The sequence below is a fragment of the Vigna unguiculata genome, chromosome 5 (genome assembly GCF_037176805.1).
Source record: "Vigna unguiculata cultivar grain cowpea cultivar isolate G323 ecotype 2 chromosome 5, ASM3717680v1, whole genome shotgun sequence".
NCBI classification, from domain to species: domain Eukaryota; kingdom Viridiplantae; phylum Streptophyta; class Magnoliopsida; order Fabales; family Fabaceae; genus Vigna; species Vigna unguiculata.
Window position 1 is genome coordinate 47890912 of NC_140796.1, and position 72089 is coordinate 47963000.

Sequence of the window (72089 nt, forward strand, 5' to 3'; positions counted from 1 at the left end):
CTTCTACATCAATGTACTAACTTTTTTATGTATTTGATATGAAAGAAAAAAAAAATTATTTTTTTACATTAAATTTTTGATAATATATATATTTTTTTAAATTATTTGATATCTTATTTTAAAAAAAATGAGATGTATATCAAAATTTCATATTTATCAAACATCAATAGCAAAAGTACTTACTTTAAAATTAAATATGAATACAGTCAACTTTTCAACAACCAGTTATTTTTCCTAGACCAATTTATTAATAATGTTTTCACAAATTAAAAATAATTTATATGTAAAATTAAAAATAAATGTTTATAATTTATTTGGACGATAAGAGAATTAAAATAAATTCACGCGAAGTTAAAATAATTACATGGGAAACATTTAACAAATTAAGTTATATATGATCTAATTTATTTCATAGTTGTATGAAATAACTGGTAAAAACATACTGTAAGAGGAATTAAAATTTATTGCATCTGTACACTGTCTTTAACTCAGAAATTGACCAGTCTAAAAAACGAGACCACATAAACAAGAAAGGAAGAAGCAATGGCAAGTGTTCTTCACATGTACTCCATAACTCTCACCTTCATTCAATGGCCGCTAAATTCGTAACTATTAAACTGTATCTAAATACCACCTTAACCATTCTCAGAAATCAACTCTCCTCGACCAACTACCACAGATACAACAACACTATGTTCACACAACATTAATATACGCTAAAAAAAAAAAAAAACTGAAAATCTGTGTTCAATTCTCATAATACTTGAAATTTCATCAGATCAATGATAATCACACTGCAAAATGGAGTTAATATACTCGGATAGAAAAACGGGTACAGATATGGATACAAAGATATGGTTAGATTGAATAAATATAGGATACAGAACACAACGTGTATATACATATTAAGTTTGAAATTGTTAACTAACACATTATTAACTAACACAAAAATAAATCTAATCTATTTATCTAATATTCAATATGTAAAAAATAATGATAATATAAAATTTGTTCCTTATTTTAATCATAAAAATTATGTTAAAAATAAAAAAATATTTTTGAAATTGGACATAATATATCTTAAGAGTAATCGTACGAAATGTAGGTAGATGTCCGATACTAATCTAACACTAAATACACCATTTATGAAAAGTGTCAGGCGATCATAGTTTCCAAGATGGAAAAGATATAAATCATTGCATATGTTCCCAGTGTCGTTTTGCCCAAGGAACAAACAATTAACTCACCGTCATTTTACTCACCAAACTCAGTACAACCTGTGACTATAAAACGCAGCCATAGCTTTCAACTTCAACACAATCTCAATTGAAATCTCATCACACAATGGCTTCCAAAGTTTCCTCTCTCTTTGCGTTTGTTCTCATCACCACCATCCTTCTTGCCACTACATGGCAAGCAGTTGCAAGACGCCACACTAAACTAAAGTACTCATACAAAGGGGACAAGAAACAACCTCAGTTTTTCTTCCCTTCTGATGGTTATAGTCCTGGCTTTGGGAGATTAGGGTTTCCTCCTTTCTTTGGGTTTACACCTCAAAATCCAAACATCGGTGGTGGTGGTGGTGAAGTAGAGCCAGCACCAGTTTCAGGTGGTGGATATGTTCCAGGTGGAGATGACACCTTTGTCCCAAACCCAGGTTTTGAGGTTCCAAACCCTAGAAATGGTGGTGGAGTTCCAGTTCCAGTTCCAGTGAATCCATGAGTGAGCTAGCTACCATGCTCTATGCATGATGGCACTAGTTAGGTGTAGTTTCCATGCATGTTATATTATGGTTTTGCAAAATTGAAGTACTAGCTAGTGTACTGTTTTTTGTGTTGGTGAATAAGTTTTGTGTCTAGCTACTATGTGTGATATGCAGAGTCTTTCTGCTACATCAAATGAATTAATCATATGAGTAATGCTGGTTGAATTGTTAGTCATAACTCGTTTATTTCAATTATCATAGATAGATAGATAAATAGATATATAGAATCACAATTATGAGAGGAAGGAAAAAGGGTAAAATAGTAAGATTGTTAGAGTGAATAAATCAAAGAATAAGAGAAAGAAAGCTTATAAGTAAGTTTCTTTAGATTTAAAGAAAAAAAAAATAGAAAGTGAATAGTGAAAAGTAACAAATTTGTATTAGATATAATTGATGTATAAAAATAATTAAAATTATCTTAAATATATTTGAGTTGTTAGATTTATTTGATGTTTCGTACGTATCTTAGGATTGTATTTGAGTTGTTTATATTGTTTGATACATTTTTTATTTAATGTTAAGTCAAATACTATTATGAAACGCGTTTGAAATGTTAAATAAATTTAATAAAATTTGATTAAAAAGACTAAATCTACGTATTTCAAAAGATGAAAGACTAAATTGGTCCAAAATTTCGAAATGAACTAATTCCAAAATTCACTGAAAATTAAAAGAACAAAAACATATTTAACCCTATTTTAACATTATCTAACATATTATTTACCTATGATTAGATACTAATTTACGAAGACGGATATATAAAATCTTAAAAAGCATAAAAGAAAAAAAAATATTTAGATAGAAAAGTGTAATTTTGAGGAATTTAAATACATTAAACTTAAATAATTTTATTTTTAAATATTTGGTTTATATAGAATATTTGAATTATTACAATATAAGAACACTAAATACAAAAATGATTTTTTTCAAATTCACTAATGAAAAACAATCACTGTATTGATAAATAATAAATGTTAACTGAAAAATGATATTTGTCTGCATTTATAGATAGAAATTTTAACATTGTAGATTAAAGAAAGTAGTTTATATCAACGGCAACTGTACATTGTGGATTAAAGAAAATAATTTATATCAACGACGACTCTGATTCAATAAAAATCCTAGCATCGTTTGAAAAAGTATTCCCAATTTTAATAAAATATCATCATTAACATTGAGTGTTTGATATTGACGAAAAAACAAATTATTTCAGAAAAATATTTCATCCAAAGTCGAGGCTACTGTGACTTCAATGAATTTACCTACCTTCTTTTCATGGAATTAAAACATGATAATAACATGGAAAATATTCTTCTCTTATGGATTTTTTATGCTTGGAAGTAATTTTTATTCCTATAACAAATGTGGAAAAATACATGATCTCATTCACAGAAATATGTTAAACATAGTTCAAAAATATACTAAATTAAGATATTACTGTTACTCAGTCAATGCAAGAATAAGGTCATAAACAGCATAATTATTATGGATTCATGTGAGATGAACATGAGACAAATTGAGTTGCATTTAGAAGAAGAAAAAAACAGTAACACCTTAAAATCACCAGTTAAAAAAATCCTGATAATAATTCTGAGTTCCCTTCACAGTGTTTTTATTAGTTATACTAACTACACAAATTCCACGATATCATAATGTTTAATTAAAGACCAAAACTAGTTATTCTTTTTACAGGGATAAAAATCATACAATCTGCTCTTCTCAAAAATACTTTTCCCAGTTTTCTTTGCATATACCTAAACTACTTTTACCCATTTTCTAATCTTAGTTGTCATCATCTCAACATCAATATCTCCTTCAATACAAAGTATGCTGTATCGCATAATTTCTTGTATCATCACAAATTCATCTTAGCTTGTACATTTTATTTTGCCAGTTTCAACTTTTTCTCTTTTCCTTTTAAAGTCCAACATTCATTACATCAAAAAAGAATACAATAAAACTTCTCTTTGAACATGGTAGATACTTCACAAATTACACATACTCTCCATTGTTTTATATCCTATGTGTCACATTTTCATTAACTTCATCTCATTTAAATGTATTCCTAGCTAATCCCAAACCTCAAACAAAGAAATGAATTGTGTTAAGCTTTGCACAGCCAAGATAAAACTCTTCCATATACCTAACATCAATCTTTCTAACCACCTATATCATGTTAAATTCTTCCTAATGTTTGATCTCCCAATTCAGCAAATGAAACTCAGACCAAAGAAAAATCCTCGTCTGTTAAACGCTTGAAAATGGCAAGATTCCTCATTTTTCTCACCAGCAAAAATATGTTTTTAAAATATTTCGATTTATAATCGACATAACAAAGGATAAAAATGCCTCACATAAATGCAAAGTTGGTGTGTCATCAATTTGCAAGCGACCACCCCAAATCACTGATGAGTGTGTCGCATGCAAAATAGAAGTTTGGGGTCTTCACTCTGCTGCTCTACCCCATCCAACTCCACCAACCACAAACAGAAAGTAGATAATAAAAACACATAGTCACGTATTCTATATCCCCAGGTCCCCCTCTGAGAAAAGGTAATAAATAGTTGGTAAAGAAAAGGGAAATTACTCTGCCATCACTATCAGCTTTTAATCTCTGCAATGTACTTTGATATTCATCTTAGTGTTGTCATCCTTCTTACCAAAGTCAAGGAAAAAGGAAGTGAAAGTGGAAATCATACGTGAAAAGATAAATGTAATAAACAAGAAACAAATGACAGACAATAGCTAGGGAAAATGAACAATGTAAAATTTTGAGAGCAAAACTGGAGAAACATGTAAAATTCAAGTATTACAACATAGGATCTGAGAAAAAAAATTGTACTTGCTAGTTGACCCTGCCTTCAAGCTTGTACCTAGGTTTGTAATGGAATCATAACTATGTCACGCGAATATCCTGCCAAAAGAAGTGCAGGTGAAGATAGAGTGCAGTAGTAAAAGAGTGAGAAGTGTTAAATATGACATAGAGGAGAAATTAATACAAGTCGTCATTTATGTTCAAGATAACGCCATAAGGAATGACTCATGAAAACTCTTTCAGACTAAAGTCTAAAAAGTTATCAACATTCCTATTCTCTTTATTTTTATATATTTCTATCATATCATATCATATCAGTTATCGTAATTATTCTTTTTATCTCTATCACTTCTGATAAACTTGGAAGCTCAACAAATCATTTTTACAACACGAGTTTGTGTTGGAAGTACAAGTATGTTTATGCATACCTACATACAAACTCTTACACCAAAATTGAGTAAGAATGTTAGAAAAAATAACGAATTACATTCAAATCCCTTTTTTTTTTCTTAAGACTGAATTTGTAACACAAGAATCCCAGTTGGAAAATCAGTGTAAATGGTAAAATATCGTATGCAATCACAAGAAACTAAGAGAATGTCACTATAATTAGCTTTAAAAGAAATCGGCAAGAAAACTAAAATTATATATAGAAAGAAAACTTTAAGAGAAAATTTATGACTTTGCCCAAAATTCTCGCCTTTTACTTTTGATATCTAATAATAGGCAATAGTTTCATCTTTCCAAACAAAACAAGGACATTCAATACATGTACTTCTAAAACACTCTTCTCTGTCTCTTTAATACTTGTTTAAAAAAAAAAAAAAGATAATTGGGTTGAAGAAGCATCTCATCAGCAAAGAGCGCATGGAAATAAAAATCAAATCTTTATGAGCATGATTGGAGAATAAACGAAGTGGGTGTGCATGAAAAGGTACGTACCTAGCTCGGAACGCACGGTGGATTGGGAATCAAATCAAATGCCGAGAATCTTGAAAAAGATGAAGCAGAGGAATCCAAGGAAGATCAAAATGAAAAGGTAATCAACAAAGATGAAGAATCTGGTTGAGCCGTGATTCCTCTTGGTCCTTGATTTGGCCACGGACTCGTTCAGTTCTTCGATCTTGGCCATTGCAGAACAGAGTATGGTGAATTCCGATTCTCACCTATGCGAGTCGCGGCTACTGCTGAAGGACCCAAAAGCTACGCCTAAGGGTGCCACCAATAATCCAAAATTACCCAACACGCCTCAATTGTCCTTTGTTTTCGGTTTCATTCTCTTTATGTTTTTGTCTGGATTATGAATAAAATTGAGATTGAGAAAATGGAAAGAAAAAGCAAAAAAAAGAAACACACACAATAAATAAAATGAAAATGATATATTTTTTATTTAAAAGATAAATAAAAAACAATTTTGTTCAAACTTACAAATCCTATATTTTTTCACATATTTTAGGATATTCTTGTAATAATATATACTAATTTTACCTTAAGAAGTAATTAATACTATGCTAACCGGTGTGAACAATAAAAGATATATACACAATATATTAAAGTTGCTTAGGTTATAATAAATATGTTTTACTTATTTTCATTTAGTTTTCTCATTTTAGTGTTAATATTATTTTTTAAAATTAAATTTTAATTTTCGTCAATCTTATTCAATTTTATCTTTCTTTTACTAATTTTTTTAAATAATTAATATTAATGAACATTAACTTCGTGTCATTTTATGAATGTTTTATTTTATTTTTTATTTTATTTATTTATTTTTGGAATAAATATGCATGTCAACTCAGAAACATATCACATCTCATAGTTAATATTTTATATTTAATTAGTCTCATTTTTGTTATTTTTGTTCAATTTAGTCTTAATTTTGTTTAATATTAAACAATTTTGTCCCTCTCAAAATTTATATCAAATTTAATTTTTATATAAAATTTATAAGGATATTTTTATTAAATATTTTTGTTTAAAATCACAACTAGTTTAAAATTAAAACATAAATTGTAAGGATGACAATTAACACCATAGATATAAAATTATAAAATTTTAAAATTAGTCATTATCCTTAATACTTTATATTTTGGTTCTCATTTTAAATTAATTGTAATCCTAAACCAAACTATTTAATAAAAATGTGAATTTTAATAAAAATGTGAATTTTAATAAAAATGTCATTATAACATTTATATAAAAATAAATTGTGTCTCAATTTGAAGAGGGACAAAATTGTTCCGTTTAAAAATAAATTGGACTAAATTGAACATGAACAAAAATAACGAATATAGAACCAATTTAAATATAAAACATTGACTCTGACACGGGAGACGTTGCTAGATTGACAGGTGAACTTGTTTTTAAAATAAAAATTAAAAAATTAGAAAGAAACCATGAAGTGGCATGTAGATGTCATTATTCATTACTGTTAATTATTTAAATGGTATTAACAAAAAAATAACAAAATTGAACAAAATTGACGAAAATTGACGTCTGAATAAAAAAAATAACATTAAAAATAAAATGACAAAACTAAACAAAAATAAAAATAAAATTAGTATTTTAACCCCTTGTTTAATTCTAAAATTTTGAAGAGCCAAATTTACAAATAAAATTTGGCTAAGTGCTAACTTTTAAAAGGAATGATCTAGATATGTACCGAATTCAATTAAAATATTTAATATGTAATAATTTCACATGATGTGACATTATTTTTTTAATTGGAAATCGATGTACCACATAATTTCTTCTAACTACTAGTCATGTCAAAACAACATTATCGAACGAACCAAGAAGTTTCTTATGCAGATAGCATTCTTCATGCATACTGGTATCCTCACCGTCCTGAAGTCCTATTGTAACCTCCTCCCCTATACCGAAAACATCAACTTTGTGAAATGTTATGTCGAGGTCATCAATGGCGAGGCCTATAACGAAGTCACCGTTCAGTATAGAGTCATTGTCGCCATGAAACCACGTGGTGCAAAGACTCTAACAGTCGTCGTGGCGCTCATCACCTAAGCAGAGTGAGCGTAATGATATTTCGTCTGTGACCACAACACAAACTTCTAAAATTAATCGTGATCTCTTTTCCATCGAGAAAGCAGTGTTTCCGAGCTCGAGAAGTGAATTTACGTCATCCTCGAACACATGATCATATGACCTTCTCATACTCTGATTCACCAATAACGAAGAGACTCTTTGATCTTATCGTTTGGTGAAATTATTACACGTAACATGATTTAATTATTACACACAACAAAGCCTCTTATATTAAAAGATACAAAGTAACATTTTATAAAGATTAAAATTATATATATATATATATATATTAAAGTATAAATAAATAAAATGAGTTCAATCTTTTTTTTTATCTATTTAGAAAAAATTATTTGTATTTTCATTTTCTTAGGAAGTAGAAGTAGTATTTAGTTAGCTAAAACAAGTTACATCATCTTATAATATACTCACAATAATTTTTTATTTATATTTATGTCGAAAGACGCAATCATTATTAAGGGGAGACAGATGAACTACTTGTGAAACAGAAATTCTATATTAATATCTGTACGATAAATATGATTGTCACACTTATATTTCATGCTACTAGTAAAGAACACTTTTCTAATCTAAATCCTCCATTAGTCTTCTTTTAAATGATAAATATAGAATGCATTTAATAATCCCAAGATATTATATCCATTTTTTCTTATAAAATACAGGAGCAAATGAAATTCCAAAGAATTATGGATGTATGACACACTTTAAGAATTATTCCAACACAATACATGAGACGAATTTGTTTTATACAGAATTATGGATGTATGATACACTTCAAGGAAAGGAACATAGCTTGTGTTCTGAATGCATTATTATATATACAATCATCTATGCAATTATACTGATAACTGCAACCTAAAAAACTCTGATCATAGCTAGAAGCAAGCACCAGGAGCTGTGTAAGTGTATATCCTGTATGAGCAGCAGATCACAACCTCAGGTCCCTAAGGTCGCTCAATTGGACCTTCAACTGATACAATCTTTGAATATTTTGAAGTTCATTTTGTAATTGCCATGAAACCTAAATAGTCTCTTCCCCCACTTTTCAATTCATTTACTCCTGGTGGTACACAACAAAAAATACCAATAGAAACAGAGAAAAATGTTATTAGCTTAATATGTGAAGTAAAACATTGATGAATGATCTTTTTATTAGAACATTAGACTAAGACAAGGTATACAGTATATGGTTTGTTTTCTTATATCAATTTGAAAGAACGATTTACCATATCTTGCTCAGCAAAATAGAATCATACGCATGTAAAAATATGTCCCAGGGTCACGAGCCTTAACCCTGAAACAGACTGGTGAAAGAACACAGTCTTCTTACCTTAGAATTTTGGTTTGAAGTGGATGATGTTGCTTCTGATGCTGAGTCAGATATTCGGGCTTCTGATTTCTCATTTGAATAGCTATAAACAAAACAAGATTGTGTATGGATGAGAATCCTGTTGGCAATGTAATGACTTTATGTAACATGTTTTTAATGCCATTTCGCAGCGTGCATCCATGTATAAGATGTCACTATCAACCTTCGATGCTTAAATGAGAAAGTCACATGGTATGTGATACTCAAGCATTCAAAAGGACACTAAAATGCTGGTGATGACAAAAGTAGTCATGCGTTATAATTCAATACGATATGACAAAAAATCTTAGAAAACCTACGTTGAAAGGATTGTGACCCAGACGAGCTCTACACAGTCCACCCAAAGAAGCCTTTGTTCCACAGGAATCAGACCATAAGTAATCAGATGCGCAAAAGGCCAAAGTTTCCACCCTGCCTGGAAAGCATATTAGAGATGTTAGCTGTCCAAAGAGGAGAATTTTTTCTAATTAAAGAATCACACAGGGGTAAGAATACACATTTCATTCATTATACTCATATATTATTAACTAGGGGGTTTAGGACTGAGCAAATTTCACAGCCTTTTTATTCAGCACCAGTTTCAACATAGCTACAGTACTACTAAGCTCATGAAGAGCAGGTACGAGGCACAAGCAAAACACAATGCTGTGACACTTGAAACAATATGGCATAAGGCAGATTTCAGGATAAGCTACCTCGAACAGTTCAAATAATTCATAGTTTAAAAGCAAGGTACAAAGATACACAAGCTTTTAATGAGAACGGATGGAACCAAAATACCTGAAAATTTGAATTCTAGGTTCACTCAAATTGTTACTACTACCTACTATATGCCCAACACTAGCAGTTTAATGCTCTACCAACTTCAGCCTAAGAGTATGACATAGTCCAAGTAATAAGCTCAGTTTTGAGCTTGACAACATCTCCACAACTTCACAATGAGGCAGGTAATTACATTGAAAATTAAAATCTGAAAACGGCATAAAGAAACAAACCAAACAGCTACTCACAGTAAGCAGGGGGAAAAATGTTGACTTCAGTTCACCATATATGTTACTCAAAGATTCAAACCGCAATAAGCCCAAAACCACAAAGTAGATGCTGTTCCAAACTGCAGACCACACAGTTTGGTCGAAAGCAACTTTAGCAGGGACAACCCACCATTCTTGGAAAGGAAAAAGAGCCTGTGAAATCATGCAAGCAATGTCAGTCATTCATAGAATATCACCGAATAGTTCCAATTCAGGAAGTCCAAATAATCACCTCACAAAGTTGATAGTAATAATGAGAAAGAGATCCATGGAGAGTAAACCCAACAAGACCTGATCTGAATAACCGTGCCCGATCAAACTCAAAAAGAGGCTTTCCTTCATAGCACTGTATATTTTGGTTAGAAATAGCTGAAGCGTCAGAAATTGTATGCTCAAAATTAGCATTTCACATTTTGCCAGTCAAAAACAAACCTGAGCAATCCAGTCTCCAATTGAGTAGACAATCCCACTAATTGCCATTTTAGCTAAAACCGGATTTGCTTTCAGAGCTTGCTCATAGGCAATCCAATTGTGCTCAGGTATATACCTTAGAATCTCATAAAGGGTCCAACCCTGAATAATAAAACACAATTTAGATGTTAACTTCTTCTGTGTCACACAGAAAATACACTTCAGTTCTCTTTCCTAATCACTCTAGTACTAAACATGTTCCTCTTGTCTCTTTACCAAAGATCCTACATTGACTATAAATATAGGCAATACAGCTAAAACAATATAAATATAAATTAGTAGGAGGAAACCCTAATCTCCTGGACAAGCTTTTGGAGTTGAATTAGGCTCTACAACAAATTCTAATATAGTACTAAAGTTTATCGTAATGGTTGTTTGTTGATACTTGTTAAGCCTATCAGGCTACATGTTACTAGACATTTTTCAGAGCAGTGGAAGATGTCCAACAAAACAAACTTCAGATGCGAAATGTCCGGCCCTCATCATATTATTGGAATTGGGTTAAACCCAATTTTACATTCTATGAACTATTAATATTATTGATCAACTTGAGTAACCAACAAGAACACGACTGTATAACTTGGAACAATGTTTCAGCTACACAGATTCATTGCCATGTTATTGAATCAATAGGACAGGATCATCTTTCAGGTCAATGGGTATGTGAAAAACAACAATTGGGTAACAATAATGATAATAACAATAAAAAGTAAGCAAATTTAATATTGAAACTGACATGCCAGTAGTCATGGTCAATGGTGAGCAACTTGGTGACAGCAAAAGTGCCAACCCCCAAAACGATGAAGGCATTAACGGTACTACTGCTTGTGAGGCGAGGATCAATCTCTGCCTCTGTTATGGATTCAGAAGGTTGAATACCCTCAACTTCATGGGAACGGGCTCCTCTGTCTTCAGACACCGGAACTATTTCACGGTCCTCAGCTACAGAGGTGATGATACGACTTCGTTTTGGGGTTCGGGAAGAGAGGGGAACGAAATGGGGTTTCGACAAGGTTGGTGTGAGTATGGGAAAGACGGTGCAAAGAGAAGTAACAGTAGCCATGGAAATGGGTCCGAGGATTGTGTTTGTGTCGTGTGAATATGTTAAGTGTTTGGGGCATCACCTCTTTTCTGCTACAACAACCCACCATGTGAACGCAAGTATTCATCTCTCGAATGTGCCAACTTAACTCTTTCTTGTTGATAGGTTGAAAATATACTCTTAAATTAAATAATTAAGAAATATTTAGTACAATTTTTAATATTACAAAATTTTAATTATATGATAATTTATTATTGAATTACTTTAAAAAAATTATGAATTAAAAAGTTGTTACAAATCATTAGGGTGTTCAAAAATAATGCTGTGGCATGTCATAACTTTTTTAATAGATAAAATTTTAATATAGTTAGTTGAAGAAATTTATCAATTTCATAAACCAACTGAATAGTTCATATAAATTGATATAGAATGTGTTAATCATAGAAGTTCAAACAAAATTAGAAAAAATTAAAATTTTTATATTAAAATTATCTTTTTTATTAGATAAAAAAATAAATATGTGAACAATTGTTGACTAAAGAGATTATTCACCTTAAAATAATTAAGTTGATATTTTTTTAATAGGATAAATGTTACACGGTTTAAACATGAGGTTTTTTATTTAAAGAAAAGTAAAATTGCATTTAAAACGTGATTTTTCATTAGAATGGATGTTTATTTAAATTGGACTGTTACTAATTTGAGTGGAGAATAAAAATATAAAGTGATTATTGTCATTGAATATCACAAGGGTTTGAAGACCAAACATGGCCTCAAAACAAATAATGCATAAAAATCAAAAGAAAACTAACATGATAGAAAGAAAAGAAAAAGTGAACACCTGGAGCATTCGTAGTATCTTGGTGTTGCTCTTCACCTCCTTAGGATCTAAAATATTTATAAACTCATGCAACTTCAAAAGTTTTCTTTTCCATATTTCTTAGATAAAGGACATAGAAAAGACATGCTAAAAAGTTATATTCCACTTTAAATCAAATAATTTAAAAAAGTGCACAGTAAACTAAATAGTAAATGTGAAGACTTTCTAATAACAAAGAGGTTGTGTAAATTAAAAAGTTTTCCGAGCCACCCAGAATCAATTTTGATACATATGAGATCATCATAATCATATCGATAAATTATTTTGTTGTTTTTTAAAATTAATTTGAAGATGATAGATTTAAATTGAGAGAAAAATCATTAATTCTAACTTTTCCATCAACAAAAATCGATTTGAGGAGTTTTGTTTTCTCTAATTTATTTTTTATCCCTCATTATTGATTGTGTAGATATTCTTCGAGATGAGATTTTCTTTGTTGCATCTGCCTTTGCTTTGAGATTTGTATTCCAATTGTAATTCTTTTTTTCTCGCACTTCTTTTCTTGATTTTGGTTTATTTAAACTTTATTAATTTAATTTGTTAAAGGTTCAAGCTAAAATTGATATTTATCATTATAAATAATATATAAATATAATTTAAAAATATATATATATAAATAAATATAAAAAATAAAAAAAATTAGAAAATTTTGGAGGAGTCATGATTCTCCCCTCATCACTATGTTTCGTCCTTCTGTGGAGAGATGCATTATATGTATATTACATATTTATATGAAATCAATCTTGTATGTTTCTATTTTTTTGATTTAGTAGTCACTTAAAAAAATATTTCTTGCAATAATTTTGGAACTGGAAGTGGTAATATCTTTATTAAAATTATATACAAGAATGTCCATTTTAATAATTATACACACAAAATCAATTTTAAAATTTTTCAAACAATATTAAATATGAAAATCACGTTCATATTTTAGGTTATCCAAACAAAGAAATCACGTTCATATTTTAGGTTATCCAAACAAAGAAATCACGTTCATATTTTGTGTCATCCAAACAAAAATTATGTCACTTCTAAATCATTTTCATTTAAAATCAATTTTACAAATTTATACCAATTAAAATCAATTCGGCCGACACATATCAAACACTCACAATAAATATAGTTACGTAGATTAAGTTTAATGTAAAATTGTTTAATTATATTAAAAATTTAATTTATGTTAGAAATTTAATCATAGGGTAATTTTATTTTTTTTAAGAACATGAGAGTTTGAATTTCAATATTTATAATTTTTCGATATTATTTAAATTGAATTCTTTGTATTAGTTGAAAATTTTGAATATATTGGAGTATGAAGTGTCTTATCCTTAAAATATCGTATCGTTAATATTTTTAAAAGTTCAGATTTTAAGTATTATGTTTTTTTAAATAAAACTAATAGGTACTAATAATAATTACCAATTGTGCAAAAACTCTTACATTGTTTGTCACTTAATTATATTTGGTACATAATTATTGCAAATATTTCTGAGTAATTTTTTGCCTTTATTTTAATTTTAAGTGAATGAAAAACTCAAACCCCACAATCTCTGAAGAAATCTACATAGAATTCTCATCTACCCCAAATACAGAATCAAATGTGTTGTCATGAATAATCTGTTTTACCTGTTGTGCAAACATCCTTACAACATTCGCCACTTAAATGCATTGTCTTTGATATATAGGTATTGCAAATATTTTCTGAGTCTTTTTGCCTTTTATTTCAGTTTGAAGTGTATGAAAAACTCAAACACCATAGCCTCCGAAGAATTCCACATAGAGTTCTCACCCATTCCAATTACATAATCAAATGTGCTACTATGAATAATATGTTTTACTTACTTGCAAAAACTGTTACAACGTTTGTCACTTAAATACATTATGTTTGGTACATAGTTATTACAAATATAATTTCATGCATGATATCATACCACTGAAATGTAGTGTCTAAAATAAAATTTGAACAATATCAATAATTAAAGGTCAATCAACATTTGTCCATAAAGTTTGTAAATATTTTTTCATCCAAAACCCACTAAAAATGTTAATAAGTGAATGTTCCATAACAAGCTCATAAATGCTACAAATAATATCTCAATCCCATTATATATTCATCAACACGAACCATACCACAACAACCAATTCGAAATAAAAAACAGGGAATTCCAATTAACCCTAAACACAAAAGCAAAAAAAAAAAAATCAATCCAAAACAAAAATGGAAATGATGAAATTTTACTTGCAAATTTAAAACTATCCACCCCTAAAAGAAAGAAATCCACTCAATAAAGTAAAGTTCACCATCCTCCATGACTGCATCATCCACAAAATCACCCAATAAACCTTAACTCAGAAGGACGACCAAAGGGAACAATGAAAATTGAGAACTTTGTCACTTTCGTGCAAGAAAATGAAAAGAGAAGGAAAAGATAAAATATGCATATTCTGATTTGTGAACTGAAAGCTTTCAGATGATAGCCAAATGAAATAATGAGAAGAAAATGAATGTTGCACAACTTTTCATCTGCAAAATGAGATAAAAACAACGTTTAGATTTCACACAAATATGATACAAATGATTTTTGAAAAAGAAAAACAAAAGCCATATAAGAATTTGTCAAAATTTGTTAAAATAAACTTTGCAACAAATCATTTTCCATAATATATATATATATATATATATGAATTTGGTGTACACATGTCTATTCCTAAATTTATCTTTTAATAAATAACCGTTTATTTTAAATTAAAACAATTATTTTATCATTTTTATTTTTTAAATAATTGTTCATTTTTTTAGTATTTTTTTAATTAATCACTTTTAACAAAGATAAATATCTATAATAAAAAAAAATATTTGTAATAAAAATTTATAATAAACTTTTTAAAATTATTTATAGTTATTTTAAAATTAAAAAAAAAAGTAAACACACAACATATGCATGTGTAGCACACCTGTTTCTGAAGGGCTTCATTTTTCTGTTATTTTTTAATTTTACTTTTTAAATATTTTATTAAATTAAATAATTATTTTATTAATTTTATTATTTAAGTGATAATTTCTTTAAATTTTAATTATTTTTTAATATGACTTTTTTAAAAATATAATATTTTTAATTACAAAACTATTTATAAAATTAATAAACTATTTTGAATAAATTTATAAAAATTACTAGTATCTAAATTCATGATTATAATAATAATAATAATAGTTATAATAATTTTATTAACTTTTATTATCATAAAAAATTGAAAACGCTGTGGTGTATTTTCAGTTGCCTTAATAATATAAATATGTATAAATCTATACATTTGAAATTATCTTAGATGTATTTTCCTATACGTTTTTCTTTACTGATATAAATTATTTTATTAATTTTTTAAAATTATTATATTTTAATAATTATACATTAAAATAAGTTTAAACTTTAATTAGTTCTAGATATATGTACATGTCTGACTGTAGGTTTGCTTTAAATTTGAACCGAGAGGTGAAAATAGTACTTCGGATGTTGTGGATAGTAAACAAATTTAAAATTTTGCCTTCGGATTTGCTTGTTCAATAGTAGCTGGTTCTTTTATTAGATTTTAAGAAAATAAATGTGAGATTAGAAAATAGTCTTTTTAATTTATTTTAAATAGCTTTTTTTTTCATCCTTTCTTTTTCCACCTTCTCCCTCCACCTTCTCTTTCTTTTTAGAATTTAATCCATAATAGTTACGGGACATAGTAGAACTTAAGTATTAATGATTTTCTTGGGTAAGGCCTCATAATATTTTATTAGTTGATTTTAAAATAAATAAAAAAATAGTTTATAAATATGAGTTAGTTGTTATTCTTTTGAATTTTCAGTTTTTTAAAAATTTTATTTCTACTCTTTCTTTATAACGTTTGATAAAATTTGAACCGTAGAATTTTTTAAATCCCACATTTGGTTTTTATTTTTTTTATTTTTGTCAATTTAGTTATAATATTATTATTTTTTCAATTAAATATTAATTTTTGTTAATTTTATTCAATTTGAATATTTTTTGTTAAATTTGTTTAAATAATCAACGTACAGTTACCAAGTGTCACTTTGTGGTATTTTTTTATTTCTTTTATATTTTTGAAAAAAATTGTACACATATCAACTCAACAACATGTATTAGAGTTTGTGTTCTATATTTAATTTGGTCTATTTATTCAATACCTTTGTTGAATTTAGTATCATTTTTTAAATGGAACAATTTTGTCTCTTCTGAACTTGAGACCAAACTTAATTTTTATATAAATATTATAATGATATTTTTATTAAAATTCAAACTTTTACTAATACTTTTGATTTAGAGTTATAATTAGTGTAAAATTTTATATTAATGTTATTAGTTCTCATTTTTAACATTTTTGTTATATTTTTAAATTAATTGTAACCTTAAATCAAAATATTTAATAAAAATATTATAATATTTATATAAAAATTAAATTTTATCTGAAGTTAAAGAAAGATAAAGTTGTTAAGTTTTAATAATAATTGGAACTAAACAGAACCAAAATAACGAATATATGATCAAATTGTATAAAACATTAATTTTGACAAATGACATGCAACAGAATTGACAAGTGAACTTTTTTTCAGAAAAAAAATTACTAAATGACATTTGATTGTCTTTGTTCACTATTAATCATTTAAACAAAATTGACAAAAAATATAATATAATTAAAAAATAAGAAATAAATTAACAAAATTAAATGAAAATTGAAATGGAATGTATAATTTAATCCTTAAAAAATAAAAGATCATAAGGAGGTAGTTTAAATCTACTCACGCTCTGGCATAAATGTAATATAAAATAATTTAAATATCCTTGTTATATAAAGCTAAATTATTTTATTTTTTAATTGTAATATGTACCTTAAAATAATTGGTTTTAATATGTATTTCTTTCTACTGTTTTAGTCAATCAAGATGATTGATATCTTATTCGTATATCGTTTAATAAAAAAAATTATCGACGTAAATATTTTTCAAAAACAATTTATTTGGTAAAACATGTTAAAAAATTAAAGTTTGTATAATGGACAGATATTTTTATTGATGTATTAAAAGATCACATCTTTCAATAAAACGAGTATAAAGTTTCTGTGAAATATGATGAAAGTTTTATAATAAACATGATTTTAATATCGGACATTTTTTATGTAATTTTTATTTTTTTATAAGAAATAATTAATTGTTATTATACAGTGAGTGTGAACATGAGTATATATACTCATTACTTGATTGATATGAGTAAAAATGAAACAAAAATATTATATTTATGAAATATAATATGAATATTAGTATGAAAATTAATATTTTCTAAAGATGAATATGAATATTCCAACTCCCTATCGGTTCTCCCTTTTTCTCCTCATACAGTATTTTCTTTTTCTGCAGTGAACCTATTTATAGAAAAGTAATACTGTCAACAGTATTAGAGGAACAGACTTTTTACTGTTCATTTTTTAGAACTCATTATTTGGGAAGAACATGTGAAAAGGTGTAATTGGTGGGAATTTAATTTTTGACCAGCTGGATTCTAATCGATTTTTTTTTTTTTAATTTCTTTTCTTCATTGATTCTTGGAGAATATTAAAAAATCTTACTGAAATTTGGTCCAAATTTTGATTAATTTTTCCATGTTTAACGAAATTCTTCATAATCGTAAATTCAACTCTGTAAAAATCGAATTTCGAATGAAATTTTAGTCTTAAATTTCCATAGCTAAAAATTTGGCTCCAAAAATTTAATTCTTAATATAAATAATGAGATTATTTGAGTGATCATTGTCTGCTGGATTGCATTTTTGTATTTTTTTTTTAAGAAAAATATATATTGAAAAAAATGTAGAGATTGTCTGTGTTATGTTTCCAAAATATATACATTGATTTTGGTGATTTAAAACATTTTCTAAAAACTTTTTTAATATATCAAAAAACAAAACAGTATATTTTAAAAATACAGTAAAAAACAAAGAAAAAAAATCAAACTCGAAAATTTGTCACACATATCAAACTAGAGAGTGAGAGAAAGAGATAAAAGGAGGGTAAGCGCTACAAATTTGTAGAAGGATCGAACTAACAGGTGAAACAGGTCAAGTGTTGTAAGACCTACTTTATTTTTGTCCTAATGCTTAAGGGTCTGTCCTAATTTATTAGGCTTAAGACTGATTCATAGGATGCTCAAAACTCCTAAACCAGCCATAATCCTCTCACTTTGCCCACTTTCAGAAACTGTTTCCATTCTTGCTCTCCTTGCTGCTACAGAGAGCTCGGTTAGGGTTTGAGTGAGCTCCCATATTTCGCCTCAGTTGAACAATTCCCTCCAAGTAAGTTGAGCTCTTTTGTGTTCCTTTCTATTTTCAAGTTTTGGTTCTACGCTAGTCTCTATCATAGCCTCATCTTCATTCGTCCTTATACTGTTTTTCAGCTTTGATAGTTGCTCCTGCTTTAGGTGTTAGTTTGCTAAGGATCTTATTCTCTTAATTTAGCATTTTTCAGGTAAGGAAAGTTAGGGTTTGCTTGTTTCTTTTGATTTTCTGCTTGCTTTGGTTCGGTTTCATGATTGTATGGCTTGGTTGCGGTTATAATTGATTGGGAATCTGTTAAAGCATTGTTTGGTTTCAAATGCCTAGTTGTTGCACGCGTGAACAATGGAGGAACCTAGTGTTTTCACCTAGGCGAGCGAGTCTTGCCCAAGCAAGAGTACCAAAAGTGCTCCCTAAGACTTGCACGAGCTGTCGCTCAGGCGACGAGCTCCATTTTTGAGCGAGAGTCCATCTTGCTTAGGCGAGGATGTCTCACCTAAGCGAGAAAACGTGAAAGTGCCATTGTTCCACTATTCAAGTCTGAGTGAGAGAACCCTCTCGCCTGAGCGAGGTCTTCTAGCCTGAGCGAGAACTGGGCAGGGACGTGCTCAGGGCTATTTTCTCCTCTGTCTTTGGTTGATGATCACGTGTATGATTGAATTACTCTGTTAAAGCATGAATTGGGTAAATATGCATGTATTAAATGTTTTATGGGTTGGAATTAATGAGTTCAGTATGATTTTGCTTATAGAACATGATTGGATGGTTGGTTGAATCTTGGCATGAGATTTGGTATGCATGATAATTCTATGTTTGGTTGGTGAGACATGACTATGGTATAGATTAGGACGTAATTTCATGAATCTCTTGGTGAGCTATCATGGTGGTGCCTCATGTAAAGGACGTAATTCCATGAATCTCTTGGTGAGATCTCATGGTGGTGCCTCACCTAAAGGACGTAATTCCACGAATCTCTTGGTGAGATCGTAATAGACGTAATTCCACGAATCTCTTTGTAAGGTTTCATGGTGGTGCCTCAACATATATAAGTAAGGATTCAAATAAGGATCGCATCCTGAAGCTCTAAAGAGTCAGTTAGTCTCACGTAGAGCGTACTGACTCAAGTGGTGAGAGTAGCAGGAGACCCTAGTCTTTGGCAGGATAATGACCTTAGACGTTTGAAGACTAACCTTGTGCGTGGTAGGGTGAAACTCATTGACAATAGCTTTGCAGAGCAGTAGAGGCCACCACAAGTGCAAACATCCAGTGAATCTGAATGATTATATGTATCAGGATAATTGAGTCTGAGAGTCTTGCATTGTCTGCTATCACATGTTTGGATTACTGATATGTATTCTTGACTTTAAATTGCATGCTTTGTTGCATGATAGATTTTTTTTACTCTGACTTACCCTTTCTGTTTGCTCGTGTGTTTTGTGTGTGGTTTTCTCCTTTTGTAATGATCATCAATTTATTGATGTGAGCAGATGTGGAAACCCTAGTGGTCACCAGGGTGATGGAAATTCTACAATATATACATGCTTGGGTTGAATCTCTTTCCTTCAAGTAACCTTTGTAGGCACTGTGGCCTATTCGATATCTTGCTCTAGAGGAGCACACTTTTGATCAATTGTCAAACTATTACTTTCTGTTTTGTTATTGGCATCGCGATGTGCCTTAATCTTCTTATTTCTAGTACATTCGGGATAACTGTAATAGTTTATACATGTATACATCTTGGTACTGTTCTTTTATATTATATTGTGTGATGTTTCATTTATAAATTTATTTTCTATTAAATGAGACGTTAGAAGTGTCGTACAAAAAACCTCCTTTAAATTTTACCTTGAAAAAAGTTATTTGACATTATTTTACAATTTATATAAAAGTAAAATAATCATAAAATTATAAACTTTTTTATATTTTTTGAGAAAAAAAAAGTGAAAATAACAAATAATAATATCAAATGATATAAAAAAAAAAATCTGAGTATTAAAATATCATTCTCTTTTCAACTTTTATCAAATATTTATTTTTTCTAAATAAGCCATACCTATAGACATAATTTATTGTGCATCCTGGTCCACCACTTACACCAATATAGACGGTCTTATCAATTTGTGGTGTTTATAATTCAGAACAAAATCCAAAGACATTATTATGATGCTATAATTTTCCATTTCCTAATTATTCCGACCTAACTTTGAATATCGGGTTGTTCCAAATAAATACTTTCTTCAGTGGTGACTCACCAAAGTCAAATATCACTGTTGTGATTAAGATATTGCATGCATTGCCAATAATTAGAGCATTTACATGTGCATTGAATATAAGGTGCGTTTGGTTATCAATTTTTAAACGCAAAAGTAAGTATTAATTATTTTTTATTCAAAGCGAATTTTTTATTTTTTAATTGGTTTGGAAAATCAAACATGTATGTTAAAAAAATAATTCTAATTAATTTTACATCATTTTAAAGCAGAACCAAACATACGTTTAGATATGATAAATAAATTATTTTGAAAATATTTTTTCAAATATTTTTGTTTTCACAAAAATTTTTTGGTATTGATCGAGTACATGAATGGTTCATATCCGAATTTTTTAATTAATTATAAAATATTATGTATATTAAAATTATTAAAATATTCATAATATATTAAATTATCTTTTATATATATATATATATCATACTTTTTATTTTTTTATTTATAGTTATTTTAATCGTTTAAATTGTTATAAAATTCACTTCAATCTTTAAGTTGTTTTTTCTCTTATTATATAATTTGTATAATTATGTTTAAATATGTATATCAATTAAATATTTTTTATATTTAACATTTGAACATTTCAACTCTTTTTAATATTTTTATTTATTATGTATTTTTTATATGAGAATATTTAACTCTCAATTTAACTGTTCAATAGCATAAACACATTTCATTTACTAGGTAATATAAAAAATGTATCTTCTTTATTCTCTTATTTTTGTTTCATTTGAAAAATTCTTTCGTTAAAACAATTTTTTGTACCTCTTAACAGTTTGACTAGGTTAATATATAAAAAAAAATTCTTTGATCTTATGATATTTTTCATCTTATCATATCCTATATGCATTTGTTTTTTTTTTGTGCGGTTTAATTCAATGATCTACCAAATTGTTTCAAAGAATTTGATAATATTTTTTAATATATTTATTTGTTGTTTATTTTTATCACATAAAATATTGTTTTGATATTTTTATTTATATATTTTTTAATTTATAACTCATTATCATAAGTATAATTTCATCGCTATAATTATATAAATAAAATTTATTTATTATAATATAATAATTTAAGTCATAAATCATTTTTATCACCATGTAAAATATATTGAAGTACAAAATATAAAATATCTTTGTAAAATTTTAATTATTATTAATTTAATTTTTGTTCTTTGTGTAATTTTGATCAAATGATATATTATAATTTTTATTACAGTATAAAAAAGAAATTTCATTAGAATTTTAAAAATCATTTTAAGAGATATTTACAATATTTTTTAATTTAAATATTATATTTCTTTTATATTTAAAAAAAATATTTTTAAATTTTATCAATTATGTTTGATTAATATTTACAAAATTTAATAAATATTTTCACTATCAATAATATTTATTTATATTTTAATTTAAAATATATACAATTATAATTTTTTAATTATTTAATATTAGAAAAATAAGAATTCTCTCATTTTAATATTAAATATTTTTAATATTAAATACTTAATAATATTATGTTCGTAATTTTTTATTATTTATAAAAATAAATTAATTGATATTAATAAAAAATACAAATATAAATATATTTTCATTATCTTGATGAGATGAAAATGACAAAACAAATTTAATATTTATTGAATTTTAGTATAGAAATTAAGATTTTTCTTTATCTAAGAATAGATACGAAATAACGAAATCCATTCTATCACTCCGTGTTGAGAATAACGTCCGTGGTGAGATTAACCAAAATATTAAAGAGTTAAAATCATGTTTTATAGATAAATTATTTTTTAATGTTTAATTTTGAAAAAATAAGTGATTGGCAGTGTCTTCAGACATTAATGACAGCAGATGGGTTGTAGCAGGAAGTTGTTCACGTGAACAAAAAAAGAAGATGGTAAGAACAAAGATACAAAATGAGACAAAATAAAACAGCATTCAAACTCTTCGACAGAACCAGAATCTACTTTCGCAGCAAAAACTACAGTGTCTTATTAGTGCAATGTATTAATCATTAAAAGTTAGAGCAAACATGGTATGTTTCATGTGTTTTTTTCCAAAGGATTAGTCAAACGAACTAGGATTATTAGGTACCAAAAGAGTTATTATTTGTTATCGGGTCCAAACAGAAGTCCTTCTTTTAGGACTAAAATAAAAGTCTCCAAAACTTTTTTTTCATTAAATTAAATCTGAAAATAAAATTTAATTGAATTATTATGAGTGTTGAAAATTGTAATATGTTTTAACATAAATAGTTCTCTAATAATTAAAAAGTTTGTATTTTTTATTTATTTTAGGTCTCTTAAATTTTGAACTGATCTTAGTTGTTATTGTTTCATGTAAAAAAATTATGCTATTACTTATCAAATATTTATAAAAAGGTGTTTGTTAAGTTTTTTATAAGAAACCACATTACATGTCTCTATTTATTAGTCACAATCACTGTACAATCGCTATGTTAACACTAATTTAATATAAAAAATTACATTAAATCATTTAAAAAAAATAGAGATTAAATTGAAAATAAGAGAATTAAAAATAATATATGTAATAAACATATTAATACCAATATACTAACTGAAAACAATAAATAGAGAAAATTTCTTAAAAGTGTAAGTAAATTTCCACCCTGTTATCAAGTGTTTAAGATTTTGCACCATCTTTGCTTTAAACATTATTAATCAATCGTACTTTTAACCCGTTTGGATAAAGAATCAATCTTTTATGTACTGATGGTTCTGTATACGAAAAGATAATATTTAGGATCATGTGAAAAATATCAAAATGAAGGTATAATTAATAAAAAAGTTAAATATGTTTCTACTTTTAAACTTTAATCCGAATTTGAAATTTATTTTTTTCCAAAATTTAAATAAGTTTTAAATTCGAAAATAAATATAACCTTTTTAATATAATTAAATTAATTTCTTTATGTTTTTACTTTAATTTCAATTAATATATTTAACACGTTAAAATAATTTAGCGTAATTTATTTTTAAAATTTAAAAATTAAAATATATTAAAATTTATACATAAATAAATTTTACTTTTGTATCAAAATTCAAATATTAAAAATATATTTAATCTTGTAACTAAATTCTCATGTAAAAAGATATTTTTAACATGAAAAAACAAGTTTCGTACTGTAGCGCAGAGGATGTGAAAGGTTAATAAGGGTGAGAAAGAAAGTAACTCAAGTAAGCGCTCCAGCCAGCTGGGAACAGAGCGTACGATCGTTTCTAGTAGATCCCAAAAACCCTACAAGAGGAAATTACAATTTTAAGAAAGAATTTTTTACATTTTTATATTTATAAATTTATAAATATGTTTTAAATTAATTAAAATTATAATTACAACATTTTTTTCTTAAAAAATAAATAGTTTAATTATGATAAAATATAGATAATTATATCTTTCACATTTTTTAAATTTATTGATTAATTATACGAAATATTTTTAGTTTAATAAACTAATTAATAACTTAAGTTATGAGTCTCGATTGAGTTTATGAACTAATTTTATTTCATAATCTAATATTTTTTAAATACAATAGTAGAAAAAAGAGTTATGTAATAAAGAAGGAACAAAAATAAATGATCAGGCTCAATTAGAGTATTTGGATGTAAATTAAATTTTACAAATATAAAATTTTTGAATGTATTTTTAATAATTTTTTAAATATTTTTATTTACTATAATATGTTATAGGACCATAGTTTTGTACAAATATACCCTCGCCGTAGTTTGCTTTTTGTTCATCTATGGTGGAGAGGGAAGATGTGATGATTTTTGCTTTTGTTTATTTGCATTGATTTAACGGACTTTCATGTCATTTCAAATGATGTAAAGGTTTTGTTGTTTTTGATGAGATTGACATAAGTGGCATGAAGGTGTGTTTGTTATTTGAAAGATTTGGGAGAGACTGTGAAGATGAATTTGTGTGGATCTGAGTAAATGAATTTGTGTGTTTTTTTAGTAGATTTAGAGGTTAAAGTGAGTGAATTTGGAGATAAATTTTATCAAAGTTAATGAGAGATTTGATTGGACCGATAGATAAAATAAATTGTAAAAATAGATAAAATTATAAAGTTACCAAAATATCATTGATGGAGAAAGAGAATGATTTTGTAATTTGATGTTATAAAAATAATTACAAATAATTAATACGAATTAAAAAAATATATTAAAATTATATGAAATTTTAAAGAAAAAAATTTAATTTTTTATGAATGTAAAAAGAAGTATACAATTAAATTTAAAAAAAAATGTATACAAAAATAAGTTAAAAAATAATAATAAAAACACACACATGACACTGGTTACATAACCGGTGTCACTCTCCCTTTTTCACAGGTACCGATTACGTAACCGGTGACACACACACAATGCACCACATCATTAGTTATGTAACCGATGTGCATCCCCTTCAATCAGCCACCCTCCACCACCATGTTCCTCCGTCACATCTACGAGCTTCCTCTCCCACCACACCCCAACTCGTCTACCATCTTCCTCCCCCACCACCCACCACATCCCATGTGTTTGCACTTACAAGCCCACACTACACACCAACATCGGTACATTCAATTCACACACACACACACACCTCACTTCTGTTTTTGTTGTTAGTGAGCTAACATCACCACTCACCTTCGAACAAATTACACACCACAGTGGGAATGTCCAACTCTAAAGCATCCACGAACATTCACAATCGCACACTCGCACATCAACCCATTTTGAATGGCAGGGCAAAGTTCAAACTAATGAACACAAACAAATTCAAATGGACGAGAATTTTGTTAGCAGGAATCTCTTCAGGTTCAGGAATCTAGCAAGTTGGCAGCGAAAGGAAGCGTGGCAGCATGAAGCAGAAAGGAACCTGAGAAGGGAGCACCTTCACGTGTTTAAAATAAGAGCAATCTCGTAATGTTATACAAAATATACTGAAATCACCTCAGTTTTGGGTCGATGGAATAAATCCTCCATCTCGCAAATTCACACTCATAATTCGATCCATATCGCCTGAAAAGAAAACACGCAAAGAACCAAATCGATCCTCACAAATACACTTAAACAGTGAAATCACATGAAAAGAGTACCGAGAAAAAAAATATTATTGTGAAAAAAAATATTATTGTGGTAAGACTAAAGTAATAAATAAGGTTATTAATAATAAGTAAAATAATTTATTTTTCTATTTACTTCAACTCACCAACTTTTCTAAGAGAAATAGTTTTAAAATATCATCTTACAACTAAGTCTACATAATAACTTTCTTGGAATTATTCAAAAATAACGTGCTGAAATAAAATTAAATGTAAATTTTTAAAAAATAAATAATGACTTTTGTTATCATATAATAATAATAATAATAATAATAATAATAATAATAATAATAGTATATGATTGTTATCAAGTAGTTGTCCGTACGATTCACCACACAAATATTGAACTGATATCTGGTATCTGGTGAAGACACTGTACGTAGGTCTCATTTTTGAACGGTGGCTCACAATAAATTTTGGAAGGAAAGTTATTGGCTGTCATGAGTGACGCAGCTTGGTCCCCATACCAAAAATGATAATACAAACCCCATTTTCTTGTGGTCTCTAACTCATCGTACCATTCTTCTGCAACGTTAGGTTTGTTGAACCCTTTCAATGCAAACCAGGATATTGCCATCATTCATAACAAAAAAAAAAAAAAAGTATATTTCATTTTTCAATGGTGGGCTCATACCTTAGTTTGGCATTTTTTTGTGTGGAAACATATACCCACCAACACTGGATTTATTCATTTTTATATCAAAACTTGTCACTGCCCCTTTTTGACACCCTTCTTCAATGGAACCTGCAGTTCTCAGTTGCAATGCCAACTGCATTATTACTGACTTCGATGATATCATTACCTGGTTTCAACACGTTTCCCAGAACGCCGCTTCTGTTCAGACTCAGACACTGTGCAGGATTCTTAAGCAGAACTGTGGGGTTGAATATCTCAAGAAATGGTTGGGGAGCTACAGTATCTCAGACATGGATGCTTCTCAGTTGGAATCTCTTTTCACTTCTCTTGTTCCCCTTGCAACGCATGCAGATTTCGAGCCATTTATCCAAAAAATTGCAAATGGAGACACTGCTCCTTTACTCACACAACAACCTATAACCACTCTCTCTTTAAGGTACGTACCGTTGTCTTTCTCTATTTATACATGTCAATGTGAGTGTTTCTTAGATTTCTTTCATATTTTTCCTCCTTTCCCTTTTCGGTGATAAAGGCCGTACTATTAGTTTTCTGTTCTTTCCTTCCTCTTTCGGCTGATGATGATGAGATGAATGGGTGAGTGAGTGAGTGAGTCAGGATACAGAATGATTAATTCTGGCCATGTATGCTTCTCTGTATAGTAATTCATCTATATCTATGTAATAAAGACAAGGTCTAGGTGCAATTAATTAATACTCTCCAAGTAGTAATAAAGTAATTAATGGTCATTGGTCATGCATATTTATCATGAAATATTAAGATTATTGTATTTCTTTGCTGTCTTTTTATGTCAGATCTTCTTCAGCTGTGTGATAATTTTTTTTTTCCTCTTCAAAATATAATCTTACAAGGTAGAGGTTGTGCAGTTCTGGAACAACAGAGGGGAGGCAGAAGTTCGTACCCTTTACCCGCCATAGTGCTCAAACCACCCTTCAAACTTTCACTCTATCAGCAGCCTTTAGATCAAGGTGTGCTTCTCATTTCTTCACGATGACCTAGCTAGTAGCTCTGAGATACATAGTTAATCCTTTCCAAGTTCTTATGCCTTTTGTTTTTGTTTTTGTTTTCATCGCTGTTTATAGGGTTTATCCCACAAGGGAAGGTGGCAGGATTCTTGAATTCATATACAGCAGCAACCAGTTCAAAACAAAAGGAGGTTTAATGGTTGGAACAGCCACAACACATTATTATGCAAGCGAGGAATTCAAAACCAAACAAGAGAAAACAAAGGCATTCATTTGCAGTCCCTACGAAGTTATATCAGGAGGGGACTACAAACAATCCACGTACTGTCACCTCCTTCTTGGCCTCTTCCTCTGTGATCACGTAGAGTTTATTTCCTCGGCTTTTGTCTATGGCATAGTGCAAGCTTTTTGCACCTTCGAAGAGGTTTGGAAAGACCTTTGCAATGACATTAGAGATGGGACTTTGAGTTCAAGAATCAAGATACCCAAAATGAGAGATGCTGTTTTGGGAATCATCTCTTCAAACCCCTCTTTGGCCTCAAAACTAGAAGCCTCTTGCTTGGAGCTAGAAGCGGTGGATTGGTTTGGTTTGGTTCCCAAACTTTGGCCGAACGCCAAGTACGTTTGTTCCATAATGACAGGTTCTATGCAACATTACTTGAAAAAGCTTAGGCATTATGCAAATGGGGTGCCACTAGTAAGTGGTGACTATGGTTCAACCGAGAGCTGGATAGGGATTAACGTGGATCCGAGTTTGCCTCCAGAGAAAGTAACCTTTGCTGTGGTACCCACGTTCTCTTACTTTGAGTTCATACCAATTTATAGACACAAACACAAACAAGATTCCAGCTTTGTAGCCGATCATGATTTCGTGGAAGACGAACCAATCCCTCTTTCCCAGGTTAAAGTTGGCCAAGAGTACGAAATAGTGCTTACAACTTTTACTGGTAATTATTCATTCATTCTATTCTACAAATAAAGCACTGAATAGGCTAGATATAAATCATTGATTCTAAGCATAGCTTTTCTATAGAGCTTAATGAATTAAACTTAGAAAAAAATGAACAAAACACATTAAAATGAGATAAACAAATGTAATAAAAGGTTGTAATTCTCTATCCTTAAAGCCATTGCACAGGAACTTGTTCTAGATTCGGTTAGGTATGGTTGATTAGAACCTCTGTCCTTGACATAAAATAATGGCTAGTGTGGAGCATTAGTTCCTAATAGGTTTACCTAAAGGTGTCAATTATGATCATCAATTGCACAAACAATGATATGTACCCAAAATCTGGTTGAACCCAATCTTATGTCTATATGTTAGATCATCTAGTCACACAAGTTGAGTTAGATATAAGTCAGACAGATGCATAATTGAAACACAATATTCTGCAAATGGGTTTTGGAAACATCTCGAGTTCTGGATGGTGTTGGTCATAATTTGGGGCTGTGAGCCCACATCTCATATCATGTGTCGTGAGCTTTGGCTTTTTGTTATTTTTGCTTCATGTTATGTACCTGTCATTCCAGTCTCTTCTGAGTTCTGACAAGGATTTACCATCACATTGTCAGCACTGGTCATTTTCAAAATTCTACCCGAACTCCAACCTAATCTTTCTCGATATTTCTATTTTCCAAAGGATGCTCCAACCCCTTCGACTAACTACAGCTTGGACACAACTAATGAACGGATTGCTGCATCAAAAATGTTAAGAAATCAATGTGATTTGACATAACATAAAAACAGTTTTGATTATTCAGCATACAAACATTAATTTACGTTCCCTTTCTTTCTTGCACTATGTTAATCACTTATCTCTCCTTTCTTCTTATTTCTCGTTAGGTACACACCCCTTTTGGTGTTCAAGGAATAAGTAACGTTTTTTGTTTTTTTTTCCTTTATATTTTTAAGGTAAAAGTATGAACTTAAGGAATTGAAATCTTTTAACATAAAAGGCTTCGTCCCGTAACCTAGTCAAATGATACTTAGCAGCAGATACCTAATCAGACAACATTGGAATATATATAGACACATGTACGGATATAAAAAATATTCTTAAATATGAAACATTGTTCTTTTTTCTGTTATATGTTTTGTCTATACACAGAATGAATAACATATTTGAAGTTTCAGGGTTGTATAGGTGCAGACTAGGAGATGTGGTGGAAGTGGGAGGTTTTCACAATGGGACCCCAAAGTTGAATTTCATATGCAGAAGAAAACTAATTCTAACAGTGAATATAGATAAGAACACGGAGAGAGACCTTCAAATAGTGGTAGAGAAAGGGTCACAGATTCTGAACAAGGCCAAAGCTGAGCTCGTTGATTATACAAGCTATGCAGATATGTCTAACGAACCAGGGTGTTACGTCATTTTCTGGGAGGTGAAAGGTGAGGCTGAGGATAAGGTACTTGAGGCATGTTGCAGGGAAATGGATGCAGCTTTTGTCGACCATGGCTATGTGGTGTCAAGGAAAACAAGATCAATAGGGCCTTTAACGCTTTGCATTGTAGAGAGAGGAACTTTCAAGAAGATTTTGGATTATTTCGTGGAGATTGGAGCAGCACTGGGCCAGTTCAAAACTCCTAGGTGCACTAACAACCCTGTCCTCGTCAAAATTCTCAGTGCATGCACCATTAAAACATTTCACAGCACTGCTTATAGTTCAACCCATTAATTCATGCACATCTCTAATCAATATCTATTATTTTTTTTCCCTATAACATTTTATTATCGATATTTTTCTCATTCTCCAAGTGTGATAATTAGTAGTTTGACACTGTGTCTAATTTTTCATAAACTAATTTCTTTGTGACTATTTGGATTGCATGGACTTTCTGTGTAGTATTTCACCTAAGTTCGTTATTGTTTTCTATCATATTCTAATATTCTAAGAGGATACGATTATATTGTGCTTGAGAGTAGATTGTTTAAAGGGTAATTGATTTTTTTTTTTTAAATCTGAAATGTTTAATGACAAAATATAATTTTTGGATGAAATTTGATTAATTAAGAGAAATTGAAATTTTAAAAAGTAATCAAATTACTTAAGATTAAAGAACTTTTATCTAAAAATGAATAATTGAAGTTTACCATACTCTTTTTTTTTTCTTTTTTTATAGTTCAATTTTGATTGGGTTAACATCGACTTGATTATGATTGGGACTTTGTTAACTAAAATCAATGACTATCGACTTAATGTCATTTTTTAGAAAAATTATACTTTGACGTACATTGTTTAATTCTCATTTTTTATTTGTTAACGTGACTTAGTGTGTGTTATTGATTCTTTAAAAAAAAAAGTAGTGATACATTAATCAATAATTTACACTAAGTTAAATCAATAAATAAAGAATAAAAATCAAAACATGAGAGTCATAGTATATTTTTTATTGAAGTCTTTTGAGATTTGTTTTATTTTAAAGTCCATCATAACCAATTATCATTATCAAGATTTTTCTTTCTCTAATATAGGTTGGTGCTACTTTTCAGTCAATGTTAATGAGAAGTTTATTTTGTCAACATCTCTATTAATGTCAAGCACGATAGATTTCGATTAACATCAATAAATATTTATTTTCAATTGATGTTATTTGAGATTAGTTTTGACCAATATTGATCAAAACATAGGTAAAAACTATTTCTTTATTAATATGGATGTATACTTCTTTTTACTAATTATATAAATAATTTACATTGATTCGTATGGATTTTCTCTTCTAAATCACCGTTGAAAAAGTTGAGTTTAACATCCATTTAACAAATTTTTAAAATAAAAGTACAAGCAAAATCAATTAAAACATATAATATGGTGGAAACTATAGAAATATGTGAATATGTATAAAAAAAATTTACACCTACTTTTTATATTTAACAACTAAAATCTACTGATAATAACTTTAGAAATACGTGAATATGTATATAAAAAAAAATCTACACCTACTTCTTGCTAGTCAACAATAACAACTCTTTCCTTAAAATTATCTATAGTTCCATTCTTAATTTGTTTTCTAAATGTCATTTATAGTTAATATTTTTGCAACGAAAAGAAAGATAAGTTAAGAATCAAATTTTATTTTATTTAAGAGAATCAATTTAATTGAAATAGTTTTTTTTCTCTTCTAAAAAGAGGAAACAATAGACCACATGACCTCACTATAAGATTTCCTCAAATAAAAATGGAACAAAATTTAGGACAAAATTCTTTAGTCATTTTACTTCTTCTAGGTTCAACTTCAACATTTTTATTTCCACTATTATTATAAAGTAAAATGTATCTAGAAGGATAAAAAAATAATTTTAGTCAATTTATCTGTTAAAGAAAAAAAATAAAAATCAGATCTCTATATTTCACAATAGTATTGTTAAAAGCTTTAATTACTTTTAAATTAATAACCAAGAAAATATGATTAAAAATAACAAATAATATATATATATATATATATATATTAATTGTTATAAAAGTGTGAAGATATAATATTGATTTTTTCTAATATTGGATGACACACAAGTAACATTATTAAACTTGAATTGGTATTATGTAGGTAATAGCATGATAATCGAAAAGTCTTTTTCTAATAAATATATATATATATATATATATATATATATATATATATATATATATATATATATATATATAAAATATGTCCCATGATAGAAATAAAAATATTGAATTTTATTAATTGTATATTTTTAAATGTTGAATACAAAAAGTCATCATTTGTGTCTTTACGTGTACAAATTAAATGAAAAAAAAAATAGATTTATGGTGCATTAACTGATTGAAATTGAATTAGAGGATGTAACTGAATTTGTACAGCAAATTGACGTAACAAGGGGAAATGAAGTAACTTTTAAATAAAAGTAAATAAAAAGGATCATGCATTTTTGGGTGCAGAAAATTTAGGCTTTGGAAGGTAATAAATTTGAACTTGATTAGTATTAAAATATAATGGGTAAATTAAAGATTACATTAAATGATATATTAAAATAAAATACATTTTTTTTTAAGAATGTGAATAGTTTTTATATGGATTTGTGGTTATAATTTTATTATATTATACATATATAAAGGTTCAAAGATTTTGGATATGATATTTTGTACTTTTAGTTTTATCTGATATTATTTGATAATATATGACTTGCGAAGTTAATTAATTTTAGATGGTACCTGCAACAAATTGAGGTTATTAAGTTCATTAAAATTTAAAATTTAATTTATATATATGATCATTTTGATATGGAGTAATATTGGATAGACTAAATATATTGTATTTTGTTGATAGTGCAAGAATTAAATTCTCAAGATTATTAATTTATTTTTCTCATGTGTGGTTATTTGAGAAGTCAATATTAGCATTATTTTTATATCACAAATAATGTTTTAAAGGCTTCAGAAGAGCTACTACACTTCTACAAAGAAGTCTAATAGAAACTTATTAAATTCTAAAGATAGTTGTCTAAATAGATATCATATTGAGACAAACAATAAAGGAGATATGAAATATCTTTATATCAATGGACTTAGGTTGAAAAAAAAAATGTGTATTGGAGAAATTATCAATCTTCTCTTATTGCTTGCACTACACATGTATTAGTACAATTGAGATGCATATCATTATAAACCAGAAATTTACGAACCAAAAAGGAATTTCTTGTTTGGCATGATCAATTGGGTCATCCTGGATCTATCATGATGCGGAAAAATAGTTGAAAATTCTTGTGGACACCCACTTAAGAGTCAAAAATTTATTCAATCCAATGATTTCTCATGTAATACATGTTTACAAGGAAAGTTGATAATAAGACCATCACCAAAAAACTTTAGAAATGAGTCAATCTCATCTTTTGGAATGAATACAGGGTGATTTTGTGGTCCAATGCACCCATCATGTGGATCATTTAGACATTTCATGGTTTAATTGATGCATCAACTAAATGGTCACATGTTTATTTATTATCAACTTACAATCAAGCATTTACAAAGTATTAGCATAATTAGTTAAGTTAAGAGATCACTTCCTAGATTATCCATTTAAGAAAATTTGTCTTGATAATGCTGGTGAATTTACATCTTATGTTTTTCATGAGTATTGTATGTCAATGGGAATTGTTGTTGAACATCCAGTAGAACATATGTTCATGCTCAAGATGGGCTTGTAGAATTATGAATAAAATGTCTAAAGTTGGTTGCAAGACTATTACTTATGAGAGCTAATCTTCCAATGACTACTTGGAGATATGTAATTTTACATGCTACAGGATTGATTCGCATCAAGCCAACAAGTTATCATAATTATTCTATTATGTAGTTGGTTTTTGGTCAGTAACCTAATTGTCTCATTTAAGAAGTTTTGTATATGATCGAATTTTCCCACCAAAAGGGACTATGATGAGTTTTTAGAGATGATTGAGAATATATGTTGGATATGAGACATATTTTACAGTTTGATTTATCAACTGTTATTTTTGATGAATAAGTTTTTCCAACATTGAGGGAGAAAGAAAACATTTGGATAAACATATTGGTTGGAATGAATTATCATTATCTCTCTTGATCTTCATACAAAAGAATGTGAACTTGAAATTCAAATGATAATTTATTCACAAATTAGTCAATCAATTATCAGATGTTTTTTTACTGACACAAATAGGGTAATTAAATCACATATACCAACTGCGAAATACTCCAAATATAATTGATATTTATTCATAACACAATTGAAGCGTGGTAAGCCTATTGGTTCCAAAGATAAAAATTCTCGAATGAGAAAAGGAGCTAAAAAGACAAGATGACCTAATCGAAGAGGTGTAAATCACAAAAAAATCATTTGACATAATTAATAATTTGGTTCTAGAAGAACCTTGGTTCTAGAAGAATCACATGTACATGAAATTGTTGAAAATGATGAGATCTCAATAAATTATGTCATAAATAAGATAATATGGAACCAAAGAGTCAACTTTGACATGTTTTAGCATATAATATAACAATGAATGTTATGAGTAACAATGAAGATCAAGATTGTCGACAAATAAATGATTGGCCAAATGGAAAGATGAAATAGAAGCAAAAGTAGATTTGCTTGTTAAATAAAAGGTTTTTGGACCTGTAGTCCGCACACCTAAAGGTGTAAAACTCATTGAGTACAAATGGATTTTTGCGCAAAACAATATTATAAAGAATGATAATTATATGAAAATCCCTGAAGGGTTTAATTTACCCAACAATGCAAATTCTAAAGTGGATTATTCAATAAAATTGAACAAGTCCCTTTTATTGATTAAAGCAATCAAGATGTATAAGTACTTGTTAAAAGAAAGGTACTTATCGTTGTATTTTTATGTGAAAATATCAAAAAATGAATTTGTCATAATTGTTGTTTATGCATATAATATAAACATCGTTGGAACTTCTAATGAGTTCACAAAGATTTTGGAAGTACAAAGTTTTGTTTAAGATTACAAATTGAGTATTTAAATACAAATGTTTTTGTACATCAAGAGGTTTATATAATGAAGGTGCTTAAAAAGTTCTATATGGACAAGTTATACATTTTTACACTTCAATTGTGAAGTTGTTAGATATTGATAAATGTCCTTTTAAACCTAACAATGATGAAGAACTTCTTAGTTAAGAAATACCATATTTTTAATGTTATAAGAGTACTAATGTATTTTGTTTATTATATTCGATTTGATATAGTATTTGTTATATATTTGTTAAGCAAGATATAATTATTCACCTACAAAAAACATTGAATTAGTGTAAAACATATAATTCGTCAACTTAAGGGTACTTTGAGTATAGCCTTATTTTATCCAAATGATTCAAAATCAAATGAGTTATGTAGATGCAGGTTATTTATCTGATCCTCACAACAATTGATCACAAACAAGATATTTCTTCACAAGTTTGGGCTCCAACATCTTAAAGATGAAAGTTTACATGAGGGGGAGAAATAGAAGATGTGATGAATAATATTATATCGAAAAATGAAGAATGATGTACTCTTTTTTCTTAACTAAGTTTTTATCCCAAATGGTTTTTCCTAGTAAGATTTTAACGAAGCACGTTCTGTGATCAATGCACACCTAAGAGGGAATGTTATGAAATGTATAAATGTCCATTGAGTTGCTAGCAGTTACTTATGATTGATTGTTATTGATGTTATCATTAGTGTTGTAACCATTTAGTTGTATCTCTTGGATTATCTTTTGTACCTATAAATAGGGACTTCTCCCGTTGATAATAATACACAGAAAATCAGTTCTTACTCTTTATTCTCTTTCTCTCTTTTATTTTATAACAAAACACAATTAATAGCTGTAGGTCTTATTTTTCTTTATTATAAAATATCTTATACTTTAAAAATATTTCAAATACGTTTCTCTTTACTTTTTCCGGAACTCGTGAAGTTTATCGTTATTTTTATAATAACTTTTATCAAGTAAATGACAATTGGAATATAAAGTTTCATCCCCACCAAATTTCAGTAAATCAAAACTTATGCGTACAAGTCGCGCGATATCAAACAATTCTCTTTTTTTGTTTTTTTTTCTTTCTGCTATGCTATTATATTTGTTATTATATTGGGAAGCATACGAAAGTGTTACTTCATAAATAGTATACTGTATTTCACAGAAAAAATTGATTATTGCTAAAGACATATATTTTTTTCATCTCTATAAAAACAAAAGTCTTAAGTCTTATTTAATTAATTTTCAACCACCACTTTGTATATTTTCAATTTATCAAACAACTCATTTTTGTGATTAATTAAATATACAATAGTATTAAGAGAAATTACTTATAAAAATAATAAAATATATTTTATGACCACATGTTAACACGTTATTAGTATACATCACGGATCAAATGAAACAAATTAGTTTTTGTATTCATGCACTTATGAAAAATTTTTCTTGATTCTTCGCTTCGCTTGGATACAAATTTCATATTTTATTTTAAATTAACAAAAGTCCTATAAATAAAATAGTTTAATTACTCGTATGGTACCCACTTTGGTAGATGTGTATCAATTTGGTACTCGGTTTTAGAAAAATGTCAATTGCATCCCAATTTTCAACTTTTGAAAAAGTGCTTTAATTAGGTCCCTTTCAAACGGAATTGACAAACGCAGTTAATGACGTCCACATGTTAGTCTGTGATTTTTTTAATTTTTTTTTAAATTTTTGAAAACAAAATTAAAAATGCCACTTGTCATGTCCATGTGTGTGACATGTGGCATTGTCAGTGCCACGTGGCATTGCAATGCCACGTGGCAGTGTCATTATCAGATGTCGTTGATTTCGATTTAGTCTCCATATATTTCTTTTTAATTTAATTTAGTACATACTTATTTGTATCTGATTCAATTTTGTCCCAATTTTTTTTAATAATTAAAATATTTTTGTAATTCATTTTTTATAAGATTAAAACTAATTAAGTATAAATACTTTTACAAAAAATTAAGTACTAATATTTATTTTGTTTCTCTCAATTTCAGACCAAATTTATTATTTGTATAAATGTTATACTAATATTTTTTTATTAAAAATGACTTTTTAACATATTACTTTATTAATTACTTTTTTATTAAGTACTCATGTTTTGTTAATTATTTTTTTTTTCCAAAATAGAACAATAATTTCTCTTACTAATTTTAAACCAAAATTTTTATTTGTATGAATGTTATACTAATTTTTTTTATTAAAAATGACTTAATAAAATGACTTTTACCACTAAATTTTAATATAAATATCAAATACTTATTTTTTGTAAAAATTTTATACTTAATTACTTCTAATTTTATAAAAAATAGATTTTAATTATTAAAAAAAATTGGGTCAAAATTGAATCAAAAACACATAAGTAGGGACTAAATTAAATCATTGAGACATATATGGGGACTAAATTGAAATAAACACAATGACATCTGATAATGACACTGACATGTGGCATTGCAATGTCACGTGACACTGACAATGTCACGTGTTACACATAGGAACCTGACACGTGACATTTATTTTTTTTTTCAAAAAATAAAAATACAAATTTAAAAATAAAAACAACAAAAAACCACATACTGACATGTGGCACGTCCTTAACGTGTTAGTCAACTCCGTCTGAAAGGGACCTAATTGAAGCATTTTTTCAATAATTGGGATGCAATTGATACTTTTAAAAATCAGGTACCAGATTGACACATCTCTACCAAAATGGGTACTATACGAGTAATTAAACCAAATAAGATTAAGAGTCTTTATAATTTGAATAAAATTCAAATTCAAAATACCAAATCTAGCCTACTACGTATTACAACTTTAAATATTTTCAATAACTAAAGATTGATGTCTAGATATTTATTAATAAAAAGGATATAAAATTTAATTTAAATAAACCATGACAAAATATGGTATTTGATAAACATATTATATATATATATATATATCCTGCTTTTATTTAAATTGATAGAGATATCATATATTTATATATTTGATTCTTTTTTATTATTATCAAATATTTTATTTTATTTGGTTTTACTTTTCCCTATGATGGGACATTGCACTCTATATATTGAACAAATGTTCTAATAAATCAATAAGCAAGCAAGTTCTCATTGAGTTGTTTTTCACCAAACTTTTCTTGGACATTTTTGTACGCATTCTTTCTTCTTCTTCTCATGGCTTATACATATCTAACATGGTATCAAAACCAAGTTAAAGCCTATTCTAGCGAACTTTCTTGGACATTCTGTTCCACCCGATATCGGGCCGCTAACGGACCATCCACTAATTTCTTGTCCCACGCTAGTGGTGATCATGGATTGAATTTTTAGTGATCCAATCCACGTCCATTTTGGATTCAAATAATTGGATTAGATTTTCGATCCAAATCCATTTTTTCAAAAAAAGTAGATTGGATTTTTTTTAAATCCAGATTCAAATATTTAGATCAAGTTTAAATCCAGATCTAAATATTTGGATCAAGTTCAAAATCCAAAATCCATTTTTCATAAAATAAATTCAAATTAAATTTTTTAAAACTTGTGTCCATAGGGCTGACACCATAGACTTTGACAGATTTTTTGTCGGAGCCAACAAGGCCAAATTTCAGCATGGGATGAACTTGGATGACTTTTGAACGAATTTTGGTCGGGAACAACATGACCAAATTTGGGCCAAGGTCGACTTGACAAAATTTCAGTCGAGATCGACTTGACTGAATTCGATTGAATTTCGGCTAGGGTCGATTTTGCCTAATACGACCAAATTTTGGCCAGAGCCGACTTGGCCAAATATGGCCACATTTGGGCTAGGGCCTAATCAGTCAAATTTCGGTCAGAGTTGACTCTACTAAATTTGTCGACCGAGACCGACTTGACTGAACATGACCAATTTTCGATCACAGCCGACTAAGTTGAATAGAGTCAAATTTCGTTCAGGACTTACTCGACTGAATACGGCTAAATTTGGGCTAGTGTCGACTCAACCAAATTTTGGTCATGACCAACTCGACTGAATTTGGCCAAATTTAGGTCAGGACTGACTCACCTAAATATGACCAAATTTCGGTCTTGATCGACTCTGTCGAATACGACCAAATTCAGACTAGTACCAACTCGGTCAAATTTTGATCGAAGTTGACTCGACTGAATTTTGACCGGAGCCGACTCGACTGAATTTGGCCGAATTTCGGTTGTGGCCGACTCAGTTGAATACGGCCAAATTTCGATCGTGACCGACTCATTTGAATACGGTCAATTTCATCCTAGGCCGTCTCAGCCGACTCACCTAAATCTCAATTCGGGCCAACTCGATTGAATTCGACCGAATTTTGACTAGAGCCAACTAGGCTAAATACAGCCAAATTTTGGTTGCGGTTGTCTCGGCCGAATACGGTCAAATTTTGTCTAGGTCGACTCAGACCAATGCAGTCAAATTTGGGTCGGGGTGAACTCAACCGAATACTTCCAAATTCTGTCCAAGACTAGCTGGGCCAAATTTCGATCGGGACCGACTTGATAGAATTTGGCCTAATTTAGCCAAATTTTGTATAGGGTCACGCCAACTAAATCAAATACGACTAAATTTGGGCTAGTCCGTCTCAACCTTTAGCGTAACCTAACCAAAAATATAAACTAAAAATTTGGATTGGATATTTTGGATTATCCATTTTGAAATCTAGATTTAGAGTATGGATATACAATTCATAAAATGTAGATCATATTGATATCCAAATTCAATAAAATGGATTGAATTTTTAATAAAATGAATATTAAATGGATTGGATCATAGCAAAAATGGATTGGATCATGAAAATTAGATTTTTTTCCCATTCTTAGTTTAACTTTTTAGATCATCCTCTGCTTCCTTCCACTCATTTAAGAGTTTAATAAATATAAATTATTGTTGTTATACTCATAATTTTTATTTTTATGTGTTAAATAAACATTAATTATTACTTTTACCCTCATTTTTTTATTCTTTCAATTTTGAATGTATTTAATCTCTTTTTATTAATACATTTATTTACAAAAGTATAATTTAAATTTGTTAGTACAAATGTATGGATACATTAACAATTCTTTTATTAAACTTCTAAAACTTTTAATTAAATTGTAAGCTTTAAAGTTTATGAATATAAATTTACAGGTTTAGTGTTTATGGATGTCTCACGTCGCACGTCTCAGGTCTCACGTCTCACGTCCCACGTCCCTCGTCTCTCACATCCCACGTCTCACGTCTCACGTCTCACGTTCCACGTCTCACGTCTCTCATCTCACGCCTTTCGTTTCACGTCTCACGTCGCACGTCCCTCGTCTCATGTCTCACATCTCACGTCCCACGTCGTCTCACATCTCACGTCTCACGTCCCACATCCCACAGTCACATCTCATGTCTCACGTCTAATGTCCCACGTCTCATGTCTCACATTCCACGTCTCACATTCCACATTTTATGTCCCACGTCCCATGTCTCACGTCTCACGTCCAACATCCCACGTCCCACGTTTCACATACCACGTCTCACGTATCACATTGCACGTCGCATGTCTTTGACTTCTCACGTTTCACGTCTCTCGTCTCACGTCTCACGTTCCACGTCTCTCACGTCTCACGTCCCCGTCTCACGTCCCACGTCTCTCACGTCTCACGACCCACGTCTCTCGTCTCTCACGTCTTATGTTCCACGTTCCACTTTTCATGTATCACGTCTCACGTCCCACATTCCACATCCCACATCCCACGTCTCTCACATTCCATGTCTCACGTCTCAAGTCTCACTTCCCACGTCCGACATATCACCTCTTACGTTTCACGTTCCACTTCTCATGTATCACGTCTCACGTCTCACATCCCACATCCCACGTCTCTCACATCCCACGTCTCAAGTCTCACTTCCCACGTCTCCCACGTCTCACGTATCGCGTCTAACGTCTCACGTCCCACGTCTCACGTTTCACGTAACACGTTTCACGTCTCATGTCTCACGTTTCACATTTCATGTCTCACATCCCACGTTCAACGTTCCATGTCTCACGTCTCACGTACCATGTCTCACGTCCCACGTCTCACGTCTCACATTACACGTCGCATGTCTTTCACTTCTCACATCTCTCGTCTCACGTCTCACATCTCACGTTCCACGTCTCTCACATCCCATGTCTCACGACTCTCATCTCTCACGTCTCACATTTCACGTTCCACTTCTCACGTCTCACGTTTCACATCCCACGTCTCAAGTCTCACTTTCCACGCCCCACATCCCACGTCTCACGTCTCACTTTCAACTTTCCACGTCCCACGTCCCACGTCCCATGTCCCACGACTCACGTCCCACGTCTCACGTTCCATATCTCATGTCTCATGTCTATGGTCTCACGTCTCACGGTTCTCTTTTCACGTCTCACGTCGCACGTTCTTTGACCCACGTCTCATATCGCACGTCTCACGTCGCCTATCGCACGTCTCTCACGTCTAATGTCCCACGTCCCATGTCTCATGTCCCACGTCTCACGTCTCACGTTTCACGTCTCACGTTCCACGTCTCACGTTCCACGTCTCATGTCTCATGTCTCACGTCTCTCGTCTCACATCCCACGTCTCACGTCTCACGTCGCACGTCGCATGTCACACGTCTCTCACGTTTCACGTCCCACTTCCCACATCCCACGTCTCACGTTTCACGTCCCACGTTCCAAGTCTAACGTCTCACGTTCCATGTCTCATGTCTCACGTCTCATGTCTCACGTCTCACGTCTCACGTCTCGCGTCTCACGTCTCTCGTATCACGTCTCTTGTTTCACGTTTCACGTTTCACGTCTTACGTTTCATGTCGCATGTCCTCTCACATCTCACGTCTCTCGTCTCATGTCGCACGTTCCACGTCCTACGTCTCACCTTCCACGTCTCACGTCATACGTCGCACGTCTCACATTATTGCACTAAAATACTTGATTCTTTCATAAAATAATGGTGCTTTGGTTTACTGGTTGCAGTATAGCTGAGGTTTTTATTTGCTGTTTATCCTTCTTCAAATTTCTTATTGATCGAAAGAAGAGAAAAAATATTATTTTACCGGAAATAGGAAAACGAACCTTATGCAACAACAATAATTTGAAGCTTTTGCAGATGTATGCTATCATTACATGGATGATTTTAAAAAATTGTTTAGATGTTGGCAGACAATATTTTTTTATTGGTTTTTTGTTCTGACATTCAATATGCAAAGAGATGTGTCACAAAATTCTAATCAAGGATGAGCAACAAATCCATTTTTTATAATTCAATCTATTTTTTCTATGATCTAATCCATTTAATATCTATTTTATTAAAAATTCAATCCATTTAAAATCCATTTTATTGGATATGGATATCAATCTGACATATATTTTATGAATTGGATATTCATTCTCTAAATCTAAATTTTCAAAATGGATAATCCAAGATATCCAATCCAAATTTTCAGTTTATATTTTAGGTTAGGTTAGGCTAAAAGTTGAGACCGACTAGTACAATTTTAGTCGTATTTGATTGAGTTGGCGTGACCCTATACAAAATTTGGCCGAATTCTATCAAGTTGGTCTCGATCGAAATTTGGCCCAACTGGTCCTGGACAACGTTTGGAAGTATTCGGTTGAGTTCACCCCGACCCAAATTTGACTGCATTGGCCTGAGTCGACCTAGACAAAATTTGACCGTATTCGGCCGAGACAACCGCGACCAAAATTTGGCTGTATTTAGCCTAGTTGGCTCCAATCAAAATTTGGTCGAATTCAATCGAGTTGGCCCCGATTGAGATTTGGCCGAGTCTGCCCTGACCCAAATTTGGTCGTATTTGGCTGAGACGACCTACGGTGAAATTTGGCCGTATTCAAATGAGTCGGTCACAATCAAAATTTGGCCGTATTCAACTGAGTCGGCCACAACCGAAATTCGGCCGAATTCAGTCGAGTCAGCTCCGATCAAAATTTGGTCGTGTTGGCCTCGACCAAAATTTGACCGAGTTGGTCATGGCCTGAATTTGGTCGTATTTGGCAGAGTCGATCGCGACCAAAATTTGGTCATATTTAGGCGAGTCGGTCCTGACCTAAATTTGGCCAAATTTAATCGAGTTTGTCATGACCAAAATTTGGTCGAGTCGGCACTAGTCCAAATTTAGCCATATTCGATCGAGTAAGTCCTAAACGAAATTTGACTATATTCAACTTAGTCGGCTGTGATAAAAAATTGGTCATGTTCAGTCAAGTCGGTCTCGGTCGACGAATTTAGTGGAGTCAACTCTGACTGAAATTTGACTGATCAGGACCTGACCCAAATGTGGTCATATTTGACCAAGTCGGCTCTGGCCAAAATTTGGTCGTATTAGGCAAAATCGGCCCTGGCCAAAATTCAGTCGAATTCAATCAAGTCGATCTCGACTGAAATTTTGTCGAGTCGACCTTAACCCAAATTTGGTCACGTCGTCCCCGACCGAAATTCGTTCGAAAGTCATCCAAGTTCATCCCATGCTGAAATTTGGTCTCATTGGCGTCGACAAAAAATCTGCCAAATTCTATGGTGTCAGTTCTATCGAAAATCTAATCCACATCCATTTTGGATCCAAATAATGGATGTGGATCCAAATTTGTGTCCATAGGGCTGACACCAAAGAATTTGACAGATTTGGCTGAATACTTCCAAATTTTGTCCATGAGCAACTTGGTCAAATCTCGATCGGGATCGACTTGACATAATTTGGCCTAATTCGGCCAAATTTTGTACATGGTCACGCCAACTCAATCAAATACAACTAAATTTGGGCTAGTTTGTCTCAACCTTTAGCCTAACCTAATAAAAAATATAAAATAAAAATTTGGATTGGATATTTTTGATTATCCCTTTTGAAAATCTAGATTTCGAGAATGGATATCCAATCCATAAAATATATAAAATGTAGATTAGATTGATATCCAGATCCAATAAAATGGATTTTAAATGGATTGGATTTTTAATAGAATGGATATTAAATAGATTGGATCATAAAAAAGATGGATTAGATCATAAAAATTATATTTTTGTCTACTTTTATCCCACGCACGAGATGAATATACCTCAGCGTAAGAAAATATGTTGGAAGTCTCATATCAATTAAAAATAAGTCCAATTTCCGGTATATAAATAGAAGCGATCCTCTTAAAAACACCACGCTCATAATGATAATTCCACTGGACTAGAAAAACAACTTTTATAATCTTGTTGGACTGGTATGAAGTCCTTATAAATGTTTTCTAATATAAAAAATATGAGAAACTCTATTTAAAACAAGATAACTTTTAGACGACAACTTTATCTTCATTTGTCTGTCCGAAACTTATGCCATGCTTTCATTCCCCATACTCACGGTATATGTGTTTGATCCATGATATAAAATATAAAATATAAAATTCTAAATCAGCACACATTTAGTACTCTTTTACTTTTCTCTTACTTTTATAAATATTTTAGATTTAATAATCGAAATAAGTAACATTCATCAATCCATTGAAAAACAGTCATCTTATATTAAAATAGAAATAAAATTAATTAATTTAGAACACGTATTATTTAAATATTTAAAATAATGATAATAAATTCAAGATTTATTTGACACAGTTTCTATCTTATATAGGTACTTCAAAACTTTAATAATGGACATGATGAATATAAGTTTGAAGTGTCTTCCATAATTTATAAAGTTTGCAACTATATAATGAAATAATATATTTATATGAGTATATATATATATATATATATATATATATATATATATATATATATATATATATATATATTGTAGAAATTAAGAATATCGAAGAAAATTGTTTCCATATTACTGTAAAATTAACATAGGACATAACTGATCATTTACATCAAAATAAATTAAATTATAAGTTAAATGATTTTTTTGTCTTTGTATTTGTCAAGTAGTGTTAAATTGGTTCTCTAACTTTTATTCATCTCAATTTGATTATTATTTTTATAAAAATGATTCAATTTGGTATTTACCGTCAATTTTGACCAAACGGTACTAAAATCAATGTCATATGTCAATTTATGATTTTTTTAGTTTTTTTTTTAATTTTTAAATTTTTTACACATGTCACTTCGCAGTTGTATCACATGTTAAAATGATTCAATTTGGTTCCTATATTTGTTTTTAGTTTCAATTTAGTCCCAATTTTTTGTAAAAATGAAGTAATATTGTTTCTTCTTAAATTGAGACTCAATTTACTTTTTTATGTAAATCTTATGATGATATTCTTACTAAAATTGACATTTTTATTAAATATTTGTAGAAATATTTTTAAACAAATTCTTTTTTTAGTTTTATTATTAAACAAAATTAAATCGAAAACCTAATTTCAATAATTAACTATTTTGTCATAATATATAAAGGCATCAATGTACCATATTATACAGACTCAGTAAAGATTAAAAATTAAATAATTTGTCACACATAGGTTTAGGAACTAAATTTCAAGTTAAAAAAAAAACAAAGTTTAAAGTTTTCTATAGAATTTAAAGTTGATTTAAAAATATTTATAAAATATTTTAAAAAAAATATTAATTTTAGCAAGAATATCATTATAAGATCTATACAAAGAGTAAATTGAGTATAAATTTAAGGAGGGACAATATTGTTCTATTTTTATAAAAATTAGGCTAAATTGAAACTAAAAACAAATATAGGGACCAAATTAAATCATTTTGACATGTGGCATAATTGTGAAGTGACATGTGTAAAAAATTAAAAAAATTAAAAAAATATATCATAAATTAACATGTGACGTTGACTTTAACCTCGTTTGGTCAAACTAACGACAATGAACAAATTGAATCATTTTTACAAAAACAATAACCAAATTAAGAAAGAAAAAACTAGAAAACCAATTTGTCACTATGTAACAAATAAAAATATCAAAAGACTAATTTAATCTATACTCTTCAAACCGCTGTAAGGCCCAATTTTATTTTCTGCCCTAAAGTTCAAGGGTTGGCCTTAATCTGTTGGGCCTCAGGGTTGGCCCATAGGGTGCTAAGGCCCTAAAGTTGCTAGGGTTCCCTTTCAGCCTCACTTTTACGAAAACAGAACCTAAGAAGTTGCCCCTTCCTTTTTAGAACGCTCTGCTAGGGTTGGCCGTCAACTTCCCGAAGCGAACTTAAGCCCTTCCTCTCCATGTAAGTTGCTTCTGAACTCGTAGTAGCCTTCCTCTAGTTTTATTTTCGACATTTCCGTGAAGCTAATCTTAGTAACCTGTTCTGTTTGTCCCACTGTTTCCTTTCAGCCACTGATCCTTGTTCCTAGAGTTGCTGCACTCTTGTTCGGTGTCGAGGTCGCGCAAGGATAGTCTACTAGCTTATTTCCAGGTAAGGGAAGTTAGGGTTTTTGCCAAATCTATGTTTCTTTTGTGATTGCTTGATGATATTGCATGATTTGATGGGATGGTATGCTATTGTAAGTTTATGAGATGATATTGCGTTGGTTTGGTGGTAATATTGGACTGTTGCACGAGAGAACATTGTGGGCACTGATTTTCTCGCCCAAGCGAGCATGTCTCGCCTAGGCGAGATCAACAGGGGCTCGCCTAAGCTGCTTCATGCGAACAATCGCTCAGGCGACCCACGTCCTTTTTTTGAGCGAGCAAGCAACTCGCCCAAGCGAGAGGGGTCTCGCCTAAGCGAGATCCCGCATGGGGCTACTATTCCCCTTTTTGAGCCCTCGCCTAGGCGAATGGGGCTCGTCTGAGCGAGACCCTTCAGCCTGAGCGAGGAGCTAGGCAAGGCAGTGTGACACTGGTTGTTTATTATTCTTGGATGATTGGCACTTGCTTGGATATGATTATTATGATGAAAAACATGTGATGAACTGTTATATATATGTGTGATATGATTCATGAATGATGAATGATGGGTATGGTATGAACTTGGCATGTAAACTAAATGAGATGGTTGGTGTTAAAGTGGCATGGTATTGGCATGAACTAAAATCCCATATCTATGGTTTGGGAAAAATGGATGGGTATGGAACCACTGGGAAAGAAACGAAAGAGGTGAATTATCAAGAGTTGGTATGTGATGCATATGTATGTGTGTGATAAGTCTTTCTTGATTGGTCTGGTATGCTTGGTCTGTGTCAGTGCGTAATTCCTTGGAAATCTCTAGGTGGGATTCCAGGGTCGTGCTTCAGTGGTCATGACGTAATTCCATGGCCCCTGTTAGTGGGTGTCCATGGTGGTGTCCCATCTATATAACTTGGTAAGGATTCAAGGTAAGGATTGCATCTGACACTCTAAGGAGTCAGTTAGTCTCACTTAGAGCGGATTGACTCCTATGATGAGAGTAACAGGAGGCCTGAAACTCATTAAGGGCTAACCTTGTGTGTGAGTGAACTGATTCATTGTAACACTTGTAACACATAGCTCGGGGGTGAGCACAGGTATCCACCACAAGTGCAAGCATCCGCTGAATCCGACCAGGTTATATGTATCTGAATCAGTCGAGTCGAGTCTTAGTGTATTGATTGAAAGGTCATAACATGCTTGGGTGGTATTTGTATATTGGACTATGAAGATATATTTGATTGCATGATAAAAATCTTGTTGGCTCTAGCTTACCCTTTTTGCTTGTTTGATTGTTTTGTATGTTGTTCTTCTATCCTTGCGATGATCATCAATTTATTTATGGGAGCAGACGTGGGAGGTACTCGAGGTCAACAGAGGAGGGATGATTCCGCTGCTTAGACTACATGGGTTGGACTTTACCTTCTTAATGGGCTTTTCTATAGGGCTATGGCCCATATACCTGACTGTCTCTTGATTTATATACATTATGTTAGACTTTTTAACTAAATTTTCCTTTTGGGTATCGTGGTGTGCCTTGGGTTGTAAGGAGTCAAGTTTTAAACTCCAGGATTGCGCTATTATGTTATCTCTATGTGACGCTTCCTTTAGTTTCGTTTATTAAATTAAATGGGGTGTTACAACCGTAAACGAAGTTCTCCAACTAAAAAGTAGTGAGTGCACAATAAAGACTCTTTGGATGATTAATTAGTTGAATATAGGTATTTGTTTTGAAATTAAATGTAAAGGTGGGTATTCTGCTCATCACTAAAATCTAATTAAGATAAATTCTCTAAACTTTCAAACAACTTTTCAAATAATCATTGACCAAAAAATTAATGTGATAAACTTGAGAGACATAACTTTCTTTTCAAAGTTAATTTAAAGTTTAATTATACTTTTAATTCTCTAATTATTTAAAAAATTCAAAAAAAAAAACTCATAATTCTTATTTAGTACAATTAAGTCCTCTAAATTTTTAAAATAATTGAATTAAATCCAAATAATCCATTCGTATTTAATTGTAATTTGAATTATCCAAATCCAAATAACACCATAAAATAAATGGTTGAATTAAATTTAAAATTGTTATACTCAAATTATGTTGAATCAGTCAAGTTAGATCCGAACTTGACCTCCGAAAAAAACTTACGTAATAAATATTTTTTTTAAAAACTGTAAATTATTTTGTTGATGTTGTCAACGACTTTTTATTACAAAATTTATTGTAAGAAAATCAAACTCAAAGGTAAGTTAATTTCTAATTACACTTCAAAAATCTTCACTAAAAAAATTAAGAATAATTTTTCTTTCTTTTTCTCTTTCTCTCTCTCTGTTTGATGTTGTAGTTTTAACCATGAGTATTTGTTTTTTTTTTCACCGTTGAAATAGTTTACACAGAAACTTTATACATTTAAACTTATTCCGTGTAGAAAGAACAAAAGCAACACTCATCACTCCCGTGAAGCCAAATTAATCCTTTGTCACCAATTTTTTACATAAAGGTGAAGGAAGGATAATTATCATGTAAATACTTATTGTCATTAATATATCTTCATCTCTGATTTTTCTTTTTCTAAAATGTCATACAATTATTTTTCTTTATAAACTGGTATATACAATTATTAGAATGAAAACCACTTTACTTTTACTATTTCTATAAGTTTTGAATGAAATAAAACCAATATGTTGTTCCAATAGAATAATAAACAAACTATTTATTAACAATCAAATCAGTAAAGTGTAAAACATTTCACAGAAAACTGTCTCATGATTTGTCACTTTTTCGCACGCTTGAAATGAGAGTACACGCTTGCTTGAACACAATAGAAAAAAGAAAACGAAAGAAGACAATCCACAGAAACAAAAGAAGCCTCTGTGTCTGTCTCTGTGTTTCTTCTCTCTCCTCCCATAAAGTAATTAAAGAGGATGTTCAACTTCCAGGACCATTCTTGGTTCACTGCATTAAACTCTTCCCAGGAATTACTATCATACATTATAAAATATCCATACAAATACAATTTCATTCAACATATTAATATAATTTAATCTTCTTTAACTAAGCACAGTGTGCTGTCAATTCTTTTACAGCTTTGGACCCAGATTTCAATCATATTTCAATCTTAATAGCTTCACATATTTTTTCTTGCTTTTGTTCAAAATCATGTAATTAAATACAATATACTTTAACAACATTAAATTATGACAGTTTTTTCATCAAGTAAAATTAATTCCACAATTAATCAAGTCCATGCAATTAACACTTTCGTTTTATACATAGCATACTTTTAGCATTTTATTTAGTTATTCATAATATAAATGAAAGATTGCATATAGAATTAGAACAAAACATTACATATTATTGCTGAAGATTCCATACAAATTAACCACAAATATAAGGCTAGAACACGAAAAAAGAAAACATCTATGGAGTTGCAGGTATTTACAGAAGCAATTTTGTGAGTAACATGTTCGATAAACAAGGAAAGGAATGAACTTGAAACTGCCACTAAAAATGCAAAACATGTCATGTCATGTGACTCAAAATTGCTTCTTCTCTACCAAACCAAAAACCCTTGAAAAACAAGTAACAAAGAAACTTGCTTGCTGAACCTACAGAAAAATAAAGCACTCCAATGACACGTGTGGGTTCTCTAATGACTCCTTAATCGAACCGCCGTCGTTTCTCTGCACGACATCTTTAGTCACCGGAACCTTCCGCGTCGGCGACCGGATATTACTCCGGCCTCCACGCGATGGTGACCTCGACCGTCGGATGGACCCCTGGCCGGAAAGACGGCGTACCTGATCAGAATCTCTCCGGGGAACCGGCCGTGACCTCACCGGAATTTCTGGCTTTCTCGCCGGAGATTTCTGCCTCCGGTCCCCGGAGCTGATTCTATTGCCGTTCACGGCGTAGGAACGCTTCCGGTTCCGAGTTACGTTGCTTCTCTTGCTTGTGGCTTCATCTTCTCGGTTTTCTGTGACCGTCGTCGTGGTGGCGGTGGTGGTGGTGGAGAAACTCTCACCGTTGCTGCATGTTTCCGACACAAGAGACACTTCCTCAGGTTCCAAAACTTTTTTCACGGGCACCTCTGGGGGCTGAATAACGGGCAATTGGGTCTTCATCTGTGGCTTAAAAGTTGGAATTTGTTGCAGTTTGGAGATGGGTATTTCAGAAAGAACCTCTTTCACATATTCCTCTTCAAGGGGTTGTGGGGTTCTGATTCTGCAGTTTTGTTGAAGGGATCCACGGTGGGGTTGTGGGTGCTGAGGTTCATTTTGGGGTTGGTTGGTGCTGAAGCAGCAACCCATTTGATTTTTCAGAACAAGCGAAGAGTTTTGAGTTTCAAGTTGCGACAACGTTATTGGAGTAGTGGTGGTGGAAACAAAGCAGTGTAGAATGTTGTTGCATGGCTTTGGTTATTTGGTTTTGAAAATTTTGATGGGTAAGGGAATGAAAAGTGGAGAATTAACGGCTATTGAAATGTAGGGTGAGTTGGGGAAAAAGGTTGTGAGAGGAGAATAGACATTGTAAGAGAAAAAGTGGAACACAGAAAAAAGTTGTAACTAGTGAGGTGAATTTAGATTGAGTGAAGCAAGAACATGGTTGGAGCTTCTTAAATAGCTTTGATCTTGCTCTGGATCAATCACACACTTGCATCCAACAATCTTAAATTCTGTCTATGCTATTATTAGGAAGAAATTATTTTTTGTTTGTTACTTTTTCAAATTTTTGTGAGAAATGATTCGGTATATAGTGTACCGAATAATGTTAACAAAGTTCAACATAATTAACTAGTAAATAATTGAGCTTTTTAAATAATAATCAAGCGAATGAAGAAGAGTTTGTATTTTTTGTATTTATTTTGTATTAAAAAATTGTATTGCTATGGACAGGTATTATTTGCTCATAACTTTGGCGGGATAAAATCTAATCTAAACATTGTATATTTTCCTTTTAACTAAAAATATATTTTGAATTTAATGTGATTGTAAATGTTTATTACTTGCGTGCTCTGCATGGGGCAATTAGTAAGCATGAATGTTCCATGACATTCATAAAGGTTGAGCATTCTTTTTACTGATTTGTCCATATAGAAGAACTTAAAAAAAGAAAAAAAAAATCAGTAAGGATAAAGTATTACCTTGGATTCTTTTAAGTAAATTATATATAAGTGCATGGCTACGTTTTCAAAGCACTTTTGGGTCATTTTTAGTTCTTTTACTTGAAAGTTTTGTTTCAATGTTTGAATTTATAAGGTTTTTTAAAATTTGAATGATGAATAATCTCTATTTTCAAAACTTCATTTATCATGGTGTTTTCTTTTCAATAATTTTTTTCTCTAAATATTTGAAAATGAGACTTTCTTTAAGTAATTCAAATTTAATTTTACTTAAGTCAACATATTGGTATATAAAGTTAACATAGATAGTTATTACTAGTATCTGTTTATATTTCGCATAAAAGAAGAACACTCTTACACAAAAGCTTGTCAATTATTATTTTCTTGCAAAGCAAAAAATGATATTTGATTAAAAAATATCAAAGAAAAACTTTTGTATTGGCTCTAGGAACGGTTAGATATTGAATTCATTTTATGACATCATATTTATGGGCCACGCTTTGCAATAAAAGCTAGTTTATGATACAACCATGGTTATAAAACTCCATTCGAATGTAGGGTTTATTAAAAGAAGGAAATTGCAGTTTGAAACTGCTTTTGCCAACCCTTTAAACTGAAGGAATTCAAATTCCAAATCTTCGAAAACTACGCGATGAAGAAAAGTGAATTTTTACGCTATTTAATATAGTTTTTAGCGCTGTTTTTAAATAGGCTAAAATTTCGCACGTTTTCTGAAATGGTAACACTTATTTCCTGCATAATAGGACACTCAATGAAATAAGATTCTCTCTGAAAATGTCATATTATTTTCCCTTTCAGAAAATGGAAAAGTTGAATTCAAAAGTGAATTCTGAAATTTGATGCAAGAAATTGAGAAGGACGAGCTCAAAAGGCAATACTAAAAGTTAATGCAAAAATGGGAAAAGATGATTCAAAAGCTAAACATGGTGGCCAAGGCTGTCAATATCATGCTAAAGAACGTAAGGAAAATAAAGATGGAAGCCTTTTGAATTGTCACTTAAGAGAGATAGTAATTTGATTTCAAATCCAACAAAACTAATACACAGAGAAAGCTATGAATACTGTGAAAAAAATTTGGTGGTTGTTTGAGTAGGTTTTTTTTAAATAATTTGTAAGCTATGAATTGATTTTGTGTTAATACTAATTTTATTAGTGTCTCTATCCATGCATAAATATACTTTATATAAGGTGGGAAATCAAAATTTCACTAAAACCATCAAATCTAGTAATTCTTGTTATTATGTCAAGATCTTACTCAGCCTAATCCTTAAAATGAAATTATATTACATTGATATTTGTTGTTCTCGTGTTTATATTTGTAGAAAAGTTAAATGTTCAAATTTGATATCTAATTAATTTCTATTTTCATACAAATTAAAATTTGATAAGAAAACTGAGAAGAAAGTGGGTGATTTTATTATTGTAATTATTAAAAATTAATTTCCCATTTCGGTCTACAATATTCACATTTATAAAATTCTAAATGCATTTTCAAAGCACCATAATCATGACTAATAATAAAGAAACATATTGATTTTTGTTTCTTAAACATCTCAATTGCAGGATATTAGTTTTATGAATTCTAATTATACTTATTGGTGCTTTGTAGGTATAAAGATTGCAAATTTTTGGTTTCCCCGTCATTATGTTATTAAAATAATTTAATTATATTTTCTATTATTTACTACCCACTGGTGAAAAAAATAATAATAAGATATCACAATTACCATAACTAAAAAATAAACTTTTTTACACAAAATGGTACAATCTTAAGGTGCAACCCGTGAGAAAACAATTACCTTAACCTGTTAAGAAGGGTTACTTCTCAAATAAATTTTAAACTTTTTAATCATTTTTCAAAAAAGAAATCCTGGTCTTACGGAATTCTAGAACTTTTAATATCTATATTGATAACCACTAAAACTGGCCGATAAAAAAAAAAAAAAAACCAATAAAACTGTCCCAATATGCAACCAAAATGCCAATATAAATTAAAACGAATTGTTATTAGAGCAGTAAAATATAAGCCAATCTGAAAAATCTGTAAAATAAATATTTTGACATAAATTAAATCAGTATTATTTTTATTCAGTTCATTGAATTTGTGGATTAGCTGGACTTATAAAATAATAATTATAGTTTTTGTAATTATGTTACTATATCTAAAATTAAAAAGTATTTTCATTAATATAATTTAAATAAAAAATACATATTTTTTTATATTTAAATTATTTTCTTTTTTACAAAAATGACAAAAATAGCCTATTGGCATTGAATGGGACAAAATTTTATTAATGTGGTTTAGTCGAGCTGCCACTTTTGGCACCTCTATTGATAGCTAAAATTATTATCTTATGAAGCTTTCCATCACCAAAAACTGAACAAACTTAAATGGATACCTTGGACTCCATATAAAAACAAAGGTTGCAACCCTCTCCACACCTTCTCTTCTGATCAGCATCAGTTTGTTCAATTCTAATAGACAATGAAAACAAAAACCTCACCAAGATTTACCCCAGTAAGCATTTTACCACGATGTACACACAACCCCCTAGTACAAGGGATACCCCAAAACTTTCCATATTTCCACAGATTTTATATGCTTTAGGAATGTATTGTAACCAAAACTGATTACTCAAAGTATTCCAACTTTCAATTGTTTTACCTTCAGTCCCCACAAGATGTTGAGAGACAGGCACTAGCCAGCCTGTCATAAGTCCCAACCCAAAAAAAGAATACCTCGCCAGTCATTGCTGTGCTGGGCTATCCTTCTGATGAATGTAACGGTTACACTAAACATGGCTTCAGGACAATTTGCCAGCACAATTATATAGGCTCGCAGTAGTACGCTGCTATAAAGCTCAGTGAGATAAGTTTGAATGTTAACAACCAAATAAACCCAAATTGAGATAAAATCAACACTTCAACAGTAATATAAACAGAAGCTTTTAGGCAATTTCTCAAATAAGAGGAAAACATTTATTGCTTTTAATAACTACAGAAACTGGTATGAGTGAGTACCAGTTAAATAGAGAAAATGAGTACACGTATGTGAGAACATATACAATCAACTCTGAAATCTGCACTTTCCAAATAATAGGTGTTGGGGTTGGGTAGAACGCTGAAAAAAAAATGGCAGACAGCACATGCCCGTTTATAGATTTTCACTCATATTACACGTGGCATGAGCATCAACAACATGTACTGAGCCTGCGCTCCTTACATATAATGCACATTGGAGTGAGTAAATAAAAGAAAAAATGATAATGGATCAAGAGGATGTCAGCTTTGAGGGAGATGCAGCTCGATCCGATTCAATCATGGATTTAATATAGAATTCACCTGCTTTGTATGAAGACCTCACCATGGGCCCTGATGCCACATATCGAAAGCCCTAATGCAAAGTAGAATCAGTTCGTCATTCATACCACATGATAGCTATAATTAAATACCATATGCAACTTTTATAGTATTACAGTTTTTCCACAAATCATCATGATGCTGGATGCAACAATTAAAAGGAGAGAAATCTTCCATGATTGCACTCGCTTGGTGATGAATAAAAATAGAATGTCAGGTAAATATTGCTATTGGCAGGTCCCCTGGGTCCGGGTGTGCTAACTCCTAAGAATAAATAGGTAATAACTAGCCTGAATTTACCACGGATTAGCAAGATGCGATTATTTTACAAAAACTGAATGAGCAAAAATGATGCAGGAGATGTTTTTCATATGCCCCAAATTTTGAGACAAGAATAAATACAGGCAAGAAGCTCAAGTGTGAAAGTTTTAAAGCCACTCAAATATCTACTACGCCGAGATAAGACATGAAACAACAGAAAATTAGTATCGTACATAACTGATATTTAAGATTACATGAAGGCCAGAAAAATTGATGAGAAAATATACTATCACTAATTACTGTTGAAATTATTGGATTTTTGGTACAGAGGGACGAAAATGAAAGAATCAGAATAAGGAGTTGGATTAAGAAGATAAAACACTAATTCTTTTTTTATGCCAACACTATAACATAACCCTAGCTAAATAAGAAGTCAAGTCATGAAATATAGGGAAATCTGGAAATCAAAGAAATAGCAAAAACACATATCATACTTATCAAAGGAAAAAGAAAAACTAATCTAAAGATAAAATCTCAAAGGTACTCTAAAATATTTTGATACAGTCTTAGTGTTACAAGATATTCATCATACATTCTATCAATTACTTTTGGAAACTGCTATGGCCAAAAGTACCTCAGTATCATTCCTAGGGTTTCTAGCTAGAGCATTTAGAATTTAGTCAGTTTGTTCATAGTGAGAGGTTCTTTTTATAAGTCCTAGTTAGTTGCTCCGTTAGTGGATGTACTGTTCCAGATGTTAATGATATCATTTAACCCTTATAGTTTGATTTTCTCAACCAACTTCAAGTACCATGATTGGATATGCCCAAGATTTTCGCCAAAGATTCCGGGTAGTCTCATTGAATCCCTCTATCAGCTGTTTCCAGAATAACAACCAACCTGTTAAATCGGTTGTATTCCCTCATGCTATGGGGGTTAGGCTAATTACCAATATACTAGCCCCCAACATCAAGCCGTTAGTTTGTTCATAGTGATAGGTGCTTTTTATAAGCCCTAGTTAGTTGTTCTGTTAGTGGTTCTAATATCCCATATGTTAACCGATATCATTTATCCCTTATAGTTCATATTTCTCAACCAACTTCAAGTACCATGATTGGATATCCCCAAGATTTTCACCTAACATTCTGAATAGTGTCATTGAATTCCTCTATCAGCAGTTTCCAAACATCATAACCAACCAGTTAAATAGGTTGTATTCCCTCGTGTTAAGAGGGTCAAACTAATTACCAACACAGCCCCCCAGTGTCGAGCCTAGTGGCGTAGAGACTTAAAGAGGTAGTATTTCCTTATGATAAGGGGTCGGGCCAATTATCCCCCACAGTCGAGCCTAGTGGCATTGAGACTTAAATCAGTAGTATTCCCTTATAATAAGCGGGTGACTACCGATACAGAAAACAACTAATTATGGAATATTAATGCTATCTTTTTCAACAACTCCTATGAATTCCCAAAAAAATGAGTATTTCTCCAAACAAAAATAAGTTAAATACAAACACATGAACAAAAAGACTCACCATTTCCATGCCAAGAGTCTGATACTTATCAAAGGCCTCCGGTGTAACATATTCAGATACTGGCATATGCCGCTTTGAAGGTCTCATGTACTGCCCAAATGTCATTACGTCAACACCAGCCGCTCGGACCTTTTCCATGGTCTTCACAACCTGGTCAGGTGTTTCACCACAACCTAACATTATTGAAGTCTTAGTGAGTGTTCCAGCAGGAGCATATTCCTTGGCCATCATTAGAACTTTTAATGACTGCTTAAAATTAGCACAACGATCCCGTACAACATTCTGTAGCTCTTCAACTGTCTCGATGTTATGTGCAAAAACATCTAATCCTGATTTGGCAACCTTCTCTACACAGTCATCATCTCCTCGGAAGTCCGGAGCTTCACAACAGCAATAGTGCAAAAGTCATCAAAGGAAGAAATTTTGATTAGTATTTAGAAAGGTTTTTAACCAAGCATAGTACCCTAAATAGTTCTCCATCTCAACAAATATACAATAAGATTGATACCGATATATAAAAATGAAAATGCAAAATCAAAACAAATTTATTCTCATTGACCTGTAAACAAGATATCTTTTTAACTCTGTTAAAAGCCATACCGTTAGCATATCACATTTCAGGAATAAAAATACTATGTCTATGAAATTCAGCAATAGACATTGCATGGGAAATTAGCACTATAGGTACCACCTAATATCCGACACTTCATTTTCTAAATAGATGCTTAATTTTTTAAATAGAACTAGGTGCCCACCTATCAGGATTAGGCTTGGCTTGGTTTGTTTGTTATTTGATAGAACCAGATGCCATACTATTTTCAGAAACTATAAACATTCAAATGCATACCTAGGGCTTCTATCAGGATATTAGGCTTCAGTAACTTCAGCTTCTGCACTGTTTCAGTAAAATGACCACTCCCTTGATCAGGTAAATCATCACGGTCAACACTCGTTATAACCACATAATCCAGACCCCATGATGCAATTGCTTCAGCCACATTGGTGGGCTCATCAGGGTCAGGTGGCGGAGGAGTCCTAGATGTCTTAACATTACAAAATCTGAAAATTAAAAACAAATAATTAATGGAAGTGTTCTTGTGAAAAACCCAATACATAAAACTAGAATGAGTCGTGGGTAATCATTCAAACCTTACCTGAGGTTAGTTCTTATTACATAACATTCAATACTTCTTTTGGGAAATTACACCTACCTTCCTTGCCAAGCAATGATCGTGTGTGTAGTTTCCCAAACAAAAGGATGTAATGTGTAAAAAGCACTACCCGTAAGAGAAGTCAGTGTATCACCCCAAAGTGCAGTTATAGTTATGGATTGAACGACTAAATTTTAACATGAAATTGTTATACTTCCAAACTCAAATTTAAACATTATATTAGAGCCTATTTTAGGAATGTATTCGAGATCTCACGTTCACTAATGATATGACAAAAAATATATATACAAGTTTGGGACAGGTGAACTTCATGAGATAGTTTATGGAGTTGAGTAACCAAAATTGTACATGCAATTTATTACAATCTCAGTCAATTATTCGTGCTAAGCAAGTAAACAGCTCAATCTGTAAAACATACTTATTGCTTCAAGCAAGTACAGCATTCCATGTCAGTTTTGCTACTCCAAGGGCGAGTCCTAGGTGCTCTACTTATCAATCAAACTAAAACACACCATGGATTATTTACTCTACCTATTTATCCATGTTTCCCCAAAATCCACTTTCAAAACACAAATAAATGCACCAATTACAAAAATAAATAAATAGTTGAACACATAAAAAGAAAGCGAAATGATTGGACTATAACCTGCAACCTCGAGTACAAGTGTCACCGAGAATCATGATAGTCGCGGTAGCAGTGCCGGTCTCGCCGCCGGACCAGCACTCGCCCAAATTAGGGCACCGAGCCTCCTCGCAAACAGTGTGAAGCTTCAATTCGCGGAGCTTCTTCTTAATCTGTACGTACTTCTCGCCGCCAGGGACGGCCTCCTTCATCCACTTCGGCTTCGGAAGCGGCTTCTTCTTCGTCCCAACCTCTACCGAGTACGCGCTCTCCGATTTCAGCGCAATGAAGTCCGACAGAGACGGCGACTCCTCCGCCAGCCGGTCCCGGAGCCCTGCCAGAGTATTCGAGAATTGCGACGGCGCCGCCGGAGAGGTTGCAGATGATGAACAGAAGAGTCTCGCGGCGCATTTGATGCTCCCGGCAACGCTTCTAATCCGTGAATGCATCATCATCTCTCTCTGTCTGGAACAAACACAGATCGCGTTACGCAGATAGAGAGCAACATGAGGACGAAGATTCACGCAAACTCACACCAACCACCCCCTGGGCCTCAACGTTGCTCGGAATCATTTTGGCCCAACTTTTTTATTCTATGGACCTACATTACAATAACGACCCATTTTCTCCGAATATATACACCCAAACTCTATGAACTCTGGACTTCTAAGTTCATAGTCGATAGGAAGGAGATGAAAAACATTAATATCTATAACAATACAAAGAGATTCCCTTCATACTAATTATACTCTTTATAATATAATTATTTATTAAATTTTTAAAATTAACAATTAATTTTATTTATTTTCTATAAAATTATTTTTCTTTTTTTTATTCATCAACAATTAATTTCTTTATTTATTTCACTTTATTTTTAACAAATATAAATTTATTTTATATATTAACTTAATATCATTACATTATTATCACCTACTAACATACTATTATTCATATCTAAAAAATATGTACACATATACTATAGCGCATGTATATACACTAATATAAGAGGGATACGATAAAAAGAAACATCTATTTTTAGTTCGACAATATTTATTTGATCGATGTTGTTTTTACAAAATGGTTCACACTTAGTTTCGGCTATTCTCCATGTCAAATGGGTATTCATTTTTCATCTTTATTAATTTATATGATATAAAAATATAATATATTTATTCTTCTTTTTTAATCTTATCATAACATTGACCAAGTATAAGCCCCATTTTTTTTCAGTTTTAAAACATTTTGGGTCTGGCCTTTTGGTGAGCCTAAGACCAACCCATTTGGGGACCCCAATACCCCTTTCCGGTCCCCTAATCCTTATTTTATGTCTCATTTCTAAAAACAGATTTCTCCTTTTCTCTACTTTCCGAAGTAAGGAGCTCTGTTAGGGTTTCACTCACGTTACTCTACGAGCTAGCCAAACTTATTTTACCTCCAAATAAGTTGAGTCTGTCGTTTCTTCCCCTTTTTACCGTGTAGGGTACGTTGGTTTGGGTTAGGGTTCATCCTCATGCCTGTATTTATTTTTGTATCCACGTTTCAGTTCGCTGTTTGATTTATGGAGTTGCAATGTTTCTCTGTTAAGTGTTTGCCATCGTTTTCTAACATTATTCATGTAAGAGGTAAGAGAAACTAGGGTTTCACGTTATTTCTATTTTATGTGATTAGTATTTTGTGGAATATGAGATAAGATTGGGAAAAACGTTATTTTTTTGTGTATTTCCAAGTTAGGGGTTCAAATATTCATGAAACTGTGATATTTATTTTTCTTATTCTGGAAGCGTCGAGTGGTTGCTGGGCGAGTGCCTTGGTCGCTAGGCGACTTTGCCTTTTTCTAATATGCGCAGTTTTAGTAAAATTGAATTTCCCGACTCATTAACTGTTGGATTGAGCTCAAATTTGGACATTTGGTTCATAACATGCTATTTTGTGGTTTGACCGGTTGGATAGTCGATTAGATATCTGTAGATTGAGAAATGTGTCACATATTATTGTAGTGATTTTGGTTTTGTGATAATAAATTTTCTTAGAAATTTTGGTGTAAGAATTATGGTTGTGTGTTATACTTGATTATATGGAATTGTAGGTACTTAAATGTTGGCACTCACTTATTTGGGATGAATACTATTTTGTGATATATGTATGTCATGGTATGCATTTATAAAGTATGAGATTAAATGAAATATTGTTATGTTGAGTATGAAATGGAAAACATGACTTGTTTGGTTGGTGGTGGATTGGCATGAGACTTGAATGATTGAGATGACATGTGGAAATTGTTGGTAAAAGAGTTTCTAGTGAAATTCTTGGTGATGGTAATTAGTGTGTGTAACATCCCTTTTTTTTAATAAACTGTATTATTTATTTTAAATCAAGCAATTAGAAAATCTTATATTTTTACTAATGTTTCATATTTTATCTAAATGTAGTTTAAACATTAAAAATATATTTTATCATGATGTAGTTTTTACTTATTGAAAATAAAAAAAAAAAAACAACAAAACTAATAATATATACATACATATATATATATATATATATAAATACTAGGTAAAAATATTTAATTAAATAGGTGTGTGTAAAAATAATATATATGAATTTTCTAAAAGAGATAAAAATATATATAAAAAAAAAGTAAAAGGAGAAGAAGGGATAAGAAGAAAAGAAGAAAAGAAGAAAAGATAAGAAAAAAAGAAGAAGATAAGATGAAGAGATAAACATTATCTCTTCATTAATGTTAGTAATGATGTGTATAGCACATGCTTAGCTTAGCTTATGTATATATATACATATGGAATAATGAAGGTTACGGGAGAAGTGAGAAAAAGTGAGAAAGAAAGAAAGGAGAGAGAAAGAAAAGGGAAAGAGAAAGAAAGAAAGAAGAGAGAGAAAGAGAAAGAGAAAGAAAGAAGAGAGAGAAAGAGAAAATAGAGAAAAAAAAAGTTTAGAGCAAAGATTCAAAGAGATCCTAGTCCTCTTCAAATATTATTAGTGTACTCTTCAATCAATAAGGTAAGGGGGAATGAGGTTAAGCTTTTATATATTAATCTTGATAAGCTCATGGGTTTTATATTAATCTTTTATTTATTTTGACTCATATATTATTCTATTTACTTTCATTTAACTTATTTTCATTTGTTATCCACTTATATTTATTTTATTTCATCTGATCCTGTTTATTTATTTATTTTATTTAATCTTTAGTTACGCACTGATCCTATTTATTTATTTATTTTATTTTATTTATCTCCAGTTACGCACTGGTCCTATTTATTTATTTTATTTTATTTATCTCCAGTTACGCACTAACCCTATTTATTTATTTATTTTATTTATCTCCAGTTACGCACTGGTCCTATTTATTTATTTGATTTGATTTATCTCCAGTTACGCACTGGTCCTATTTATTCATTTTATTTTATTTATCTCCATTTACGCACTGATCCTATTTATTTATTTTATTTTATTTACCTCCAGTTATGCACTAGTCCTATTTATTTATTTTATTTTATTTATCTCCAGTTACGCACTGATCCTATTTATTTATTTTATTTTATTTATCTCCAGTCACGCACTGATCCTGTTTATTTATTTTATTTTATCTCTAGTTATGCATTGGTCCCATTTATTTATTTCAATTAATATATCTCCAGTTACGCACTGGTCCCGTTTAATTTATATTTTTGTTATTTTATTTATTTATAATGTTATAATCCTTATCTAATTATTTATTTAAAGTTCTTGCTTTGATTCTTATTTTATCATTATTTTATGATAAAAAAAATGTGAAGTGGAAGTAAATATTATTTTATTCAGTGAGCTTGAATATAAGAAAATTACATGTACATTTTATTTTATGTTCTTTGTGTATAGTTTATACAATGACATGATTTGATAGTCATCACATTTTATGACCTTTGAAAATATTCAAGAGTATGTCAGTTGAGTGAGAGTTAAGTTGGTTTCAATAAGTTGAGATTAAACCAGTGTCAAAGTGTTTGTATTTGGGAAGTCACAGTTTGGTACACTGCGGGATGAAAGGCAGGGACCATGGTGGGGTCTAAGGAAGTTTTACCAAGTAGGTGAATATTTGGATAGTTCAGAATAGTGCACTGGACTAGGATATTCATAGGCCAAACTTGGGACTATCTGATACCTGCTCGGCATCGCCAAGGTTAGGTAGTGAGTATATATCTCTTTTGTGAGCCGATGAATGGCTAATATTCTCGAGAAAGAAATAATTATGATTGTACCAATATTTTATGAGAAATACTCAACTACCTAATCACTTCCCAAAGTAACTTTTGATGTTCATATTGGATCATCAGAAGTGGAATATGGATCCATATGTCTGGTAAAACAAGATCAAGTTTTGTGGTTGTAGGTCCAAATCTAGGCCCCCGGCGTCTGTATTGTTTATTGAGTTTATTAAGATTGATATTTAAGGCTTATAAAGACCTCACTTCTTTCATATTTTTCTTTCATATGTACTTGTTGCATGAACAGAAGATGAACCTGCTTAGTGAGAGTTATTCGGGATATTGTTGGTGGATCTTCTGAAGATTAACTCATGGATAATTTCTATTAATATCTTTAGGAGATATTAAAAATATAGATAAATCTTCTATTTTGATGTAAGACTCTTAATATTATACAAATATATATTTTTGTAATATTTCATGAACAATTACAGAGATGTAAACCATATATATGAATATGATGTTATGTTATTATTAATGTTCTCTCAAGAATAATCTTATAAAAAAAATTAATTCCATATCTTTTTATCAGATAATAATTATTTAGTATAATAGTCGGGGTGTCACATTTAGTGGTATCAGAGCAGTTCCTTCCGTCAAGACCTTGGGTATGGTGTCTTCCATGTTTGTAGTCTCTACTAGTAAGTAGAGGTGTAAGTTGTTTGTTCTTACATTTTTCTTGTAAAGGAGAAATGCAAGATAAGTAGACTAATAAAAGTAAGTAATAACAACAATTAATACTTGTAGTAAGGATAAGTTTTAACAATAGTTAAAAAAAATCTAAAGAAAACTAAGGAAATTGTTCATTCTTTCAGGAAAAGATGGATAACGGACCAAACATTACCAATGAGTTGTTGGAAAGAATGACAATTGTCCTGGAAAATATGAGCCAAAAACAAAATGTTGAACCCATGGAAAATCAAGGATTAGAAACCATTCGCAGGAATAATCCACAAAAATTTAAAGGGGGATTTAATCCTGAAGGTGCTCAGTCATGGATAGCAGAAATTGAGAAAATTTTCATCGCAATGACGTGTGCAGATGCAAATAGAGTCACATTTGCTACATTTATGCTCATTGAAGAAGCTGAAAACTGGTGGAGATTTACAAAACAACAATTGGAGGATGAAGGGAGACAAATTACTTGGGAATCCTTCAAACAAAAGTTTCTGGAAAAATATTTTCCAGAGGATCTTCGGAGGAGGAAAGAAGTTGAATTCCTTAATCTTCGTCAAGGAATCATGTTTGTAGGAGAATATGCAGCAAAGTTTGACAAGTTGTCAAAGTTTTGTCCTTACTTTCATGATAGAGTTGATGAACGTTCTCGTTGTTCCAAGTTTGAAAGTGGACTGAGACCTGATATTAAACAAGCAGTTGGTTATTTAGAGATTTCTTCCTTTCCCACTCTTGTAAACCGTTGTAGGATTTATGAGGATGATACTAAGGCAAGACAAACTCAATGGAGGCAAGGAGGGCCTTTGAGGCACAAAAGAAATGATTTTAATAATAAGAAACCCTACCAACGTCCATCTCATACTTCGTGGAATTCTTCAGGACAAAGACATTCCTCTGCTGCCAATAATTCAGGCATAACCAACCTCATCAAATGTTTCCACTGTGGAGGACCTCATCTGTCAAGAAATTGCACCACAAGGACTATAACTTGCTTCAATTGTGGGAAGTTGGGTCATTACCGTAATGAATGCAAAGAGTTAATTAAGGAGCAAGGAAGTGGGGGAAGCAACAACAAAGGAAATAATCAACTTGGAAGACCAAAGACAACCGGGAGAGTCTTCACGATGAATGCTACTGAAGTTGTTCAATCTGAAGATCTAATCCAAGGTAAATGCATCATAAATGGTCACCTCGTTAATGTACTATATGATTCAGGTGCTACTCATTCTTTCATATCACATGAATGTGTCAAACATTTAAAGTTACCTGTCTCTTTATTACCATATGATTTAACTGTGTCTACTCCTACCAATGTTTCAGTCATGACTTCACTTGCATGTACAAATTGCAATATTTCTATAGGGAATAGAAAATTTTCTATAAATCTTATATGTCTACCCTTGTCTCATTTGGATATTGTTCTTGGAATGGACTGGTTATCTTCCAACCATGTTCTCCTAAACTGTCACGATAAGACTTTAATTTTTGAATCACACATAGGTGAAGTTTTTGACTCAAAAGAATTAAAAGAGAGTATTACCAACCACAATGAAATCCCAAAAGGATCTCAAGTATACATGATCTTAACTTCTTTAAAAGTCAAGGAAATTCCAGACATTATTAAGTTTCATGTTGTTTGTGAGTATCTTGATGTTTTCCCTAAGGATGTTCCTGGGTTACCTCCACAAAGAGAAATAGAATTCACTATAGACTTGGTACCAGGATCAAGACCTGTGTCTATAACCCCTTATAGGATGTCACCTCTAGAGTTAGCAGAGTTGAAAAAACAAATAGAAGAATTGTTGGATAAACAATTCATCAGACCTAGTGTTTCTCCCTGGGGTGCGCCAGTATTGTTAGTTAAGAAAAAGGATGGCACTAGGAGGTTGTGTGTGGATTATCGTCAGCTTAACAAAATCACCATTAAGAACAAATACCCTCTACCAAGGATTGATGATTTGATGGATCAGTTGAGAAGTGCTGTGGTATATTCCAAAATTGACTTAAAATCTGGTTATCATCAGATTCGAGTCAAGGCGGAAGATATTCAAAAGACAGCTTTTAGGACAAGATACGGTCATTATGAGTACTTGGTAATGCCTTTTGGTGTGACCAATGCTCCTGCCATTTTTATGGATTATATGAACCGTATTTTTCATGAATTTTTGGATAAATTTTTGGTTGTTTTCATTGACGACATTTTAATTTATTCCAAAAATCATGAAGAACATGAGAGGCATTTGAGGATTGTGTTACAAATTCTGAGAGATAGACAATTGTATGGAAAATGGTCAAAGTGTGAATTCTGGTTGAAAGAAGTTCAATTTTTGGGACATGTGATATCACAAAATGGCATTGCAATTGACCCCTCAAAGGTTCAAGCGGTATTGCTTTGGGAACAACCAAAGAATATAACAGAAATACGTAGTTTCTTAGGATTGGCAGGCTACTATAGAAAATTCATTGAAGGATTTTCTAAATTAGCATTGCCTTTGACTAAGTTAACACGTAAGGGACAACCTTTCGAATGGAATGAAGCATGTGATTTTAGTTTTCAAGAGTTGAAGAAAAAATTAACATCTGCATTTGTTTTAATCCTTCCTGACCCTACAAAAAATTTTGAGGTATATTGTGATGCATGCGGACAAGGATTAGGATGTGTGTTGATGCAAGAAAGAAAAGTTGCAGCGTATGCTTCACGACAACTCAAGCAACATGAGCTTAATTATCCTACACATGATTTGGAATTAGCTGCAACGGTGTTTGCATTGAAAATATGGAGACATTACTTGTATGGAGCAAGGTTTGAAGTTTTTAGTGACCATAAAAGTTTGAAGTACCTTTTTGATCAGAAAGAACTAAACATGAAACAACGTAGATGGATGAAATTTCTTAAAGATTACGACTTTGAGTTGCAATATTTCCCTGGGAAAGCAAATGTTGTTGTAGATGCTTTGAGTCGAAAGTCTATACATGCATCTATGATGATGGTGAAGGAATTGGATCTGATAGAATCATTCAGAGACTTGAACTTAGCTGTAAAGCTTAGACCCAATAGCATATGCTTAGGAATGTTAAAAATATCAAGTGAATTCTTAGAAGAAATAAAGAGAGCTCAAGAAAGAGATCAATTATTGCAAGAAAAGTTGATAGCAAAAGTTGAAGGAAAAGAATCTGAATTCCACAAGGATTCAAATGGAATCATCAAGTTTAGAGATAGAATTTGCATACCTGCAAACGAGGAGTTGAGAAAGTTGATAATGGAGGAAGCTCATAAGAGTAGCTTAAGTATTCATCCGGGTGCTACAAAGATGTATCAAGACTTGAAGAAAATGTTTTGGTGGTCTGGGATGAAGAAAGCAGTGGTGGAGTTCGTCGCACGTTGTCTAGTGTGTTAGAAAACAAAAGTTGAACATAGAAAGCCTTATGGGAAACTACAATCCTTAGATGTCCCAGAATGGAAATGGGAAAGCATATCCATGGATTTTGTGACAGGTTTACCAAAGACTGTGTCTGGTCATGATGCAATTTGGGTCATTGTGGATAGGTTAACAAAATCTGTTCACTTTCTACCTATTAATATTATATTTTCTTTAGAAAAGTTAACTCATTTGTACATAAAAGAAATTATCAAGCTACATGGAGTACCTTCTAGTATAATTTCTGATAAAGACCCTCGTTTCACATCTAGATTTTGGGATAGCTTACAAAAAGCCTTGGGAACAAAAGTTAGGCTTAGTTCAGCTTATCACCCTCAAACTGATGGACAACCAGAAAGGACTATCCAATCTTTAGAAGACTTGTTGAGAGCCTGTGTTTTAGAACAAACTGAAAGTTGGGAGAAATTTCTACCACTTATAGAGTTCACTTATAACAACAGTTTCCACTCAAGCATAGGAATGGCCCCATATGAGGCTTTATATGGGAGAAGATGTAGAATCCCGTTGTGTTGGTATGAGAATGGAAATTCCTTAGTTTTGGGTCCAGAGGTAATTCAACAAGTAACTGAGAAGATTAAAATGATCAGGGAAAAGATGAAAACTTCTCAAGATAGGCAGAAAAGTTACTATGACAAACGAAGAAAACCCCTTGAGTTTGAAGAAGGAGATCATGTTTTCTTGAAAGTTACACCTGTAACTGGGGTTGGTAGAGCTCTCAAATCTAGAAAACTTACACCCAAATTCATAGGTCCTTATCAAATTCTTAAAAGAATTGGTTCTGTCGCATACCAAATTGATTTACCTCCAAATCTTTCAAAACTTCACAATGTTTTTCATGTGTCTCAACTTCGTAAATATATTCATGACCCTTTTCATGTGATAAAACCTGATGTAGTACAAATACGAGAAAACCTTACTTATGATGTGCTTCCTGTAAGGATTAGAGATCGAAGGATTAAACAACTTCGGGGAAAGGACATACCTTTGGTAAAGGTATTGTGGAGTCAACAAGATGAAGGTGATGCAACTTGGGAATTAGAAAGTAATATGAGAGAGATGTATCCCCATCTTTTTGCAACCACGTGAATTTCGGGGACGAAATTCCTAAAAGGAGGGGAGAAATGTAACATTCCTTTTTTTTTAATAAACTGTATTATTTATTTTAAATAAAGCAATTAGAAAATCTTATATTTTTACTAATGTTTCATATTTTATCTAAATGTAGTTTAAACATTAAAAATATATTTTATCATGATGTAGTTTTTACTTATTGAAAATATAAAAAAAAAACAACAAAACTAATAATATATACATATATATATATATATATATATAAATACTAGGTAAAAATATTTAATTAAATAGTTGTGTGTAAAAATATATATATATATATATATATATATATGAATTTTCTAAAAGAGATAAAAATATATATAAAAAAAAAGTAAAAGGAGAAGAAGGGATAAAAAGATAAGAAGAAAAGAAGAAAAGATAAGAAAAAAAAAACAAAGGATAAGATGAAGAGATAAACGTTATCTCTTCATTAATGTTAGTAATGATGTGTATAGCACATGCTTAGCTTAGGTTATGTATATATATACATATGGAATAATGAAGGTTACTGGAGAAGTGAGAAAAAGTGAGAAAGAAAGAAAGGAGAGAGAAAGAGAAAGAAAGAAAGAAGAGAGAGAAAGAGAAAGAAGAGAGGGAAAGAGAAAATAGAGAAAAAAAAAGTTTAGAGCAAAGATTCAAAGAGATCCTAGTCTTCTTCAAATATTATTAATGTGCTCTTCAATCAATAAGGTAAGGGGGTGAGGTTAAGCTTTTATATATTAATTTTGATAAGCTCATGGGTTTTATATTAATCTTTTATTTATTTTGACTCATATATTATTCTATTTACTTTCATTTAACTTATTTTCATTTGTTATCCACTTATATTTATTTTATTTCATCTCCAATTATGCACTGATCCTGTTTATTTATTTATTTTATTTAATCTCTAAATATGTATTGATCCTGTTTATTTATTTTATTTAATCTTTAGTTACGCACTGATCCTATTTATTTATTTATTTTATTTTATTTATCTCTAGTTACGCACTGATCCTATTTATTTATTTTATTTTATTTATCTCCAGTTACGCATTGATCCTATTTATTTATTTATTTTATTTATCTCCAGTTACGCACTGGTCCTATTTATTTATTTGATTTGATTTATCTCCAGTTACGCACTGGTCCTATTTATTCATTTTATTTTATTTATCTCCAGTTACGCATTGGTCCTATTTATTTATTTTATTTTATTTACCTCCAGTTATGCACTAGTCCTATTTATTTATTTTATTTTATTTATCTCCAATTACACACTGATCCTATTTATTTATTTTATTTTATTTATCTCCAGTCACGCACTGATCCTGTTTATTTATTTTATTTTATCTCCAATTATGCACTGGTCCCATTTATTTATTTCAATTAATATATCTTCAGTTACGCACTGGTCCCGTTTAATTTATATTTTTGTTATTTTATTTATTTATAATGTTATAATCCTTATCTAATTATTTATTTAAAGTTCTTGCTTTGATTCTTATTTTATCATTATTCTATGATAAAAAAAAATGTGAAGTGAAAGTAAATATTATTTTATTCAGTGAGCTTGAATATAAGAAAATTACATGTACATTTTATTTTATGTTCTTTGTGTATAGTTTATACAATGACATGATTTGATAGTCATCACATTTTATGACCTTTGAAAATATTCAAGAGTATGTCAGTTGAGTGAGAGTTAAGTTAGTTTCAATAAGTTGAGATTAAACCAGTGTCAAAGTGTTTGTATTTGGGAAGTCACAGTTTGGTACACTACGGGATGAAAGGCAGAGACCATGGTGGGGTCTAAGGAAGTTTTACCAAGTAGGTGAATATCTGGATAGTTCAGAATAGCGCACTGGACTAGGATATTCATAGGCCAAACTTGGGACTATCCGATACCTGCTCGGCATCGCCAAGGTTAGGTAGTGAGTATATATCACTTTTGTGAGCCAATGAATAGCTAATATTCTCGAGAAAGAAATAATTATGATTGTACCAATATTTTATGAGAAATACTCAACTACCTAATCACTTCCCAAAGTAACTTTTGATGTTCATATTGGATCATCGGAAGTGGAATATGGATCCATATGTCTGGTAAAACAAGATCAAGTTTTGTGGTTGTAGGTCCAAATCTAGGCCCCCGGCGTCTGTATTGTTTGTTGAGTTTATTAGGATTGATATTTAAGGCTTATAAAGACCTCACTCCTTTCATATTTTTCTTTCATATGTACCTGTTGCATGAACAGAAGATGAACCTGCTTAGTGAGAGTTATTCGGGATATTGTTGGTGGATCTTCTGAAGATTAACTCATGGATAATTTCTATTAATATCTTTAGGAGATATTAAAAATATAGATAAATCTTCTATTTTGATGTAAGACTCTTAATATTATACAAATATATATTTTTGTAATATTTCATGAACAATTACAGAGATGTAAACCATATATATGAATATGATGTTATGTTATTATTAATGTTCTCTCAAGGATAATCTTATAAAAAAAATTAATTCCATATCTTTTTATCAGATAATAATTATTTAGTATAATAGTCGGGGTGTCACAGTGTGTACCTTGATACAAGAGATGTCTAGATAAAGGAAGGTATCTTGAACTCTAATAATCGTTCACACTCACATAGAGCTGAATGATTTATGTGGTGAGAGTGGCATGAGGTCCTAATCTTGGAATATATTGGGCTTAAGACATTAGAGGATTAACTTTGTGTGTGGTTGGGTGATAACCCCTTGCGTCTAGACTCTGCAGAGTTTAGAAACCAGCATAGGTGCATACTTTCTTTAAAATTTTATATCAAGAGTATAATCTAGATAATTGAGTCAAAGGACACTGCATTTGTTTGCTATCACATGAATTGGGTGCTTATTGCTTTGTATATTTATAACCTGATTTAACATTTACTTGCTTAATAACATGTTGAAAATTATTTTTACTCTAGCTTACCCTTTCTCTTTGTGTTTGTTCTCTTTTTTGGTTTTTCCTTTTTGTGATGATAACCAAATACAAATGTGAATACTCTTGTGGTCGTGATGTTGGCAGGAAGGTTGCGGTGTAGTTAGGCTTCCTGGATACTTTATCGCTCATTGTTGAGCATTTTTTCTTGTGTACTATTATTTTGTAGTTTCTTGCTCTATTAGCAAATTTCCAGTTTAATCTAATATTTGTTTAGATTATATTCATTGCATTGTGTTGTGTTTTCAGGTTTCCATTCCAATATAGTTTGGGACAATTGAAAAAGGTTAATTCTAAATATATTTTATGTCGATGCTCTAGTTTGTACTATAATCATATGGTGTTCTATTTATTAGAATTATTCTACTAAATTGGGACGTTACACTAACTATTTTTTTTATTAAAATTAATTATTTTTCAAGAATTTTCTTATAATGATAATTATTTAAAAAATATATATATAATTCAATTTTAGTACAAATTTAATATACGTGTTATATTTTCTTCTCTTTGGTCTTACTAAATTTGTATATATACACTTTTATTCATATGAAGGCTACAAAACTTACAATCACATTGATTGTTCAAGTGTTTTCTTTCTGTTAAAATCATGAAGCAAAACATAAGATTTCATGGAATCAAGCTGATGATTACGATTTCAGAAAATACAAAACTATTTTAAAAAAAAAATAAAAGTTAATTTAGGGTAAATGCAAAACTTAGATTAATCCTTACAACTTACAATAATATTAATTGTTCAAGTAGTCTAGTCTTTGTTAAAACACACAATCACCTCGTTACCTCATTAGTAAATGTGAGAATTTTAACTCAATAAAAAAATCAAAAAGTTTCTCCTAAATATAATAAGATCTTTTAAGGTGCATGGGGTGCAATTAGTTTGAAACAAGAAAATCAAA

The 72089-nt window shown here is 30.8% G+C and overlaps 5 protein-coding genes and 1 long non-coding RNA gene across 7 annotated transcripts; 2 read left to right on the top strand and 4 right to left on the bottom strand.

Moving 5' to 3' along the window:
- The first annotated feature begins 1305 nt into the window (after positions 1–1305).
- Positions 1306–1943, top strand: LOC114184461 (cell wall protein precursor). Its single transcript, XM_028071772.2, has one exon. The coding sequence runs from the start codon at positions 1345–1347 to the stop codon at positions 1720–1722; it is 378 nt and encodes a 125-aa protein (XP_027927573.1). The 5' UTR covers positions 1306–1344; the 3' UTR covers positions 1723–1943.
- Positions 1944–4446: 2503 nt separating this feature from the next.
- LOC114184000 (uncharacterized) lies at positions 4447–5894 on the bottom strand. Its single transcript, XR_003604530.2, has 2 exons — positions 5523–5894; positions 4447–4679 (listed from the first exon to the last, which is right to left on the bottom strand). It is a non-coding gene; the product is annotated as an uncharacterized LOC114184000 (long non-coding RNA).
- Positions 5895–8312: 2418 nt separating this feature from the next.
- Positions 8313–11679, bottom strand: LOC114183511 (protein SYM1-like). Its single transcript, XM_028070552.2, has 7 exons — positions 11251–11679; positions 10476–10616; positions 10276–10389; positions 10023–10196; positions 9312–9427; positions 8974–9055; positions 8313–8703 (listed from the first exon to the last, which is right to left on the bottom strand). The coding sequence occupies exons 1-7, from the start codon at positions 11575–11577 to the stop codon at positions 8698–8700; spliced, it is 960 nt and encodes a 319-aa protein (XP_027926353.1). The 5' UTR covers positions 11578–11679; the 3' UTR covers positions 8313–8697.
- Positions 11680–26801: 15122 nt separating this feature from the next.
- Positions 26802–30586, top strand: LOC114184815 (indole-3-acetic acid-amido synthetase GH3.10-like). Of its 2 annotated transcripts, none has more exons than XM_028072125.2 (4): positions 26802–27208; positions 27657–27758; positions 27873–28702; positions 29890–30586. In XM_028072125.2, the coding sequence occupies exons 1-4, from the start codon at positions 26874–26876 to the stop codon at positions 30432–30434; spliced, it is 1812 nt and encodes a 603-aa protein (XP_027927926.1). In that variant the 5' UTR covers positions 26802–26873; the 3' UTR covers positions 30435–30586. The 2 variants fall into 2 exon arrangements, with proteins under 2 accessions (XP_027927926.1, XP_027927927.1); XM_028072126.2 differs by having other exon boundaries at positions 26891–27208; positions 27646–27758.
- Positions 30587–49963: 19377 nt separating this feature from the next.
- LOC114184721 (uncharacterized) lies at positions 49964–51219 on the bottom strand. The gene has a single exon (XM_028072031.2). It carries the CDS (start codon positions 50937–50939, stop codon positions 50238–50240), a length of 702 nt encoding a protein of 233 aa, XP_027927832.1. The 5' UTR covers positions 50940–51219; the 3' UTR covers positions 49964–50237.
- Positions 51220–54728: 3509 nt separating this feature from the next.
- On the bottom strand, positions 54729–59358 carry LOC114185345 (lipoyl synthase 1, mitochondrial-like). The gene is made up of 4 exons (XM_028073013.2): positions 58747–59358; positions 57776–57987; positions 56929–57308; positions 54729–55166 (listed from the first exon to the last, which is right to left on the bottom strand). The coding sequence occupies exons 1-4, from the start codon at positions 59175–59177 to the stop codon at positions 55044–55046; spliced, it is 1146 nt and encodes a 381-aa protein (XP_027928814.1). The 5' UTR covers positions 59178–59358; the 3' UTR covers positions 54729–55043.
- Positions 59359–72089: the final 12731 nt, after the last annotated feature.

Coding starts and splice junctions, on each gene's coding strand:
- LOC114183511 (XM_028070552.2), bottom strand. CDS start 11,577: ATGGCTACTGTTACTTCTCTTTGCACCGTCTTTCCCATACTCACACCA. Junction 9,428..10,022: donor CATTTTTCCCCCTGCTTACT/GTGAGTAGCTGT, acceptor TATGCTTTCCAG/GCAGGGTGGAAACTTTGGCC. Junction 9,056..9,311: donor TGGGTCACAATCCTTTCAAC/GTAGGTTTTCTA, acceptor TTTTGTTTATAG/CTATTCAAATGAGAAATCAG.
- LOC114184815 (XM_028072125.2), top strand. CDS start 26,874: ATGGAACCTGCAGTTCTCAGTTGCAATGCCAACTGCATTATTACTGAC. Junction 27,209..27,656: donor ATAACCACTCTCTCTTTAAG/GTACGTACCGTT, acceptor GAGGTTGTGCAG/TTCTGGAACAACAGAGGGGA. Junction 27,759..27,872: donor TCAGCAGCCTTTAGATCAAG/GTGTGCTTCTCA, acceptor CGCTGTTTATAG/GGTTTATCCCACAAGGGAAG.
- LOC114184461 (XM_028071772.2), top strand. CDS start 1,345: ATGGCTTCCAAAGTTTCCTCTCTCTTTGCGTTTGTTCTCATCACCACC.
- LOC114185345 (XM_028073013.2), bottom strand. CDS start 59,177: ATGATGATGCATTCACGGATTAGAAGCGTTGCCGGGAGCATCAAATGC. Junction 57,988..58,746: donor ACTTGTACTCGAGGTTGCAG/GTTATAGTCCAA, acceptor TTTAATTTTCAG/ATTTTGTAATGTTAAGACAT. Junction 57,309..57,775: donor TATCCTGATAGAAGCCCTAG/GTATGCATTTGA, acceptor GCTGTTGTGAAG/CTCCGGACTTCCGAGGAGAT.
- LOC114184721 (XM_028072031.2), bottom strand. CDS start 50,939: ATGGGTTGCTGCTTCAGCACCAACCAACCCCAAAATGAACCTCAGCAC.